The following is a 72,089-nucleotide window of genomic DNA, read 5'->3' on the forward strand; positions in this document are numbered from 1 at the left end:
TAAACATGCATAAACCCTATTCATATTCAAGACATAATGTCATGGTTATGAATGTGTCATGTCTTATGCACACCCCTTCAAGTAAAGTATTACCCATTCGACTACATAAAACTATCTTTGAAACTACATGTCAAATAACTCTCAGAGTATTAGTACTCTGTAATAGATTGTTAGGTTAGGGTTATGGTTAGTAAAGTCACATATGTATTCAAACTCCCTGAGCAATAGTAAAACAGATGGCCGCCTTAGCAAGCCACTGTAAAAAAATATTGTTGGTTTAACTTAAAACAATAAGCAACTTGGTTGCCTTAAAATTTTAAGTTCATTGAAATGGGAAAAATTGAGTTTATACAATGAAGGAGATTAATTTAATCACCACAAACTCAAAATATTACGTTATCTGAACTACATAAATTATAAGTTGATTTGATAAAAGAAAAAATGTGATTGATTACAAATCATGAACATTTTTTTTTTTACAGTGCATCAATACCTACTTAGAACACATTATTTCATTTTTCAAGCTTTAATTTGTCCTTCATCCTAAAAGTTACTTCTGACATCCAATTATAACCGTCAGCTCGCAGAATGCCTACACACTTCTTAAAGCAGCAGTTTAGGTGATTAAGTCGCTACTTACTCTCATCTACGTTCCACATTCCCTCCACTCAAAGCGCATTAAGAATCATGCGAAGGCAATATACGTTGCACTAGATGAACTATGACAGCAAAAGTATTCCCTGTTTAACGTCTGGTGAATTAAAGAGTGATGAAGCAGCTAGAACATGAAATAGGGATTTAAGATTGAATTTGCTGAATTATAGTGACATGGAACCATGAGTGTTTCATTGGCTATAGGTCAGACTGCTGTCATCTTCCCACATATCTAAAACTGAGTTGAATGAGTCAGACAGGCTTCATATTCCTCTCACGTTCACTTGTGTGGCATTGATTTATGGCCAGGGTCTTGGTGTGTGTGAGTGAAAGAGAGAGAGCATGATTATGTGTGTGCATGTGTGTGTGTGTGTGCGTGCACTACTTGTCAGCAGTTTGAGTGACAGTCTCTATTAGCTGGCTGTAGAGAGATGTTGGACTCAGAAGATTTTCAGTCTGTAGTGAAGTCAGTCAGCTGTGACCATCAGCACCCTGAAACCCCATCTGAAGACATCACCCACAGGTCTGCTTATCTCTCCCTCTTGGCCTCTCGTTCATATATTCTCTTTCTCTGCCTCTATGATGCCCTCCTTCATTGTCAAATTCATCCTTATTTTTCAGTCTGTTGTACTCTCTTGTAACGCAACGTTTATAATGTTACTAGACCCAGATATAATATAATTATTACAGTATATATATGAAGAGTTCAGATGCAAAAGCCTCTAAGTGCCATTTGAAATTTTCTTAGAATGATCATTTTTATCAAGCTTGTATATTTAAGTTCAGTGATTTCACTTAAATGGCAATGATAATTACCTATTGATTGTTATTTAAGTGAAATTACTGAACTTAAATATACAAGTTTGATAAAAAAAAAATCATCATTAAAGAAGAAAATTTCAAATGGCATTTAGAGGCTTTTGCATCTGAACTCTTCATATAGTGTAGTGACAAAAATATTTTAAAAATAGGTTTTCCTTTTTCATAAATAATTTTTATGCTTTGGGCTAAGAGTGTAATGTCCTCAATAATAGATATTAGAAAAGTGTTCATAAAGTATTGTTTATATGTTGTATTTTATATGCATACTACATTTTACATACCTGGTCTAGGTCAGAGTGTAACATAAATGACAAAACAATACTTCTTAATTATCCATTTAAAAAAAAAAAAAATTAAAAGCGGTATTCTTTTACCAATAAACAGGAGAAAAAGAAGTCAAAAGTCACAGAAGTAGCCTAACAACATGAATGCTGATGCTTGAACCTTCGACTCCCTGAACTTTTGGACCAGCATCTCAACACTGTCAACAGCTGTATACCAAAAAGTCTGGAAGGGAAGAGCGAGGCATCAAGATGGAAAGATCTTTACCCCTCCTTGAGCCCCGAAAGTGTTACAGATCTCCAAGACTGCATCTGGAGACAACCCATTCCTTTTGGTAAAGATCCTTTAATAACTCGCCCTGGTATGCTTGCATTGATCGCTTACGGATGTGAGAGGACACTGGCGTTGTTTGTTTGCCGCTTCTCCATCATCAACTGTAATGCTATACCTCTATCCTAGTTAAATCAGACTCTGCTACGTCACTTTGCTTCGTAGACAGTCTGGAATGGCATAATAGAGAAGTGATTTCTCTCTCGCTAGGGGGCGCTTGTCTGAAGTTTAAAATCATTGGTTACCCGTACGTTTATTTATGACATGTTATGCGCCAACACAGTCGCATCGAACCACAGACATCATGCATCAAACTCAAATCTGTGATCGAACTTCCACTGTAAACCTGCCGTAAACACTTGATGATGCGAGCGAAATACCGGAGTAAACATGGCTGTAAACGACTTTTGCAGATTATGCGAAGTTAATCTACGCATCCGCGGTACAATCATGGCCTCTAAACTTATTTTTGCCAGAGTGAAACAAGAAAATATTTGTAGCCAACTCTCAAACTTAGGATTAGATCTTTTAAACACAGCTCTTTGTTCCTCACGAGTCTGTCGGAAATGCTACAACTTAATTTCAAGATTACAGCATGACATGGAAATATTTAAGGACTGGAAAAGAAAGGAGACACTGGCCTGTCAAAAGGTAGCCAGTTCGAGCTCGACCGATAAAAGAGAACGAGATACACAAACTTTTTGCTCTTCTCAACGGGAAATGCTAGCTGACTCAGCTATCCGTCGCCATTTTAAATCGCCCACTGCTTTGACCCCTCCCCTATTGGAGTTTAGACAAATCGTACAAATTGGTTGTGAGATACTGTTGAACATACAGCTTCCTGAAAAAAAGCCGTTTTCTTAAGGCCCCCTTTTATAGCCTGTCAGTGTGTCTATGATGTCACTTCACTGGGATGTCACCTTACTGTGGTAGCCAATCAAAACTGGTATGTATCACACGTGCTTCAGACGCGTGTCAGGAAGCTTTCCCATAGTGTCAACACCATGACGCAGCGTCGAAGTTACACTTTAAAAGGGAACTGTCTGTTGGAGGAGCATCAAAAGATATTAAGCAGACAGTCTACTAATACTCTAATGACTGCTATTTGACATCAAGTAGTTTACTTATAAGTTACTTATAATCAGTAGAATGTATAAAGTGGACTTTTAAATAAAGTGTTACTAAGGATTCATTATGTGTTATTTGGCCAGCTTCTAATATTTACATTCTTAGAAGAAAAGGTTATATATAGAAGCTTTTGGGGTTCCCGTCATGGGATCATTTAATGGATTTAGAATAATTAATGAATTTTATTTTAATTCATATTTTATTTTAAATTAAAGGAGAACTCCGGTGCAAAATGAACCTTTGGTCTAATTACGTATTGGCACCTAGTTGACCGTTCTCTGGGATTTGTTTTCATGACAATCGAATGTAAAGAGTTTTATCTCTAAAAACTGTTTAGCGTATAATGCTAGTAATGGGGGCATATAATAAGTAAAGGGAAATCACTAGTTAATACCACTAACAGGCTCAAAATAGATCCACACTAACACAGTAACATAATGAGGGTCCATACATGCAAAACGAAGCATTGAGAACTTTGTAAGAGTACAGACCGTTTAAAGGCAAGACAGTTCACTTCGTGTATACAGGCGGCACCATCTTTGGAAAACAGTTTCGACAAGTCAAACCACAAACACCGTTCATATAGTTTAAAAGTTCACTGAACTTCATACAGTTCAGATCACTTGGCACGTTGTTCGTGGTTTGACTAGTCGAGTTTTGTTATTTTATCACTTCGGGCCCAGGGTAGGTACACAAATTTACAACGCTTTATCTGTAGAGTGAGAAAGGGAGAGGCTAGTTGGCACTTCAGCACTGGTTGTCATCGTCATCGGGTCCAGGCTAAGGTCCTCGTCAGATCTGGATAATCTGGCAATCAGTAGAAATTTTTGTAAAAAATAACCTGTTAACTATAAAGGTACATTTCTACTTATGTAGAACCTTTTTGGCATGGTATTCATGGCATTGGCCCATTAAGCATTTTTTTCTAAGAGAAAGAGAGATACTCAGAGTAATAACTTGGCAAAGTTTTATAGGAACATCTCATATTTCGTGAATACTGCTCATTTGTTTTTGCTCTATTGACCAGTAATGTCTTCACAGCACTCACATTAGTCCTGATGTCCCTCACAGAGAACATAAAAAATCTGGGATCTCAAAATGAATATCCTCTGTAGAGGACAAAGGGGCATATGATTTATTTCTAGTTTCCTTGCTCTTTATAGCCATTCCTTATTCCTCTTGGACCTAAAAATAGGTAAGCACATGGCATCCCTCCCTGCAAAGAGCATTTGCCAAAAGTATATTAGATTGTCACATTCTGATGCAATCCACCAGTGATGTAACGTATGCGATTTGTGTGTTATGCAATAGTCTGGCAATTCTGTTCTTTAAGTTGAAGTCAGCATTCCCGCATTCACCTAAAAGTGTCCTGCACCTTTTGGCAGTGTTGAATTTATTACATGAATTATTTACTTGAAATAACACGCAATATTACTGCAACACATAACGATACATTAACAATATTGTTAACAGCATATACTGTAAATGAAGGTGACTAAATGTAGGCTATATGTTCTGCGGATTTACTCTTTGTATATAAGCTCAATCAAATATATGCAAATAGAGATCAATTTTATTTGCTCTATTGCTTTCGTCCTCTATTAAAGGTTTAGCTTCCTAATACAGCAGTTTACATGTTCTTTAACCTGTTGAAGTGAGTAGTTAAAAGCTTAGAACTGGAATATTGTACTTGATTTTTCCATTTCCTTCAAGTGTGTCATCAAGTGTGATAAATCTTTCAATTTCATCTGTAGCCAATACAGACATAAGAGTGTGTGTTTAACACACATTTTTATGCAAACCAGTCTGCCCACCAGCTCCACAGAACTGTGGGAAAGAAAAGCACAAAAGCATGTTGCCATAGACTGTGTTGGACAAGGATTCGGTTTGAACTAACACAAGTAAAAAGTGTTAAAAAACTACAGACGAGGATGCGCGAGCCCAGCGGTTGGATGGAGAGGTTTAGATAAAGAGCTTTGAGGTATTAATAATCAGTATCTAACCTGATGAAAATGAATTTCTCAATGTTGTCCACATTATATTGCATCTGCAATACTTTTGTAAAGATTCGTTAAGCCATTACTTTTTAAATGCATATCGGTCTTTGTCAGGTGACGTCACACTCGTGCATTATGGGCGTAGCCGCCATTTATTGGTTGTTGGAGAATTGTTTTTTTTTTTCATTCTTTTTTTTTCAAAATAAACCATCCTTAACATGACACTATCATCATCAATACAGCAAATCTTTGCTGTTACTAACTTTACAGGATTTATTTACATTCCTACCGAATGAGTAACTTTATCAGCACTCCAGCTTACTGCAGTCAGCTGATCTCATATGGATGTTCTGAATGGATGACAATTTCGCCAAAAAACGGTACCTGTCATTTTTATTGAGTTTATTGCTGTACGGCATTTTCTCAGTTTTCTTGTGCTTCTGCAGTTTTGCGAGTAATTTACTTGTTATCGCTACTCTCGTAATCTCTTCAATGCTCAGTCAGTAGCGATACCTCAAAAAAATGGCGCCGCGGTGCGTCCGTCACACACAACAAACCCACGTGTCTGACAAAGACCGATTGCAAACACGAGGAGAGTCTCCGCATGAAAGACCCACGACTGGCAGATGATCGTGCTCTCCGAAACGGTAGGAAATCCAATTAATAGAGGATTTTAACTGTGACAAGATGATTGACAGAATGCACGTAGCTCGCGACAGAGCGGTCCGTTAAAGATGACGTGGTAGTATGTCCAAAAGCTTGCCTACTTCCAGCTACATACTCAAAAGTATATACTTTTCCTTCAAGAGAGCCGTACATAATGATACACTTTTAGGCCGTAATATAAGTAAGCGAATTGGGCCGGCTCAAATGCAGAATACACACACACATACACTTAAATTCCCATTAAAATGACATTGTTTCAAATAAAAATCAATCAGTCACAATGAAGACTGCCCAAGATATGTGGATATAAATGCAGAACACAGGGGAATAGTTAATTTTCTCAATATAGAGCTATCACCGAAGACATCCAATTTGAGACTTTTGAGTTATTTTGTATTTCAGGTCTTAAAACCAATTATTTTACCACCCAAAATAACATATTTAGGCTAAAAGTTTTATACCTGTGAAAATGTTTTTTTTATGCATGCCTTAAAATAGCTTGAATGTATAACTACACCCTTGCTTCATTTGGTATATTGATAAATTAGTAAATTAGCCCCGCCTCCACTCACTCACAGCAGATACAGTGATCTCTAAAAATCAGCATCCTTAGAAACACTTTGAACAAAATAAAATATATAAATCTTCAAAAATCTCCATTAAAAATACAAACAATATCATCAAAATAGATTGATATAAGATCTCTGGACAAAAAAATAAAATAATAAAAAGTAGGCTATAATTTGTGTGCGAGGGAAGCATTTGTTACAGATATGGGATGAGAGGATGAGGGTTACATTTCATGTATGAACCACTGAAACGAGAAGCAAAAACAAGAGAGTTAATTAACCCACAATATGAGTGAGCCAAGTATATGTGTAGGAAGGGGCACCTTTAACCATAATTAGACAAAACAGACACTTGCAAACGAGATTTACAACAGATGGGTCTTGTTGAGTGGTTTTGCTAGTACAATCCAAAATGTTCAAAATCACTTAGCAGCTGACAAAACTCCTTACCAAGAAAGGCAATACATCAGTAATGTTGAAAGAAAGCCCAGAGGCCTTTTCATCAAGTTCCAAACTTTCTTTCTTATGTGGAACAGAAAAGATATTTTGAAAAAAAAAAATGTATATAAAAAAGAGATTGCAAGTCGATACACCAAACCAGGCTATGCGTTCACTCTTTTTTCCAATGGCGAATTGACACAAACAATCCCAGATAGCACAAGTCTATTTGATGTGATTTTTACATCTGGACGACGTATTTTTAAGAGTGTTTGCTCATTTGCAATACGTCTATAGGATGTTTCCTGTCATGACAGGAAACATCCTATAGACGTATTGCAGATGAGCAAACACTCTAAAAAATTCGTCTTCCAGATGTAAAAATCACATCAAATAGACTTGTGCTATCTGGGATGGCACAGTGCCAGCATTTTAAATTCATTACATGAAGCTCAACTTCCAAAATTTAGCTTTGCATTACACGAATAAAGTACAATTTATTATAAATTACAAGCTATTGAACGTTTCCCCTGTTTTATGGCAAGTACAACCAACGATAATTTAGCACTTATTGGTATGTTGCCTAAGTTGCCATTAAACAGTAAAACAATTACCAAACACAATTTATGAAACATATATATATATATATATATATATCGAACAATTTTGAATTAAGAAATTTGGATAAATGAATAGCATTAATCATACATTGCCTACACATACAAATAAAACATACTCTTGTCCTGAGAATAGTTTTTGCTTTTCATCTACATCTACATTCATTTGATAGTTGACTCTTGTCAGTGTGCCAGTTTTATTGTGTTCAGTACAGCCATACCAAAAATAGGATAACATTGTAATTTTATTTTAGAGGACAGAATTGACAAAAAAAAAAATATTTTTATGTATGAGGGGTTTGAAACCATACAAAACATGAGATTAAACTTAAATCCTGATTATAGACCTTTCCCTTATGGCTTATGGCGTGATTTATTTCACGCTTATGGCTGCAATACGTGCAATACAAGGATACAAATGTCAATAATCCCGATGCTTGATGCTGATTGGATTCTCACTCAGTCCCTGAATGACCAGAGGATTATTTCATCTGTTTGTATAGTTCTCTAGCGCCCCCTGCAGGCGAGGACTGCAATAACCTGTCCTAATTCATAATTCTGGTCATCTCAGTTCATAATCCAAATATATAATTGGACCAGTATAGTATTAAATAAAATTGTTGCAGTGAAGCTTTATAATAAATCTTTTTATTAATATTTTATGTGGCTTTGGATATGATGATTTTCAAAATGTCAAATCTACTCTTTTTCAGGCAAATGAAAACAAACAAAAAGGAAAACAAAAAAAGGAAATAAATATTTTTATTTTTTTAATATATAAATATTATAAGGAAATACAAATTTGGGTTCAAAAAAAGATAAAACGTCTATGTGTACACCAAGATAATGTCTATTTTCTTTTTCAACATGCACATTTTAACAAAGAATTATAAAGCAATTATAAAACAAATATCCAGTACGCATATTTCTGTTCAAGCATTCTTTTAATAAGCAAATTCATTTTCATTTTCAAGTGACACCCTTATATAGAGGACAGTCTCTTGACATATTAGAATGTTGCTATGCAACAAAAATAACATTTATTTATCATTCATATTTCCTGTTTTAATTCTTAATTTTTTAAATATTCACAAATTTGATCCTCTATAACAAGGTAGCCAAACCAAATAGTGTGTACATGTAACATTTTTGAAGGGCGATTTTAATAGATCATAATCCAATTTTTTTTTAATATTAACATAATGTACACTTATATTTATCAGATGCTTTTATCTGAATGACAAATAAGACATACAAGCAATTCATCTTTAATAGCATATTATTCAATGAATCTCAATTAAATAATTAATGAAACCAAGATAAAATCCATATCCATTTAGCATGAAACCAGAAAAATATCTACACGTGTATTATATTGCATGTAATTTATTCACATATACACAGAATTCTGATTTTTATTTTAACCAGTGCATTGAGACGATCTATAAAATATTATGACCAACCCAACCCAAAACCTATAACGGCACCGTGCAAACACTGTCCGAACATGTAGGGTAAAAACACTGCACACCTTAATATGTCTCTAGTGTGAGTGAGTGTGAGATTTGTCCTTATAGCGGCGTAACTGTCTCTAGTAAACTCAAAACTCCTTCTACATGATTGGACACTGAAGGGAAAGGGGGGTGATGGGTAATTTATTATGGAGATAGGAATGACATCAGAGGACACTCTTTTCAACATCCTCTTCTTTCACCTACAAGATTAAAGGGACAGCAGATTAGCTGAGAAACATGAACATATTGCTGCGTGAATTATCTCACTTGGTGTGAGGGAATTCATAGGGTGCGTCTTTTTGTTTTAAAGTGCCCCTATTATGCTTTTTCAGATATGACCTTTCATACATGGTGTGTTACAATGGCTGTTTTTGAATGTAAAAGGTCTGCAAAGTGCATGATAATTGGAGTTATTATCTCACAAAACGAGTTGACGGTAATTCCAGTCTCACTTCCTGCGTCAACCTAAGTAGGTTTGTAACAAATTTGCATATGGTCTTCATTGGCTGCCTGTGAACAACGACACCATTGTTATGGTTTTTAGTATACAAGCGCTGAGGAAGAACTGGAGCTGAAATTCAGATATGGTAATGGCTGTTTCGTTTCCGACATGTGCTGTAAATGGTAGACCAATCACAACAGACTGGGCCGTCTGACCAATCAGAGCAGAGCAGCTCTTGGAAAGAAGGGGTTAAGAGAGACTGAATCCTTTATCAAACCATTTCAGACACTGTGAGAAAGGAGCTGATGCTGCAGTGTATACTATGAGAAAATGAAAGTGTTTTTTGACCTTTGATGCATGTAAACGTGTTGTAGAAGACCACCAAAATAGCATAATAGGGGCACTTTAAGAACATGTGTTGAGAATCGTCCTTAAAGGAGTAGTTCACTTTAAAAAAAAACTTTTGCTGATAATTTACTCACCCCCATGTCATCCAAGATATACATCTCATTCTTTCTTCAGTCGAAAAGAAATTAAGGTTTTTGATGACAACATTCCAGGATTTTTCTCCTATATAATGGACTTCAATGGGAACCAAACGGTTCAAAGTCCAAAAGACACTTTTAGTGCAAACTGCAAACTGTTCAAAGGGCTTTAAACGATTCCAGACGATGAATAAGGGTCTTATCAATCGAAACGATCGCTCATAAAAAAATAATAACAAAGTTCAAGTTTTATAAGCTCAAATGATCGCCTTGCTCTGTTCTGTGATGCACGTTTGTGACTCTCCTGTTCGAACTCGTTCATCAAAACGAACAAATCTTTTTCCGAGTCATTTGGTTAATTCAACGAACGAATTGACTTGGAAAAAGATTTGTTCATTTTGATGAACGAGTTCGAACAGGAGAGTCACAAACGTGCATCACAGAACAGAGCAAGACGAGCATTTGAGCTAATAAAACTTAAACTTTGTCATTTTTTTTTTTAAATGAGCGATGTTTTCACTTGATAAGACCCTTATTCATCGTCTGGAATCATTTAAAGCCCTTTGAACAGTTTGCTGTTTGCACTGAAACTCTCATTTGGACCTTGAACCGTTTGGTTCCCATTGAAGTCCATGGAGAAAATCCTGGAATGTTTTCATCAAAAACCTTAATTTCTTTTCGACTGAAGAAAGAAAGACGTGGATATCTTGGATGACATGGGGGTGAGTAAATTTATCAGCAAAAGTTTTTTTTAAAAGTGAACTACTCCTTTAACTACTCACCTGCTCAACTCCTTCCACCTCGGGGACATAGAACTGCAGCATGTTCTGGATGCCACTCTTCAGCGTGACGATGGAGCTGGGACAGCTTGTGCAGGAACCCTGCAGCTTCAGCTTTACAATACCGTCCTCAAAACCATGATACAACACGTCACCACCGTCCTCCTGCACTGTGGGCCTGAGGAAGGACATAGAGATAGAGCAGATAGAGGAGCGGAACTTGCTGAATTAAAGGGGAAATGAAGCGGTGAATCAAGTTTACATGATTTACAAGATGGATTTCCAATATAATCAACAATTATATAAGGAACATTACAAATGTAAACATTTAGAAGAAAAAAAGAAAAAAACTTTGTATCTTTCGCCGCCAGGGCACCGCCATTGTGCAGGTGACGTCACGGGGTTGGTTGGCTCAAGTTTAACAGGCTCTGGGCATTGAAAATCGCGACATCAAACTGTGTTTATACCAGTGTTTTGACCGCGAACGACTAATGTTAGGTACAGATATTCGACAAAAAAGACGACGTCTCATGTTATATGTTGACAAACTGCACATAGAAACATTGTTCGCGATGTCTGCCGTCAGATATTCCCGTCTCGTCAATAACATGTAAGTTACGTTGCTGTGTAGAACAGTCAGTGGTGGTTTGGGGCGGAGAGCGATGTTGTCCTGCGATGCCCTCCGTGTCAGAGTCCATCTGTTGTCAAGAGGTTGATCTTTAGCATGTGTTGCGTGGTCAATTCTGCATCACCGGCGCGCACGTTTACCATGCTGTGCCAGGAGTTAGACGTGTGGAAGCGGCGATGCTTTCCCTGAAGGATGTCAGAGCGGAGACACTTTTTCCTGTATGTAGGCTGTAGCTAACGTTACTAGCACTACCAGTGCGAAAATATGGACGTTTCATTTCCCCTTTAACAAATACGTGCTAACTTACATGTTATTGACGAGACGGGAATATCTGACGGCAGACATCGCGAACAATGTTTCTATGTGCAGTTTGTCAACATATAACATGAGACGTCGTCTTTTTGTCTAATATTTGTACCTAACATTAGTCGTGCGCGGTCAAAACACTGGTATAAACACAGTTTGATGTCGCGATTTTCAATGCCCAGAGCCTGTTAAACTTGAGCCAACCAACCCCGTGACGTCACCTGCACAATGGCGGCGCCCTGGCGGCGAAAGATACAAAGTTTTTTTTCTTTTTTTCTTCTAAATGTTTACATTTGTAATGTTCCTAATATAATTGTTGATTATATTGGAAATCCATCTTGTAAATCATGTAAACTTGATTCACTGCTTCATTTCCCCTTTAAGAACAACATTATTAGTCTCACGACTTCTGTGTAATTAAAGAAGTGTCGATAACGACATACCATTTAGTTTATTCCTGTTGGGTCCAAATGTACCATATAGAACGATACGGTTCCGAATAATTACACTGACGTTCAAAAGTGAGGAGTTTGTATGACTCCTTGGTCACACTTTAGATTAAGGTCCAATTGTCAATATTAAAGGTAAAATATGCAGCATTTTTGCACTAAAATATCCCAAAACCACTAGGCCAATGTTATATATTTTGTTTAGTTGATTACTTACAATATCCCAAATGTTTCAATCTATTTGTAAATCGAGAGAAAATTGCGATTTTAACAAAGGAAACGGGGCGTGTGAGCAGGAGTGAGGAGTCATGACGTCATATCCGCGTTACCCCCAGGTTTGACCTCGTAATGCCATAGTAACCATGGCGACAAGTGGGTTATGTCCGTTATGCCTAGCAGGGCGCTCACGCTGTTGTTGTTGTTGTTGTTGTGTTCATACATCAAGCCTACTTCACACTACATGATTTTAAACCTGATTTAAGCCCGATTTGCAAACCGTTGAGCTCGCCGACAGGTAGGGCTGCACAATTAATCGATTTTGTAATCGCGATTACAATTATGGATGCCACAATTATGTTATCGTTCAAAGGCACAATTACAAAAAGTCCACTTATATTATTCTACATCATGGGACATCAAGGTGATCTATGCTAGAAACAATAATCACTGCAATAATGATCCAATCATAGACTCTTAATCATTTGCCTATTTAAATCCAAACAGTGTCTTTTTTTTTTCCTTCTTTTGTTTGGCCTGGCAGTGTATTTTAGCTGTATATTGCTGCCATACAGACTTAACTTTGACACACTCATCTCTGGCTGATGACGAAATTCTTTTTTTAAATACTTTCTTTTTCTGTAAAGCTGCTTTGAAACAATATGTATTGTGAATAACTTGAACTGAATTGAATTTGAAGGCTGCATTGAATATAATATCAAAACTACAGCACTTTACAGTAGTACCTTATGCGCGTGTCCAGTAATTCTTTAATCATGGCCACCACCTCGTCATCATCCTCCGATGGAGCTGCAGGTGCACGTCATGTACAACATGTGTAAAGATCTTGATTTTATTGATGATGTCAAGATAACAAGCATGAGAAGAATAGAAGAGATCGTAATGTTCAACCTGTGTCGGCATGTGGAGCATCTGCTTCATTGACAACAGGAAGTCCAGAGGTGAAGAAGTCCATAATGGTAGCGAAGACGTCTGGTTTGAGCACCTTCCACTGCGTTTCGCCATCAGCCTGAATGAAAAAAGAGATTCACTGCTTAAAAGTTCAATTAAAAACTTTTAGTGTTCGTGTTTAACAGGGCTGGTGGTTTACCTTAGTAATGGTTATGAAGTCAGGGCCGAAGAAGACACTCTTGACTCCTTCAATTCTGAACAACTGTCTGAGGAATGAAAGTACAGATTTGTAAGCGTTTGTTTAAAGCCATCAGCCCGACACTCAAATAGGCGTCCTGCGAAATCAGTTATCAATCATTGCTTGTGTTTGCAAACTAAGTCAGGCATTAATATTACTATTGTTCATGTGTCATTCTCAATATAATTATAATCATTACCATAGATGATAATTATATTCATTATAACTTATTTTCAGAAGCATCTTTCTCCATTAAGGAAAAGCACATTATAATCTCACACAAATATTTGATGCACTCTGTGTTTCTGGGTCACTGTGATTTTGCCAAATAAGATAACTTATTTTGTTGATCCTAAAACAGCATTTTAGGATTCTAAACCTAACCCTACTCACGTTTTACCCCTAAAATCAGAAGGAAATGATAGGTGAAAAGCACTGATGTAGAGGCACCTAACCCTGATTATAAGCCTAAACTTCTAAATTTAGACTGTAAACTGGCTTAAATCTGATTGGTTGATTGGAATGTTGTTCCAGAATCAGCAAAGATGTTGATCCACAAACATGTTGCACTTGGTGAAATCATGTACTTCTATGTTTCTGTTTGCTTGAAATAGCCTTGATGTCCCATGATGTTGAATAAACTGTATGAAAATTAATAATATTTGTATAATTCATTACATAATATAATACAATAAAGTTTTTTAATATATATTCTATATTATTTACTGTCTTTCTACCAAACTGGAAAAGGAACCCAATGTTGTGCATTTTGCATTTTGATAGAAAGTCTCAAAGTCTCTTGAATTTCCCAAATTTGGATGGCAAACATGACTGAAATGTAATTTTCGGTTGATTTTTATTCAAATTATTGCGGTTATCTCAAACATTGGCAATTAGAACGAATAACCACGTTCAGGTGATTAATCAATAATCGTAATCGTCACGATTTTGTAATGCCATAACTGGCGAAATCACTTATATAGACTTTAGCTTGTTTACTATTAAATAATAACTTATCCTATAGATTACTATGAATCGTGATTGATAGTAAATAGCATAGGCAAAATAAGCACAGTCTCCAGAAAATAAAATACAGTGAAAAACCACCTTGCCAAGGGTGAACAATAAGCCTCTCTGGGTCCTGCGAAATCCATAGTCCCTGATTCCATCACCATGCGACCAGGGAGAAACTTCAGGCTGTTTGGGTTTGGAGTGTCTTGGGTCTGAATAAACATGTTTCTGACTGATGAGATGAAATAAGCATTATTACCCATTCCAGCCATACACTTTATCATGAATATTGGTAATACTTACTAAACATAGTGGTTGTTTGCTGTGGAATCTGCTTTCGGCCCACTTTGTGAAGAGAGGGTCTGTAGAGCCCTGCTCCATGATAACTGCACACATGATGCCTTTGAACACAGCAAATCATTGAATTATTGATTTTTACATATTCCTGATAAGTCTATTAAATTTTTCACATTTTTGGAGCCAAGGTGTGTCGACTTTTTTTTTTTCTTCCTTTTTAACATTTTCCTGATATGCCTTAACATCAACAATAACATATAAAGTACCCTGTCAAAAATGATTATTGTAAGATTATAGCATAACACTGTTATATAATATTAGTATTGTGTGATACCATATTGATATAACAGAATATATTATTGTTGTTTTGTTTATGTTTATTGTTGTTTATTTGTTGTTAATGGTAGACAGTTTATGACAAAATACTACAGTTATTGTTAGTAGAATAAAACTATGGTAATTGCATGAGAGCAAGGTTCTACGTTTAAAGATCTCGTTATTTCGGCGTTTTTTATGGTTTCAGCAAATGCTGTGGTAAAAAATTATTTTAATGGCGTAACTTAATGGTCACCATGGTAATTAACGAGAGCACTGAAGTAACGTTAACTAGCTTTTGCATTAACTATGCCATAAATTAGTATCGAAAAGTACAAATATATATATATATATATATATATATATATATATATATATATATATATATATATATATATTTATATATACAACCAAAAGTGAATATCAGTGGTGATAACAATGTGTTAACTTATGAACACTCATGACAATGCTTCTCCAATAAGTACCCTGCATCTGCGTCACTCAAGAGTCAGACCTTGTCAGTGACACTGAAACAATATTATGAAACTATAAAACACTCAAACAATTCGCCCGACTCTAAGTCTAAGCAATCTGAAAGACATCACTTATAACTCCTCACTGACATATGAAAGTATAGTAAAAAGTGTAGTGCAATAACGACTTACGATCTCGTTAAAAGAACAGCTAAATTCCTTCCAACCCCAAATCTCCTGTACGCGGCCATGCTCGTGAGGGGCAGGCACGAAGTCTCTGTTACGTGACGTCACTTCCTGGATTTAATGCGTGGCGGAAATCAGACGAGTTCAAACATAAAACATAAAAATACTATATGTATGTATGTATGTATGTATATATATATATATATATATATATATATTTATTTTATTTTTTTTGCTACTGAAAATAAATAGGATACAATTTTTAATAACAAAAATATTGCTTAGCCCATTACATTTTCTGTCTCAGCTGCCCGAAAGATTCTTGCGACAGGAGCCTATTATTTAGTTTAGAAGAACATACATGTTTGGCTAAATACTTTTTAAGGGTGTTACAGTAAAATGGGCTTTATGCCCAGCTGCACTACTTCCTGAACTTCAGCCAGCTCCTTGTTTCCTGTCTGCCGTTATTGGCCAAATCGATTAATTCAGGTGTGTCTGATTATTGTTGCCATGACTACTGAGGTCAGGCACACCTGAATTAATCAATTTGGCCAATAATGGCAGACAGGAAACAAGGAGCTGGCTGAAGTTCAGGAAGTAGCTGGGCATAAAGCCCATTGATCTGGGTAAATCAAGCAATCAAGGGCGAGCCGGTGCAGGAAAAAAAAAAAAAAAAAAAAAAAAACTATACTCAACTTTTTCATCTAATGTAGCCATTTAATAAATAAATAAATAAATAATATTATATAAGTGATTCATCTATTTTAAAATGCAATGCAAAATCATGTAATCATGCCTACGATTACGTAAAAGGCAGTATATGTTTAAAAAAAAAAAATTAACAAAAAGTTCAAATGGACACCTTTACAATAAATTAAATAAATTCTAGTTATTTTGAGTTTTATTCTTTTATTACAGTAACTTCCTTATTAGTAACAGTAAATCCCTCTATATATATATATAGGGATTTACTGTTACTAATAAGGAAGTTACTTATTAGTTATATGTATAATACACAATACAGTAATAACAATATATATATATATATATATATATATGTGTGTGTGTGTGTGTTATTTTTAAATTGATTATATGTATAAAATGTATTATATTGATTATATATATATATAATATGATTCATATTATTTATTGTGTTTTTGTTGTATGTCTAGTGGTACTTTTTTGCTTGTGTAGAGCAATAAATGAATGAATGAATGAATGAATGAATGAATGAATGAAAAGAATTATCCTGCATGGTGGTTAAAATGGTCAATACAATTCAAATGCAAACTTTAGAAAACAAAAATCTATAAAGAAATATAATATACACAAAGAAATATACATTTAATTTATTATAATAAATAATGATTAATTGTTCATGTCATTTATTATTATATTTTGTTTCATTTGTTTATCAATTATTATTATTATTCATAATTAATTAATTAGAATTATAACCCATAATATTAAAGCAGTGCAGTGTGATAAGGAGTGCAGCTGCTGTGAAAGAAGCACATTCCCTCAGACAGCATGGCTTGGCCGATAGATGTTATTATCCCGAGCGAGCGAGCGAGCGGGTGTCATCAGTGCGGTGACCCGGATGTCTCCTCTCGTCTGATCCTCTTATCAGCGACAAGGGGACCGAGATGGATGTTGTTAACCAGGTAAGGCATTCAATCACAGCTATTCACCTAATAAATACTCATGTTCTGCAAATACCTTACGCTTATTCGCGTATAGGCCTAAAGGCAAACTGTTATTTGACTGACTAACAATGATTTTAACTGGACGGATAAAACGGAGTTTAAATTAATGACTTGACAAGAAAATACCTAGAGACGACGTCTCGTTGAGTTTCAGGGAATCTCTGTTGGATGCAACCAAATAATAAAACAATACAGAAAACCGTTTGCCATTCAAGACAATTCGCGTAAAATCGATAAATAACAATAGAGTACAAAACAAGCAGTGTATTGCGACTGTGGTATTTTATACAATGGGTCGGGATATATATTTAGTATGAATGACTGAACTGCGCAACTATTTTCAAACGGGAGAGTTGTATGATTCGGATGATCAAATAACTTAAAGTCTTTATTTTCATGTTCCCTCTTTGAGATGAGATATAAAAGGACATGAGCCGTCCACTGGTTATGTATTTACGTTGATGTCCAATATGCGAACGAATCGTCTTTTAAACCGGTTCTTTTTAGTGATTCGAACGAACCGATTCATATAACGGTCGTTAATCATTCGACTAAAACTGTGAGGTGGGTGACATGTTGGAACCATAAAAAATCTATATAGCCTAACCCAATCTACACGTTATAACCCAAATCTAGACAACCCAAACTTATTAAATAAAACAGCCCGAGAGAGAACCGATTCGCTCCAATGAATCGGACTTCAGTACTATTCAGGCAGTGAATTCAGGCAGTGTCTGTGTCTGTCACGTATTACAGAACAGGTTAATTTATATATTAACAGATATCACAATCTGGATTACTATAGATGATACATGGTTTGCATGGGCATTGGGCACTAAAGAGTAAAGTGAAAAAAGGATTGCGCTATTATCTGCAGTGTGCCGCATTCACTCGCGTGCTCTCTGGCCTTATGCCCGCTGTGCGAGTCAAATAAATCGGCCTGAAGCCTGCAAATGCTCGCCAGTTGCACTTTCATAAAGGAAACGTTGAGATAAGCAGCTTTTACTAATTCTAATGCTTGCAAAGTCTCCCTCTCCTCCTCGCATGTGCGCCCTATTGGTCGCTTTGGATGCTGCTCTGTCGTCATCACTGACGTAGGTAGGGTCATTAGAGTGTATTGAGAGAGAAAAAAACATGTATTCAGAGAAAGAAGACAAATGCAACATACCTGTAATATCCATAAAAATACATGACTCTGTGCTCAGAAGTAATAAGCTGAAAATACTCATTCTACTACAGAAAGGCAGACACAAAGAGATACTCTTGTGAAAAAGCAGTGTGCATAATTGTGTTGTGTGTGCACTTGTAGTGTACTTAAAATCAGCTGTGAAAGCTGTAAAATCAAGGAAATATACCTTATGAATTCAGTAAAAAAAAAAGTATAATGAATTACCATGTTTGCTACCAAGACAAGTCAAATTGAATAAATCAAATTTTTAAGTAAGCCAATTTAAAAAACAATATTTATGAGTTATGTGAACTTATTTCTTGTTGTGTTCACTAATATAACACTTTTAATATAAAGCAGCAAGCAGACTGTCTTTAAGTCTGATTGGCTCGGCCTGTCCTCAACCTAACCATCTTGTTAAAGAAATGTAACAAAAATAATGAGAATATCTTAAAATATAATTTGTTAATCAAATATTAATTTCTTTTCGTGATAGATGTACTTAATAGATGTACTTTTTAGACCAAATATACTGTTGAATTTTTGCCACCTATTTTGGGATGTCCAACTCAAACCATCACATAAGTGATATTCAGAGATTTTACTAAAGGGATAGTTCACACAAAAATGAAAATTCTGTCATCATTTACTCACCCTCATGTTGTTTCAAACACGTAAGACATTCAATCATCTTCAGAACACAAGTGAAGATCTTTTTTAATGAAATCTGAGGGATTTCTGTCCCTCCATTGACAGTCTACGCACCTACGAACTAGAATGTAGTTTTAATTACTATCTTAACAGGCATGGTGGATATACTAACAGCCATATTAACTTTATTATCCAAAACCAAAACGATAATCCAGGATAACAAGAACAAACGCAGCATCTTTTTAACCAAACTGAGAGGGGCAGGTAAACATAATTGGTTACCATGGTAACTCTTCAGTGGTAGGAAACATAGGGAACAAACAAGAACAAAAACACACGAAACAATGAAAACTCTGTGAAAACCAACATAAACCTAACAAACTGATTGCATTTAATATTATTTTAAACTGTAAAACATTTACATTTAATTGCAATTAAATGTCTGAAAAAAATGTCTGTCAAATGCGTTTTCGACTTTCGACAAAAGTGTTTTTTTAGAAACCGTTTTACTCTTGTATTTAGCGTCGTCAACTTGTGATGGGATTGACCAAAACTCATTGTAATACCAAGTGTAAACTGGGCCTCAGTTTACTATTATATCCATAATAAGTTCTCCTAAAAGTATGCTAAGTTGTACTTCTTTTTCACTTATCAGGTTTGATGGTCTTTATAGCAGTAGTTTTTGTCATTGACATTATCTGTTTATTTGTTTTTTCAGTTGGTCGCCACAGGGCAGTTCACAATCATCAAGCAGCCATTAGGATTCATTAAAGTCTTACAATGGGTGAGTAACTACAGTTCATGCAGTGTGGGCCCTATGGTTTCCGCGATCACAGAATTGCAGAATTGGCTAATTAACATGGAATCTAGTGTTAACGCGGAATTTCGTGGAATTTTACATATTTGGTTTGAAATTCTGTTTTTGTGTGGGAGAAGAACGTATGTCTGGTGAAAATGCAGACCGGGGGAAGCAAATCTGGGCGACACAACCCTCCACCCCGTCATCTCAGCTCCAATGATGAAATCAAAACAATGAACTCATGGTGAAGCGGCTCTCCACGACGCTGCTTTCGTCGGCAAAAAGTTAAAGGGATAGTTCACTTTGAAATAAATTTTTGATATGTTTTAGCTTACCCCAAGGGCATCCAAGATGTAGGTGTCTTTGTTTCCACAGTATTTTCAATTTTGACATTTTTGACAAACCGTTGTTGTCTCTCAGTCACACACTGGAGGTGAAGGGGGTCCTCAATCGGTTCACCTCAAAGAGAATGCTCAGAGAAGTCAAAAGTAAACATGATTTAATGACTCGTAAATGTAAGTACACATTGATGGCCTAAGACACGAAACGAGCGGTTTGTGTGAGAAAACGAACAGTATTTATATCGTTTTTACCTCTTGTAATCATAGCCATTACAAAATGATCTGACGGCACGGGCGCTTCGGTCTGCGCATGCGCCGGAAGTGATCGCTTGCGCACCTACGTCACACTTTCGGAAGTTTTACCTTTCACTAAACATATTTAGATATACGGGAAACCGCAATGGAAGACGATTTCGGTATATCTGAATATGTTTAGTAAAAGGTAAAACTTCCGAAATCTTTGTGTAAATATTGAGTGACGTCACACGCAAGCGATCACTTCCGGCGTAACATTGAACTGATTCAGTTCGGTTCAGTTGGACATTGCACAACTGATTCAGATCATTTGGACGTGGCTGTGGTTACAAGAGGTAAAAACGATATAAATACTGTTAGTTTTCTCACACAAACCGCTCGTTTCGTGTCTTAGGCCATCAATGTGTACTTACATGTACGAGTCATTAAATCGTGTTTAATTTTGACTTCTCTGTGCATGCTTTTTGGTGGACCCCCTTAGCCTCCAGTGTATGACTGATAGACAAGAACGGTTTGACTGAAAAATGTCAAAATTGAAAATACTGTGGAAACAAAGACACCTACATCTTGGATGCCCTTGAGGTAAGATAAAACATATCAAAAATTTATTTCAAAGTGAACTATCCCTTTAAGAAACTCAAAGCTATAAGCCATCAGTGCCGAGCCGAACAGTTCGCACGTGACTTTTATGCAGTGTTTCCCACACATAGACTAATTTGCGGTCACAAAATTAACTCCGGCCGCCACATATTGCGTTTCGTAATTTTTTTTAACGCAATTTAAAGCATGCAGCGTATAGAGCATCACAGTCCCGCCCACAGCCCGAGAGAGCGTTGGTGCTGGAAGTAAATTTCCCATTCATTTCTCCCATTGACACTTTGTAAAATTCATATCTAAAGAGTTTTAGAGCATGTCTGAGGATAACCAGCTACGGCTGAACTCATAAGCACACAACAAATCATTTCGAGTGAAAAAACGAAAAGAAAATCCCCAAAAAAAGTCAAGGGCACAGGCCTGTTTACATATTTTCATTTCCGAGCAAAGGAACTACTCCTCCCATAAACCACCGCGCCTCATTAAAGTCGACTGAAGCCACCGCAAAAAAGCCTTTTGAGTGACTTCCAAATCTGACGACGGGCACGTGAACTTTTTCCTCCAGTGAATTTTATATAATGAATGTGCAGGGAAACTTCTTTTCCTCGATTTACTGATCATATGTAAAACGTATTTGTAGCTGCACATGCTAAAACATTGAGCATCTGGCTCGCTCATAGGCTGTGCTGCGGCAACTGCACAACCAATGGCGCGGGGGCGTCTCTGAGGTGAAATGAACCTAGCCCTACGTCATTACACCATCTTCAGTCTGTCACGTACCTTTGCGGGGTTTCAGACACATTACACGACTTCCACCAATCAGATGCATCACTGTGGGATTGTGGGTAATGAAGTACTTATCCAAAACATCGCGAATAAAAGGCATTTATCTTAAAACAAGGTTAGTGCTCCATGAACTTTTGGCGTATGAGCATAAACAATCGCTTAGTACATCCGTAGCTGGTTTTAAGTCAACCATGTATGGTTACGTTTTTATGGCTTATATCTCAAATGTGAATGGAGAAATTGTATTGAATTCTTACTTCCGGCACCGTCTGTGGGCGGGACCAGTGTTGGGTGTAACTAATAACTAAGTAATTAGTTACTGTAATTTAATTACTTTTCCCTTGAAAATGTAAAGTAAGGGATTACTCTTAATTTATCTGTAATTTAATTACAGTTACTTCTGATGTAATTGAGGTAAATACTGTGTATAGATCAATCCAATCCCTCAGCGATTCGTATGCATTTTATGAGGTGTCTAAATATTATGACCGCAGTCGTACAAATTCATATGAATTATTGTAAAATATGTATGAAAAAAGTGTGAAAAGTGTCTGATGCTAAAAAGTATGTTTTTATAATGTAACCTTCTCCACCTTGGTCAGTTTAAGGATAATTCATGCAATTTTATAGTATTTATTTCAAAGAATTAAAACAGATTCAAGTCTATCCTTGTATTATTCAGCTGGTTGAGATTGATATGGGATTGTGAAAGTAATTAGTAATTAAATACTTTTTAGAGAGAGTAATTAGTACAGTAATCTAATTACACTGTTGAAGAGGTAATTAGTAACTAGTAATTAATTACTTTTTTAGAGTAACTTACCCAACACTGGGCGGGACTGTGATGCTCTCTATTCCTTCAGTTGTATTTCCTTTCCCCGCTCTCCCTCCGCCTCTCTATCACTCACGCGTCTCTCTCACACACACACACACACACACAACGTGCACACCGCGTCTGTCTATGAGGCGCCGGACTGGACAAAAGCGAAGCGAACTCCGTGAGCCACACTGGGCGAGAGAGAGACAGATTGTGACTTTATTTAAACTTATATAAACTAATGTAATTTATATAACTGGACAGTTTAAAGCTCATAACCATATTTTGTTGTTACTTGAAGAGTGTAGTGTTATGTTGCATCATGCTGTATTTGTCTTAAAAAGGCTACTGAGTAAATGTCCGTTACCCCAATAAATTTAAGGTCATTCCTATTTTATTTCTATACATTTTAATCATTAACTTTAAAAGCACACTATTTTTACAACTAAAATAACAATCAAGGGTAAAAAAAAAATGAATTCCCAATAAAATAAAGCAGAATTTGGGAAAAAATAAAACAGAATTTCATTTCCCTAAGTGTGCTGTTTTTTTTTTTTATCTTGCTATTTTAACTCCTTTTCTTTCTCTTTCCTTCATATTATTTTCTTCTAAAAACTGTAATCTCTTTAAATATGTGTGGTTGCAACTTTTAAACTGTAATTTTACCAAAAGCATTGGTATTTCCTACAGCTACAGCCAGTGCAAATCTAGTTCAGTTTCTCTTAATTATATCTGGCAGTAAACACAACACACACACACACACATGGTATTGTGCACAGCTTGTGTGGGTGGCTGTGAACAGTCACTGCTGTTGCTTACATAATGTGAGGAGTCTGACAAGACAAGTGATGGTAAATCAAGACAAATCTTTAGATTCTAAGATTTCAAGTGCCCCAGTGTCTTTAGAAAATGTATTTGCAAATATGTGTGTGTTTTGTGCATGTTTAAAGTTGTAAAATAGATTTGTAGGTAGATCTAGCAGGGCTTGACATTAACCGTTTTGTTCAGCAGTCACTGTGGTTATAGTGGTTTTCCAAAGTTACAAGCCACTCAGCATTTTCTCTGGCCACAATTCTGACATCGATACCATGGGGGAAAACTGCCATGTAGATATTTTTTAATATTAACTCATAATTTGGCCGCAGGCTTATCAGGCTGATGTCACTTTAAAGGGGTCATGAACTGGCTTTTTAATAGTTTTTAATAGTAAAAGGCTATTTTCTACCGTAGTTTTGAGCCTAGCTGAAAAACGCTCGGTTTTTATGGGCGTCTCGCACTGAAGACTTGGAAGTAAACGCCCACTGCTGTGAGTGGATTTGTTTTGCATATTATAATGAGTTTCAACTCACGCGTCGGTGCTCTTGGGGGAAATTGTTTTGAAAATGTCCAATATTGTAAAATGGCAACCGGAATGATTCGCCCATACATGTTCGACCCAGAGTCCGTGTGTTGCACCATTCCTGTCAGATCCAATATAGACGGCACAGCACCGTTCTTTACTCTTAATCGGTCTGCAAATCCAGTCTTGTTTACAAAACAATCCTCAGTGAAATGAAGCGAACAGACGGATAATGTTTTACCCTCATCAGCTGGAACGTCATTAAAAATAAAGTTTAACCATGCAGTCCTATTGGAATCCAGAGGAAGCTTATGCAGCGACTGTCTTCTTCCACAACCAGGCACTGCACAATATTCTGTAAACGGCATGTTTATTGCTCGGTAGCTTGATTCGGTTTTTATCACGAGGTAGGCATCTATGTTATTTAGCTATGCGTGTAATGCGCGAATCGGTGGGCGGGGCTAAACCGGCCATGTTGAAGTAGGCGTTGATCTTCTTCTGCGGGGGTGGGGTTTTATCCTCTTTGACGTCATAGTTCCCCACTTTGAAAATAAAAGTGTCAATAAAAGCTTTTATTGGACTATAATATGATGACCTCTTAGATGTCAAAAGCTCAAGGAAAATTTGATTTCTCAGTTCATCACCCCTTTAAGACCTGACGCACGGATCCATTATAGATGCGTTTTCTTTCTCTACTGTTGACATTCACTTAATACATAACTGACCGTTTACATGAATACTCACCATAGCTGGCATTTTGACATTATTTTGTGTGTATTTGTCTGTTTTGAAGCACAATAAGCAGGGGAAAATAACTCAATTTAGTGTTGAGAGGTGGCTTTATGTGTGCACACTTGGGGTGTGACAAAGTCTGTGGGAATAAGTAAATGTATGCACAATCCCATGATGAAATTTAAGCCCTGTTACATCAACAATGTTCATCTGGCGTAAATGAATTGAGTGGGTGAGGAGAGACGGGTTTGTGTGTCACTCACTGTCTACATTGCACCTTTTTGAAAGACTACAATTGAAAAATGAATTCTATATACAATTCAACCCTCCAAAGTGGCCAGTAGTGACTGCGTTACACTCCTCTGAAATACACCCACATTTCGAGGTTTGACAGTTGTTAATGCCAAGCACTTTATTAATTATTTTAAAATCTTAGATTTTACTGAGAGAACATTTTTATTATATGTAGTATGATATTAAATTGTGATAGTAAGTTACAATGCAACGGTAAATTTCTTCTGAAATGTTACCATTTAGGAAATAAAACAGTAGTCAGTTTATGGGTCCTTTTGAAAAATAAGAGATATTGATATCTAATCTGGCACATCTGTAGATTTAACAGCCTGCGCTTTGTGCTTTGGTTAAGCCCGACCGATAAAGGATTTTGAAGGCCGATACCGATAAAATCTTATTTTAATTAATTTTAAAATTTTAAAATTATAAATTATTATTTTAAATTATTTTTAAAATATTATAATATAAAATAATTATTATTTAAAATTATTTTAATTAATTTTAAAATTTTAATCTTAATTTTAAAATCCGATATTCCGATTTATCGGCCGATATTATTATTTTTTTTTTTATTTCAGAAATGTGCAACAAAATATTAAAAGATTTCCCTAACATTGTTATTTGTAGTTAATTATGAGTTTTAACAAAAATAATATGATAATGTATAACTGGTTCTCTCTGCCCGACTCTGGCTGGATCAGCAGGTTGCAGGATGTGGCGCTTTATAACAGGGACGGTGTAGAGTGCCCTCTGGTGGCCAAACTATGCAACGCCAACACTCATGACATGGTTGAAGCGTGTTTCGTCCGTTTTTATTTTTTTGGAAATATTCATTTATCGGCCATTATAACTGCCGATACCGATATGTTAGAAAATGCCTAATATCGGCCGATAATATCGGCATGACGATATATCGGTCTGACTCTAGTTAAATGTCATGAATTTGTGCCCATTTCTGTCTAATTTTCTCTTTAAAGCTTGCTCTAATTAATTGCTTAGAATTTGAGAGAAGTGTATAGTCACTGCATGCATAGAAAAAAAAAGAAAAGGCCAATATTTAGTGGATGAATTTTTTATATAAATACATTTACTTGCTATTAAAAATGTAAGTACCATTTGCCAAGCGCTGTGTAGGCTGTAGTGCACGATCGCAAAAGATAACAAAAGGTGTCTTTAATACTAAATTCCACTAGGAACATTTTGTCCCGCTGCCAAAAAAGGAATCAAGGTCTGAACCGATCAAGGTTTGGAACAAAATGAAAAATTAAACCTGAAGTCACATAATTCCTATTACTTTCTTTCACCATTCTTCATTAACTTATTCTGTTAGAGTTGAAAATCCTTAAGGAATGCCTACAAGACTCCTGTCATAATTTGAATCCCATCCTAAATGTCAATTATCTTACAGCAATTAATTCAGTTCAATTCACATTTATTGTATAGCGCTTTTTAAACATATCGTTATAAAGCAGCTTTACGGAAAATGCACATGTCTACATTACAATTAAGAGTGATCTGTTATCAGAAATGTACATAATCACACAGTTAGCTAACAATGTATTAATTTAAGGCAGAAACAATGAGCTTGTTAAAGTAAAGAATACATGTTGTTAATAAATTATTAGGATCTACAGAACGTTTTAAAACTACAGCATCACAAAGCAAAAGCCGAGATGGGAACACATAATTCCCAAGCGGACCAGCAGGATAAAATGCTGCTGTTTCAAAAAGAATTGAAAGAAAATGTGTGTAAAACTCTTAAAACTCCCTCTGGGATTTCCTTGAACCGATCCACAAGACATTATTCCAATACAACCCAAGCAGCTTTCTCTTAAAGATTACACAATATCCAGTAGGATTCTAGGAATCAAATGAGATCCTACTGGATCTTAAATTCCTATATCGGAGGTTTTGATTCGTTTGATTTTTGGAATTTACTAATTATTTTCAACATCTGTCAAGCTAAAGTAGCCCTGACTTTGTGTTATTGTTGTATTTTTGTATCTTTCCTATTATCTGCCCCGTTGCCTTCTCATGAATATAGTCACTCAGTGCAAGTAATAGTGCATTTTGTTTCCTGGGACACAATGAAGTGTTGTGTTTATTTGATCTGGTGCTTGTCCCATAATACATCAGTATTTATTTGTGTGCTGAGCTCCACAAGTTGCACAGAAGTTGTCCATTCGAGAGTGTCTGTGCACATGTGCTGTATGACTGTATTAGTGAGCTGCCTAGAAGATGTAGGGACATTTATGCTGCATTACACATACAATTAAAAATGCACAAGGTCAATACTAAATATTGTTTAAATTTGTTCAGTGTAATTAAAAATTGTCTTTATGCACAGCTGCACTACTTCCTGAACTTCAGCCAGCTCCTTGTTTCCTGTCTGCTATTATTGGACAAACTTGATTAATTCAGGTGTGCCTGATTATTGTTGTTGTGACTACTGAGGTTAGACACACCTGGATTAATCAGTTTGTCCAATAATGGCAGACAGGAAACAAGGAGCTGGCTGAAGTTCAGGAAGTAGTGCAGCTGTGCATAAAGCCAATTGAACAAGTGACCAAAAGTATGTGTCCGGATTCACTCTCGTTCACTAACTCTTCCCACTCGTTCACTCTCGTTCACTAACTCCTCCCACTCGTTCACTCTCGTTCACTCACTCCTCCCACTCGTTCACTCTCGTTCACTCACTCCTCCCACTCGTTCACTCTCGTTCACTCACTCCTCCCACTCGTTCACTCTCTCCTCCCACTCGTTCACACACTCCTTTCCTCTTACGTTAAATGTTCAAACAACATTTAACGAGGAACGGTTAAGGTTAAAAAACAAAAGAGTTAACAAAATACTAATAAATCAATGGTAACATTTTAGCTCTCATATGTTGTAACATTGCGATATATCAATGTTGATTTGAAATTTGAGAATATTTTTTTCTGAGTCAGTAGAGTTTGGTATTAGCATGTTGCTAAGCTAATGGCATGACACTCTAATAAGCATTAAAGAACACAACATTGGTCCCCATTGACCTGGGCTGCGTCCGAAATCGCTTACCTCCATACTATACTTACTTACTTACTTACTTACTTACTTAGCTTAGCAACATGCTAATACCAAACTACTGAAATAAACAGTGCACTGAGGGCTATTTACTATTAACATAGGCAGCAAGGCTACTCACTATGTTTTGGAACAGAGCTTATTTGTGTGTAAATGTGCGTGTGTAGAGTGATGTGTTGTAGATCAGCACAGTGTGTTGTAGTGACAGATGGTAAAGCACCTCAGTGAGATTAATAGCCGGATTTTCTATTCAATCGGATCTTCCTGCAGTGAAGGGAGGGTGTGGTAAAAATACTCTGACTAACTAATCTTTCTGTGTGTGTGTGTGTGTGTGTGTGTGTGTGTGTGTGTGTGTGTGTGTGTGTGTGTGTGTGTGTGTGTGCATGTGCCTGCATCATGACACCAGTGCTAGTAGGTGTTATTGTGTTAATTGTGATAATTCATTAACTCCTCTTGCTTGTCACCTCATCTCATTTATATCTAAGTTTCCATGACAACAGGTGCAACAGTGACCTTGATACAGTAGCTGCATTTCTTTGAACAGTGTATGTTTGTGTCAGCAGTGCTGATTGGGTTAGCAGATATTGTATTTTATATTTTATATATGTTATGATACAACAGATGGTGAATTGACACAGAAACATGAACCACTCTCATTTCTAAATTTTCTCTTTATTTCATTTTTGATATGAAACACCCTTCTTTTCATTGACATTATTAAATTAGTTTTAGAAGTGAAATGTCTAAAACCATGTTTTTTTATAATTTAAATGTTTTTACCTTCATATGATGGTAACTCTTCAAAAATTGGGGTTCTGTAAGAAATTAATACTTTTATTCCGTGAGGATGCAATAATTTGATCAAAAGTGACAAAGATATTTATATTGATACAAAAGATTTCTTTTTTCAAATAAATGCTGTTCATTTAAACTTTCTATTCATCAAAGAATCCCAAACAAAATTCATCACAGGCTTTCACAAAAATATGAAGCAGCACAACTGATAATAAGAAATGTTTCTTGAGCAGCAAATCAGCATATTAGAATGATTTCTGAAGGATCATGTGACACTTTTTAAATATATTCAAACAGTAAACAGGTCTTTTCATTTGAAGTAATATAATTTTGTAGTCTACATAATCTACATATTTGCATTTTACTGTGATGTATTGTTTCATATAATCAAAGAAGCTTTTCCAGTTCTGTATTGCATGACATAGCATAATAGCTAAAAGCTTGTATCCGGCCTGGAATAGAGTTTGGTTTATGGTTATGGTAAGGGTTTGGACACCATTTTGGAAACAAATGTAGTAGCCGTGGGTCTTTTATGCAGAGACTTACCTCATGTGTTTGCAATTGCAATGATGCATTCAAACGTAGTATCTTTACAAAAGTTCACAATCCTGTTGCAGATGAACTATAATGTGGATAACACTGAATAAATATATTTTCGTCAAGTTAGATAGTGATTATTATTAATCACTCAAAATACCTCTTTATCTAAACCTCTTAACCTTGAGACTCACATACGCCATGTTTGTAGTTTTTAATCCTTTGAATGTGTTTGTAGTTCTAATTGTTAGTTTTAATTATTTTGTATTTATAAATACATATGCATTCATGTATATATTTAAGAATTATTTGCATGTATATATATATATATATATATATGCAAAAGCCTCTAAATGCCATTTGAAATTTTCTTCTTTAATGATGATTTTTATCAAACTTGTATATTTAAGTTCAGTAATTTCACTTAAATAACAATTAATAGGTAATTATCATTGCCATTTAAGTGAAATCACTGAACTTAAATAAACAAGCTTGATAAAAATGATCATTCTAGAAGAAAATTTCAAATGGCACTTAGAGGCTTTTGCATCTGAACTCTTCATATATGTATATATATGTATATATATACATAATCTATATTAGATATACATATTTTATATATGAATAACACATTCTCTTAAATATATACATGCATATGTGTGTATTTATATATACAAAGTAATTATACACAGCACACACAAATATATTATGCAAACACAAACTTTTATTTTGGATGCGATTAATCGCAATTAATCTTTGCACAGCCCTAATATAATTCATTCAGATTCATTAAACATAAATAGACTGCACCAATTACCAGTTTGACAAAACCTATAGTAAATTACATGTTATTTTATTTAGTTATCTCCTTAGAATCATGGGAGAAATTATGATCTTTGTTTGAAACCAAAAAAAAATTGTGCTTCTCAATTTATCCAGAATTGTGCACCTCTTGCTGAATGGAAAAAAACCAAGTCTGTTTATTCTGTTAAATTTTATTTTTTACAATTTATTTGCTGCTTGCAAAAACCCAGTGAAAATAGGATATTTATTATATAGATTGTTCGTTGTATATGGGCGTTTTCAGTACACTCGTTTCATGCTAATTGCCATTCTTTACTTGCACACTTATTTATTATAACAACTGACTCTTTCTTTCTCCTTCTCAGTTCTTCGCCATCTTTGCGTTCTCCACCTGTGGCGGTTACTCTGGAGTGTTTCGTCTGAGCGTGGAGTGTAAGAACCGCACAGAAAGTGACCTGAACATTGAGGTTGAGTTTCAGTACCCGTTCAGGTCAGTGTTTCACTGCCATTCCTGTCATATCAGGAATATCATATCATTCCTGTCAACAATGCTTTTCGAGATATTTTATTTATTTATTTTATTTACCTGTAAATTACAATTTAAGCACATTCGTCACATTCTTTCCCTTAAATGCAAAAAAAAGCACTTTATTACATGCAAAAACTTGTTAAAACAGCTCAAAAGTCTCATATTGGGTGTTTTTGCTCACCTAAAATAAAATTATTGCTCTCTATGGAGCAAATTAACTGTTCCCCTTATAATATTATAATATGAACATTTTTACCATTTATTTTGCTTTTGTGTGTGTGTTCTGCATTGTAAATGTGTTCAAATCTAACCACGGGATTGTGTCATTTCTTTCTTTTTCTTTTTTTGATAAATAATAATAAAATTCCCCATTTCCCATTCATTTCTTTGCGGGTCAAATTGACCCACGAGGGAAGGATTTGCTACTGTTTTTATTACAACCACATAAACTCCTCGAATGCAGTAAATGTTTTGTGTGTGTGTCCCAAGTCCAAGTGCGACAAGTGCCGTCAAAATAAAAGTCACAACAACAAAAAAGTTTCTACTGCTGATGTGAATGCAACCAGGAAAAAGGGCCCTAGGGGAACATTTATTTCTCAGGGAACCATGGTGACTAGTTCCTAGTTCCTACATCTACTACCCAGTGCAAAAGAGGTTTATGATTCCATAGGAGAACCTTTTAAAGAGATACTCCACTTTTTTTGGAAATAGGCTCATTTTACCACTCCCCCAGAGTTAAACAGATGGGTTTTACCATTTCCAAATCCATTCAGCCGATTTTCTGATATTTAGAAGAATATCAGTTACCAGACAGTTTCTGGTCTCATTGACTTCCATAGTAGGAAAAAAATATACTATGGAAGTCAATGAGACCAGAAACTGTCTGGTTACCGATATTCTTCTAAATATCAAAAAATCAGCTGAATACATTCGAAAACGGTAAAACCAACTGTTTAACTCTGGGGGAGTTGTAAAAAGAGCCTATTTCCAAAAAAAGTGGAGTATCCCTTTAAGTTTTTTCACGTGAATGCGCACACATTGGTCAAGCGATTTACACTTCTGACAGACATTTATCAAGTGTCTTTCTCCACAGACTGCACCAGGTATGGTTTGATGCTCCTTCATGTAAAGGGCCGGAACCTGAACGTCTCTTTCTGGTGGGAGACAACTCTTCCTCTGCTGAGTTCTTTGTCACCATTGGTGTCTTTTCCTTCCTTTATACAATGGCAGCCATGTCCGTGTACATCTTCCTCCTGGAGAAGTACCACGAGGGAAACAAAGGAGCTCAGGCTGTGAGTCTTCTTGCAGTCTCTTTCCTGTGAAAATTGAAATTTCAGCTGGTATACATTTTCTTTGAGCATAATCAGCATAAAACGGAATGACTTAAAGGGATAGTTCACCCAAAAATGAAAATTCTGTCAGTATTTACTCACCCTCATGTTGCTCCAAAGCTGGATCACTCCTCCATAATAGTCCATAGGCTTCTTGAGGGATTGAAACTTGCCGGCCTCGAAAAGTTATTAAAGGCATCGTTAAAATAGACTACAGTGGCTCAATCTTAAAGGACAACTCCGGCGCAAAATGAACCTTTAGTCTAATAACACATTGTTACCTAGTCAACCGTTATCTGAGATTTGTATTCATGATTGCCGAATGTAAATAGTTTTATCTTTAAAAACAGTTTAGCCTATAACGCTAGTATAATGCTAGTATATAGGGCACAGAGTAATGACAAATAAAAATCGCTTGTTATTACCACTAACAAGGCTCAAAATAGCCCCACAGTAACACGACAGCATAACAAGGGTCTCTACATTCGAACCGAAGCATTGAGAACTTTGTCAGTGTCCATAAAGTTTAATTAGAAGATATTTTATACACACAGTCAACTTCGCGAATACAGGAAGAAGCCATCGTTGACACTGACAACGTTCTCAATGCTTCGGTTTGAATGTAGGGACCCTTGTTATGCTGTCGTGTTACTGTGGGGCTATTTTGAGCCTTGTTAGTGGTAATAACAAGCGATTTTTATTTGTCATTACTCTATGCCCAATATACTAGCATTATACTAGCGTTATAGGCTAAACTGTTTTTAGAGATAAAACAATTTACATTCGGCAATCATGAAAACAAATCTCAGATAACGGTTGACTAGGTAACAATGTGTAATTAGACTAAAGGTTCATTTTGCGCCGGAGTTGTCCTTTAAGTTTATCAAATGACGAGAATATTTTTGTGCGCAAAAAACAAACAAAAATAACGACTTTATTTCAAATATTAATTTCTGTCTCTCTGGGCCTCGGATCAGGTTACTAGTTTAACAGCGTATGATCTGTTGTTGTGCGTCTACGTGTGACGTAGCTCTACGCTATCACACTACGTTAACTGACTAGAGGCTCAAAGAGAAGGAAGTGAATAGTTGAAAAAAAAACGTTATTTATGTTTGTTTTTGCGCACAAAAAGTTTTCTCATAAAGGCATTATTGAGCCACTGTCGTCGTTTGGGCTGTTTTAACGATGCCTTTAAAGGATTAGTTCACTTTTGAAAAAACTTTTTAAATGTAAAAGTATCAGTATCAGCCATTCAGAATCTATCCTGCTTTAAAGAGCATGTGCATTTAATGCGAAAGATGATAAAACTTTTATTGGCGTGTTTTATTGGGTGTGGACGCTAATATAGTTAGATAGTAATAGTATTTGTAACTTATTTTAGTTCACGACACGTTAATATAGTAAACTAATGTTAACAAATATAAACAGTGTGTTACCAACAATTTTAATAACCTATGATATTTTGTTAACACTTGTATCATGTTTTATTACCGTGTTACGTTCAAAATATAATGTTGCAACACTGAAGATCAGTGGAAAGTGTCTAACATGCCTTAACTTACAAATCTGTTTGAACCATAAAGTCTATGCCTTTAAATATTATAGATTTTAAAGGGGGAAATGTCACTGCATTATAGTGTGGCGGTAAACCCATAATATTTCATTTTTTAAAAACATATAAGTGATTAGTATTCCAATGAAACAATTTTTTTTTCTACAGGATTTTGTGGTGACAGCTATTTTTACCTTCATGTGGTTGGTAAGTTCAGCGGCGTGGGCCAAAGGTCTCTCGGATGTCAAGAGGGCAACTGACCCCGATGAGGTCATCAACCTCATCGATGCATGTGATCGTGAGGAAAACCGCTGCAAAGAAATCCATGAGCCTGTGGTTTCCGGCCTAAACACATCTGTGGTGGGTACAGTCACTATGAATAATGTTATTGTGCGCATGTATTGAATGTGTTTCTAGAATTTTATAATGACACGTCGTGGGCCTTTGAAAAAGGTTGGACATCATGTTTATGAGCAATGACGAAATGATGTTACTTCTATAAAATATTGTAGTCAATCATTAATAATCAATCATTATGCTCCATTATACTCTGTTATATACAAACTCAGCCGGCAAGTGACCAACCTTCAATGTTGAAATGTGGTTAAAATAGTGTTATAAATGTTTCAACATTTAAAGTTTCCCTATTATGATTTTTCAGTGATGACCTTTTATGTTGTGTGTGCATGATAAATGGTCTGGGTTAATGTCCCCCAAAAGAAACAACTGATTTTGAACTGCCTCAAATGAGTCGTCTGTAATTACAGTCTTTCTTTCTGCAAGTGCCTCCGAAGCTTAAATTAATATATGGTAATGGGTGTTTTGTGTCCGAGTGGTAGACCATCTGACCAATCAGAGTAGAGCAGGCTCTTGGAAATTTTTAGAGAAATCTTTATCGAAACTTTATCAATGTAGTGTTTTTTATTTTATTTTTTACTGTAGATGCATGTAAATCTATTAGATGATACCTCCAAAACAAAATTAGGAAACTTTAAAATAGCATATATGGGGCACTTTAATGCTAAATAAAGGCAAAATATTTACCTTTACAAATCAACAATAACATTTTAATTCACCTATGTTAAAAAAATCAACGTTGATTTGTTTTGAACAATCATCTAAATTGTTTTTGTTAAATGAAAAAAAAAATGAATTAATACATACAGTATATATATATATATATATATATATATATATATATTAGATTAAAAAAAATGAATCTTCATTTTGCGTAGGCAACTAACTGAAAATAAACCAAGATTAGTTTTAACTTCCAGTGATAAAAATCAGTATATATGCTTAGTCTAATGAAACTGGCAGTATTTTCATCAGGTAAAATAGGGTGTAGATGTTTTTTTGGGCATCCAAATGAATGCATATGGTATGTGTAAGTAAACATATGTGTAAGTAAAACTGGTTTCTCTTGTACCTGCAGGCGTTTGGGTTCTGTAATGTGGTGCTATGGGCAGGGAACCTGTGGTTCGTCTTCAAGGAAACCGGTTGGCTTGCAGCCTTTGCTGGCACTTACGCACCCTCTGGAGAGAAGCAGCCAGCACCAGACTCCTTCGGCCAGGGTGAGCACAACTAAAAGACTGAAAATTAAAGCATGGAATTCACATAAATTCATATAAGCTTATGTATTACAAGATTTTTGTTGCTGTTATAAACATTTATATGTAGGTTAATGTGAATCTCAAGAAGAAGTGAAGTCAGTATTACAGCAATGAGGATAAAATAATGTGATTTGAATAATATGCTTAATTGTCATTTTAATAATAAACGAAATTTGATTTTGATCCTACAAATAGGCTAATCTTCTGTATCCAAAGTTTAATTTTAATTTAGAATTTCTGACATATTCTTGACAAGTTTTATAAGATTCACCCTAATAGAACTTTCAGGATAATTGTCATTTGAAATTTTTTGACATTTTAAGGCTTGCAAAGATCTTCATCCTATTTTATTATATTCTCTTTTAAATGTATTTTTCTAGGCTATGGACAAGAAGGTTATGGACAGGACCCTTATGCTGGCTCTCAGGGCGGTTACCAGCCCGAATACAGCCAACAGGGCGAAGGTGGCGGTTACAACCAAGGAGTGTATGGTCAGGGTGAGCCCACCTCCTTCTCCAATGAGATGTGAGCCCGCTTCTGCTGGCTGAAGCTCTGTACTGGTGAGTGAACAAGCTGTAAGGGTAGTTTACACTGTAGGGAACATCTCAGTTAATATTTTAACGTCCGTTCCCTGATGGAGGAAATGAGATGTGGTATCGATGGCTGGCACTAGGGGTGGACATGCATTTTGAGCGTAAACCACCTTTAAACAACCAGTTTATATATGCTATTGCGAGTCTGTAGCCAATGCTTATCAACCCGAGCACGACCGAGGACACCATATGCCCCAGGAGCCTCTGAAATTGTTTCAGTGGAACCACTGTTTTTACTCTAAATGTCTTTAAGGAGTTCAGCATTGCGAGACATGAAGTCCAACTCCATCCTGAGAAAAGAGATACTTTGCACTGGGGAGAGCTTGCTCTTTTCCCAGTTGACCTGAAGCCCCAAACGGAGCACCAACCCTAATCTTGATATGACATCATTTTGCTCAGAAAATACAAACAGCTTGATTATTGAGAGTGTTTAGGCTTTTTGAGGTTAAAAAAAAGAAGAGAATTGATTTTTTTCATTGTATGGTGGTATGGTCTACACACTGCAAAGTCATTTGCAAACTTTTTTTGCATTTGGAAAGGAATTTTGCTTCCGATGAACCCTTTAAAGGGATAGTTCACTTTGAAATTAATTCTTGATATGTTTTAGCTTACCTCAAGGAGGTGTCTTTGTTTCCACAGTATTTTCAATTTTAACATTTTTCAGTCAAACCGTTCTTGTCTATCAGTCATACACTGGAGGCTAAGGGGGTCCACCAAAAATCATGCACAGAGAAGTCAAAATTAAACATGATTTAATGACTCGTAAGTGTAAGTACACATTGATGGCCTAAGACACGAAACGAGCGGTTTGTGTGAGAAAACGAACAGTATTTATATCGTTTTTACCTCGTGTAATCACAGTGACGTCCAAGTGATCTGAATAAGTTGTGCAATGTCCAACTGAACCGAACTGAATCAGTTCAATGTTACGCCGGAAGTGATCGCTTGCGTGTGACGTCACTCAATATTTACACGGAGATTTCGGAAGTTTTACCTTTTACTAAACATATTTATATATACCGAATTCGTCTTCCATTGCGGTTTTCGCGTATATCTAAATATGTTTATTGAAAGGTAAATCTTCCGAAACCTCTGTATAAACAAAGAGTGACGTAGGCGCGCAAGCGATCAGTTCCAGCGCATGCGCAGACCGAAGCGTCTGTGCCGTCAGATCGTTTTGTAATGGCTATGATTACAAGAGGTAAAAACGATATAAATACTGTTCGTTTTCTCACACAAACCGCTCGTTCCGTGTCTTAGGCCATCAATGTGTACTTACATTTACGAGTCATTAAATCATGTTTAATTTGGACTTCTCTGTGCATGCTTTTTGGTGGACCCCCTTAGCCTCCAGTGTATGACTGATAGACAACAACGGTTTGACTGAAAAATGTCAAAATTGAAAATACTGTGGAAACAAAGACACCTACATCTTGGATGCCCTTGAGGTAAGCTAAAACATATCAAAAATTAATTTCAAAGGGCAGCCTCTGCGACTTTGGTGAAGACTCAACGTGACGGGGACAGGACCTTGTACTGGTATGCCCAAACCTCAAAAGCGAACCAAAAATATTAGGTTGTGCTTGTGTGATAACGTCTTGAATGAGAGCTTGTGCAGCAACTATTTCAAAAGTCGGAGGTCTAAGATTGGTCGTAAACCACCGCCTTTCTTTGCCACGATGAAGTGAGGGTTGTAGAAACCCTTCATCTCGGATGGAAGGACAGGCTCTATTGCGTCCTTCGACAAGGGCATCTTTGCCTGCCACTGAGGTGAAGAGAACTCTAAACCTGGAAGGGGGACTGGCGAGATGAATCGCATAGCCAATTTTGAGCCAGTACAACCGATTGGAAAGTGCTAACTTGGCCTCCGAACTTTGTGGCTGTGGGTGCTCCGTAAGCTCCAACTGGAACCGGCCTTTGACGGTTGAGAAAGCTGCCTCCGAATGTGCTACACTGTCCTGTGCAGTGATTTGGGTAATTCGCATCCACACATGAGTAGGCAGTAAGTCTCTGCGAACTATGTGACCCAGAGAATGGAGGTGTTGCTCTTTCTTTGAAAATGTGGGTACCGCTGCAACTGGGGTGAGCGGCGGAACAAAAAGAAAATGAAACCAAAGATTCTCCACCTTGCCCTCCACTTGGGGAAGGGGTTGTGCGTGCACATCATCCTGGGCAAGAGTAGGTCCTCTCATCTCTCCAGGCAGCTCAATGAGCAACTTAGGTGACTCTATCTCTTATAAGAAAAGAGAGTCACCATCCCGATGTTCCCATGGTCATGTTCTCGCAATGATAATCCACCATTCATGAAAGCTGTCTCAGCATGTTTTTGACTCAGACACATGAGACAAAGACTATTGGCATTCGAGGATAAGAGATACTGGCCGCACCCAGAAACACTCAGACTGAAAGGCATCTTTACAAAGATGCTATTCGTCTGTGCTTGCACATTTAGCGGAAAAGCTCTTTTAGAGGAAACTGCTCATTTATGCTTGCTGAAGCGCCCAGGAGAACTTTCTCTGCACTTATCCATGCCCTTTTCCACAAGGAAGTAATGCGCTGTAACACCAGCAATTTGCTTCCTTTTCAGAGGATGAATGGATTGAGCTTGTCTATAGATGACACCCACTCAGCTCCGAAAAACAAATCTGAATGAGTGCTGTGAATATCCACAAACATAAAGGGCATAGCATAAACTGACTCCATGGATTACTTGTCAAGAGTCAGAGTACATTAACCCCAAGGGATCATATCAAAATGTAAGGCCCCATCATTAATTCAGAAAAACAGCAAAAAAAATTTCTCATGAAAAATTAACTCGTTAATTCAGAAAAACAGAGCAAAATTTTTTTTTTCTCATGAAAAATTAACTCATTAATTCAGAAAAACAGAGCAAAAAAAAATTTCCTCATGAAAAATTAACTCGTTAATTCAGAAAAACAGAGCAAATTTTTTTTTCTCATGAAAAATTAACTCATTAATTCAGAAAAACAGAGTAGATTTTTTTTCTTCAAGTGAATGCAATACGCCTCCGTAGGTCCAAACATCTGTGTCCAATACTAAAGATGCATGCAACATTTTTATATATATATATATATATATATATATATATATAATTTAATAAAATTATATTTACATTTTAATACTTACATCATATGTACTTACATTTTATAAATTATATTATCAGCATAAATATTTGAGTATTTTTTTTTTTAACTTTACAATCAACATTTTAGGGGTCATATTCTAAATTTTACATTGTGCACTACCAATCAAAGTTTTGGGTAAGTTAGATTTTTTTGTCTTTGATGGAAGTCTCTTATGGTCACCAATCCTGCATTTATTCGATCTAAGAAACAGCAAAACAGTAATACTGTGAAATATCATTACAATTGAAAATATTACAGTTTTCTATGTGAATATATTTTAAAATGTAGTTAATTCCTGTAATGGCAAAGTAAAACTTTCAGCATCATTACTGCAGTCTTCAGCTTATCATAGTAACATCTTTACTTGAGCTGTGGAAATCATAATACTTTTTTTTCAGGATTTTTTGATGTTTAGAAAGGTCAAAAGAACAGCATTTAATTGAAACGTAATTTTATTGACATTTCGGTAACGCTTCCTTTTACAGTCCAGTTACCCATGTAAATACTATGTACTTATTTTAGTAACTACAATTACTGGGTAATAACCCTGAAACTACCCCTAAACCTACCGTACTTACCTTATATTAGACAGTACTTTCTAGGTAAGTACTGTACTGTAAAAGAAAGCGTTACTGACATTTCTGTAACATTATAAATGCCTTTACAGTCACTTTTGCTCATTTTAATGTGTCCTTGTTTTGCCATTATAACTTTTAAGAAAAAGCCAGTATGCTGAACCTCTTGTATATTGTACACTACACTCAATACAATTATGATGTTTGTTTTTTGTTTTAACATAAAAATTGTGAATATTTAAACGTGTTGTTTTTGCAGATCACCGCAAGAGGACGTCGTGTGATCAGCCAGCATGGAAACTACTAGCTATGTCTTTCCACTGTCTTCAGTTGGTTTTAAGGGAAGCGGGTGGGTGGTATTAAAGCACATATAAGAAATATTTTCAGGGTTGTTATTAACATCATAACCAAGAGGAAACAGTTGGGACCTATGAGGAAGTGAGACCCTAATTTCAACATACTATTTATTACATGGAATCCAGCTGGAGAATATCCATCCTATTATAATGAGGAAAAACTTGAATATGCTACCAAAAAAAAATTAAATAAATATGAATGAAACCTATGATGTATATGCTATGTACGGGGAGCCGTTTGAATGAATTATAGTAATATTAAACTGAATGTGTTTTTCTGTGGTGTAAATATGAATTAGATATACTTATTGTTGCTTTTTCTGTGATTTAGTCCCCGCATTTGTTTTTATTTCCCCTATATCTCACCACCTAAACCTTCAACCTCCGACTCAATGTTTTTTCTTTCTTTTTTATTTGTGTGAAACATTTGAAAGGTTCATAAGAACACAAAGATTAAGTAGTATAAAACTTCTGTATTGGTCAAGTGTTAACAAAAGTAGGCATAGATAAAACCGCGTAGGGAGAGAAACCGAGTAACGGAAAAGCTTAAGAACAAAGCGAAACAGAAAGTACAGGCCATATTTTTTCAAAATTTGAACAAATGATGCACATGCACGACATATATTTCCTTTTATGTTTTGGTTATATGTCCAAACTTTTATAAGCTAAAGCACAAATATATTTTTGGTGCTATAAAAACGGCTTGTAGGACAACTTCACTTCAGTCACGGGTGCTTTAGGTCTTGATTGTTTTGTTTTTCTAGTTGTGTGAAACGCCACTGATGCTCTTATTCAGACATGAGTGTGAATGACCCCTTTCGATTCTTTCTGAAAAGATTTCCATGTGTTTTGGCTCTTTGTTCAGACTGATATGTATTTTATGCTGTCTCTCTCTCTCACTGCCTTTACATGAAGGTCCATATTGCTTTCTTTCTCTCCCTCATTATATCATATGATAATGCTAAATAAAATAATGTTAGAGAATGACGAGTGATGACATTAATGCTCCAGTGTGTTTGTTCTTTGCAGCGCTTTTATGAATTCCAATGTCTTACGTTTTTGTTGGACTAGTACATTTATAAATCTATTGTCATTTCACTATGGAGTTGACAAGAATGAGGATAATTTTTGGTTAAAATTATTATCTTAAGGTTGAAGCAGTTTGAAATATATAATTTCTATTATATCATATTCCTGATCTTACTACAGACATTGTTGATGCCTTTTACGACCAGTAGAGGGAGATGTTTAGTAAATGACATGACCTTAATGGAAATTTGGCTGTTTAACAAAAATAAATATGCTAAATAAAAAAATAATTAAAACAAATTAAAAAGATCGCATGTTAGAAATTAAATGTAGAAATTTAGTAAATAAGCCTACTTTATCAATGCAGTTATTGTGCTTTTCTTATAAAGTACATTGCCGTCATTAAGATTTGTTTTAATTAATACTTTTATTCAGTTTGAACAGCTTGAGCTCAAAATTGCTGTTCAAGATTTTGATTTCAAATAAATGCTGTTCTTTTAAACTTTCAATTCATCAAAGAAAGTGTATTATGGCTTCCACAAAAATATAAAGCACCACAAATATATTTTCCACATTGATAATATTGTTATCTATTGTTATTATCACAAAATCAAATTGTTACCTAAACTACAGTTCCCATGAGACTAAATGATATATAGGCTTATATTATAATATGACATATCATTAATATTTTTCAGTTGAATATCAGAAAATGATTTAATTCATAATAATTTTCAATTACAGTTACATTACATTTACTATAGACATTGTCTAAAATAACATTTAGTGTTAATTTAATGAAATTTAGTGATTCAATGTACTTCAAACCATTAATAAGATTTTTCTTTATAAATATATTGTTCAATTACATGCTTTTGTAAATTTGTTCAAATAAATAATGTTCAGTGAAGGTCGCCTACTTTAACCCTTACATTATTTATGAATATTGATGTTGAGTGACTATGATCAGTAAAATGGTTCAAGGTACTTTTCAGAACTAGATTAAACCTTAAACTAAGTTGTGCTGTTTTGATATTCATAAACATGGAAAAAAAAATGGTTTAAATGTATTTGTATGCTTGACAAATCTGGGAAGAAACCACACTGAGTTTGTGTGTAACAGTTCACACACTGAAAACCACTTGTGTATTTCTTTAAAGTGGAGCCTAATTAATTTCATTGAAGAAAAAAACATTACATAACATAAACATTCATTATTTATGAACATTATTATGTGTAAGTTTTGTAAAAATGACAATTCATGTGATATCTCATATGTTTTCATAGGCTATACCAAATACCGTAAGTCAGACGGGATAACGCTGTTATTTTTTTTCCATTGAAATGCATAATTTCACTAAATGGAGTTGAGAAAACAATAATAACATGAAATCAAGTCCTGTAAAACTTTTTCAGACATTTTATATTTTAACTCACATTGCAGTGTTAAAATGTGTGTAAAGAACTTGAAAAAGAAATACAAAAAAAAAAAATACAAAATAATATTTTTTTTCTGATCTCTAAATATTGTTTACTGCATCACTTTACATATTAATTAGCCTAAGTATTATTGATTTGAAAAGTTTTAATATCATAATATTTAGAAAATGCATTAACGTTATCCTGTAGGCCTTATGACATTTTGACTGGTGTGGTCACATGATTCTCAGTTAAACCGCTTAAAATACTAGTTTAAAATTTAGATTTTAGTAACAAGTAAAAAAAAAAAAAAACATCCCCATAAAGATAATAACTACTTTGATGTACAGTTTTAACCAATTTGATTTTTTTTTTTTATCAGTTGAAAACCTTATTTGTCATTGATGTGAGCTCACGCGCTCTGCTCACGCACGCGGCTTCGGATGCGCGTGCGAGCATATGAGTGATTCGAGTATGAGTTGCTATGGCGACGCGTCTTATGAATTTTGAATGAAAATATCAACACTTTGATCGCTGTTGGTTGGTTGAGAGTCGAGGCGATTTCAGAGACTTTTGCTGAAAATTTTCTTGTGCTGAACTTGAGATTTTGAAGCTGTTCGGAGGATTTCAGAGAGAGAGAGAGAGAGGAGACTTTTATTCCAGAAGGAGATCGGATAATATATCCTAGCTTACGCTACATCCTTTTATTTATTTTTATTTAATATTATTTCTGAGGACGCTTTAATTTGATTGTTCTTTTCTTATTTTTGAGGGAGTTTTGGAGTTTTATTTTATTTTTTATTGTTTATTTTTATTTTATTTTTATTTTTTTTATTTTTTGGGGGGGTGGGGTATTTCTGAGTATTTTGGGTGGGGTATTACTGAGGTGGGGTATTTCATTGTATTGTATTGTATTTTGTATTGTATTGCTCTTGTTTGCAGGAGGATGCCAGGCCCGACCGGGACTCAGAGCCATGAGCTCATTCCTGGATATGTAACATCTCTGTCTTGTGAGTTTGTTTGTGTCTCCACAGGTCCGGCTGACAGGAAGAGAGAGTGGCAGAGAGACAGCCAGCAGAGCCCAGATGATGGACGTCCGTCCACTTCTTCTCAAGACTCTCGGAGAGCAAAGGCAAAGGTAAGGTGACCAACAGTCCTGTTTTCACGTCCTGTCCTGGCCCTCCTGGCTGCTCTTTATAAAGTGATGAAAATGTCCTGGTTTTCAAAAAACTGCTGGGAAAGATCAGCTCTACAGCAAAATATAGATGGGCAAGGAAGAAAAACAGGATAAAGAGGAAGAAAACTAAAGATATAAATATATTTTGTTAGTTCTTTTTGGCAAATTTGTGAGACATATATATTTGTTCAATTTGGAGACATTTCTTTCAGTTATTTATTATTTATATATTTACTTTTGTAATACTGAAGAGACATTATTTCATTATTTTTGAAACCTGTCATAATAAAGAGTAACCTCTGAGAAGCCTATCTGAATTTGTGTCTTGTTAATGTAACAATTTTCTATTTATACAGAGGAGGAATAGCCTACTTTCAATGTATTGAAATGAATAAGGCATCTTTGAGTAAACTTTGAGTATCTGTTTGCTGGGCCGAGTGTCCTGGTTTTTGGTAATCAAAATATGGTCCCCCTAGGCAGAGGAAGAGGAGAAGCGTGATTCCCGTGACTGGAGCGGCATCATCCCAGACCAGAGGACTGCACCGATACCCGAGAGAAGAGCTGAGGGTAAATCAAATGACCATTGGAGAATATTATCACTGGAGTGTCATTAATTACCATATATGACCACACCATATTATATCAAAATACAACTGAAGCCAATAATCAGATTTAGTTTTTATTCCAAGACACATCATAACATATTTAAATGAGGATTGGGTACAAATTTCAAGAATAGCCATCATTTGAGTATCCAATGTTTAATAATTATGATTAGTTTGAAACATGCTTGTGTGTGATATTCCCTGCTTTAGAGGATCATGGTCACACATGGTACACAACATTATAAGTTATTATTAATATTTGGTTGGTTCTCTTGTTTTTGCATGTGTTTTTAATTCAGCTTTATATAACAGCCTGGACAAAAATGATGTTGCCAAATTGTTTATGTTTTATTGAATTATTATCACAAATTAAACAATCGACTCCCAGCTTAACTGTGCAAAATGACTACAAAATCTTACACACATTTATAATAACATTTAAATGCAAGACAAGAGTGCAGATGTCAGATTTCCTGGGCCGGACGTCACTTGTGTTCACTATTGTATATAGCTGTAATTGTAAATGTAAGGGAGAAAAGGAAAGCATGTGTGTGTGTGTGTGTGTAATCAGGCACTAGGATGATTGGGAAGAACATATTTAACTGTTTTCATCCCATGTTCTTCTTTCTTCATGATGTCAAGCCTCAGTATTTACGGTTTCTTGTGTTAATGTTTTTACCTTTCTTCAAGGCATCTGTGCTTTCTTACGGAGAATCGGGAAGGCTGTAAAGCTGGACTGCAGTGAGGTCGATATACTTGTGTCCACATATCCCTCCTGCAATCCCACGGATGTCCAGCAGGATTCATCCGAGTTTTACTGGGCAACACCAGTGCATCCGTGTCCATCTGGAGTCCAGCTGCCGGTTAATGCCGATCCGGACGATCCCGAAGACTCTTGCACATCTGTCCTGGACCCAGAGCCGGCAGTGGCGCGAGATCTAGAGCTGATGTCTCTCTCAGGATTGTCCAGTCTCTCTAGTATCGAGCTGACGCCGGACTCTATTCAGGACGATCCTGACGATGCATCGTCTGTCCCGGGTGAGTCTATGGTCATTATTATTACTGTCAGTACTTTCATTATACCGAGTTGTGTTGTCGAGTTCATCTTGTGTACCTAATTATTAAAGTCCCCCGCTGGTCAATCAATTCATCCCTTTAAACTCATCTTTGATCACCAAATATTTCCATATTTAAATGTTTTTTTCTTTGAAAAAACAATCCGTCACGCCTTAAAATAGCTTGAATGTAACTCGACACCCTTGCCTCATTTAGTATGCTCGGTTCTATGAATATGCAAATGAGCCCCGCCTCCACTCACTCACTCAGCCCAGAGATCCACTGGTTGACGATCACACGTTGATCTGATTGGTTACAAGGTGGTTTGTGACGTCAGAAACACCAGCGATTTCACACCGTGTTTTTGAGACTGTCTTTGGTTCACTGCAGTTTTAAGGAGGAAATACTCTGAAAATACTTGAAAAATGTGCCACTTTTCCAGTTGTCTCACCTCACAATTGAATTCTTTCTTCATTATGTCTTCCCTCAGATTTTGCTGAAAGCCAAACACAGAAGAAGAAGAAAGATGTGGGTGCGTTTCTCCGTAGGAAATGGAGGGCTATGATAGCGCCGGCTGTTGGTAAGTCTATTATTAGTCTACTGTCATTCTTTTCGTTATAGTTGTAGACTTTTGCTCTAGTCTACGGTTTATGTTATTCTTGTTCCCCTTAAATTATTAGTGTTCAACATTCAGCATCTATTTTATTTTTCACTATAATCTAGCGGTGGGAATCTTTTGGTGCTTCGCGATTCGAAACGATTCTCGATTTTGAATCAAATTTCGATTTGAAATGAGCATTTTGATTGTAGTTTACTGTTGTGTGTTACTTCTCTTATTTGACTGCGGTACACAGTTTAATAGCTCTAGAGAAAAAAAGAAAATCCGACTGAATTAAATGTGAACCTTGAAATGTATTTAGTTTTTTAGCAATGAGTGCATGAAAATAGTTACACATCCGGTTTTCTTCCATTTGAAAAGGCATTTTTGTGTGTGGGCTGTAGTCATATACGTTTACATAAGGGATTTATTAATATGAAAATGATTTTGTGATTCTCTACTGTCTTTGTTTTGTCCGAAGTTGGCGTGGCGTAACTGAATTTATTTTTCCATTTTTTTTTTTTTTTTAGAAAAACCATCAAGAAGGAGGGTGAAGAAAGGCTCATTCATCCAACGAACATGGAAAACTCTAAAGGTTTCCGCTCTTGGCTGTTACGGGGACGACACAGTGGACCCAGATCCAGCAGATCTACAGCCACAGATATCTGTCCTCTCCAGGGACTTAACCGAGCCAGGTCCATCTCACCGCGAGATCAGTTCTGACCAGTTACCCTTCTCGGGTCCATCTCACCGCGAGATCAGTTTAGACACGTCACCCTTCTCAAGTCCATCTGGTTCCCAGTCAAGTTTCTTTTACTCCGATTCATCGTCTGCTCCATGTTTGACCGATCTTCTCTCAGAGTTATCAATTTTAATGGGAGATTACGAGCCTGTTTCCAGTTAATCCAGTCTCAAGCTGATCCTGAGCTGAGTTGTAGGACTGTGCACACGTTTGTTTTCTGTATTGACTAAGCCTGAATTGCGGAAGAATCATCAAACTGAAGCTGAAATTGGGCAACCTGATATACACGGACACTGTTGGTTGAGGACTAAATTGGACTTAGTGTGATTTCAATTTTCCACGTTGCTGTTGTTTTTTTGTTTTTTTTTCTTGATTGTTTCAAGTCCTTTTGTATTTTATTTTCATTTTTTACATTTTTTATTCTGATTGAATATTGTATTGGTTTCTCTCATCTTTTCCTATTTTGTTTCTAAGGTGACGAGAGTTGAAAGGAGAATTTAAAGGGTAATTGGGTGAAAGAGTTGTAGCTAGAATTAGATTCAAACGTAGCTAAAATTAGGTCAGACGCGTCTCAAGCCATTATACGGCTGGAACTGCAAATATACGGCTGGAGCGTTTGGTTGTTGGTTGTAGAGCGAGACACTGCTTCACTGCTGCTCGCCCTGCGATCGATTGCCAAACTCACTTTCTTTACACTCACTTACAATCGAACATTTTCCTATACGTGACTCGTGCGTCTACACTACATCCGTACCACTAAAAAGACGGATTATACCCAAGTCTTGAGTCATAAATTAGTATAAATACTAATAGCATCACCTTTTTGTATTTTATTTATTTTTATTTATTTTCATACCTAGAATATCCAGATCCACCATTTTCACATTTATTTCCATTTTCACATTTATTTCCATATTCACATTTATCTCCCAGTTTAAAGCTAGACTAAAGATGCATTTATTTAGCCAGGCGTTCATATAAAATGTTTATCTTACAGTTACTGTAATGGTCTCTAGTTTATGCCCCGACTGAGCCTGGGTTCTCCCAAGGTTTTTTTTCTTCTCCATCGGGTCACTTGATGGAGTTTTTCGGTTCCTTGCCACTGTTGCCATTGGCTCGCTCAGTTGGGGATATTCAAATTAAATGACCCATCATACCATTGATCAGCTCCACCAAACTTGGATGTCTTTTTTTTTTCCAGTAATAAACAAACACTCACTGTAAAAAATGATTTTTTGGTTAAGTAAATACGAGTGAAAAAACCCAATGTAATTTACTTGAAAAAGTTAGTTCAGGCAAGAATTTAATAAACTAAGTAAATTCCATATCAGTACTTATTTCAAGCGAGTATAAATGAAAGTGTAATATCAACTCAATAAAATTAAGTAAAAATTACTTAACTTTTCTGATACTGGGGTTCCCATCATGCACTGGACCTTGAATAATTAATGAGGTTCATTTTTAACTGGTTTCCAGCTGTATTTACACTGTTTTATCATTGATTTTTGTTTTCAGTATTAGTAAATTGCCATTTTGTGACATTTCGAGTAAATTTTTTGCTTAAAACGACACATTCAAACACAAAAACGATCCATCAAATGTTACCACCATTGTGTATTGTCTACCAAATATTGAGGTGTTTGCATTCACATAAGGCTTAAAGTCTGACATGATGTATATATAAATTGCTTAGATGATCTAAGTAAAGAACATACTATAAATGACTAATAAAATTCAAGATAATTGTTTTAGTGAAGTGTAATACAAAGGCAAAGGAAATCGGTATTAATCAACCTTTTACTAGCAGAGTTAAAATTACTTATTTTTTGTAAAGTTTACTTAATTCCACATTCCAAGTAAATTTAACTTAAAGATTTCTAATTAAAGCTACTGATAAATATGTTTAGGTTTTTACTTGGCAAATCTTTGTAAATTTACTAGCATTTTCTGAGTGAGATCGTTTAGCAAGGTTTTTTCAAATAAATCCTACTCCAAATTTTTTACAGTGCTGTTAAGTTCTTTTGATTGATACTGTGAAGCAGATTTGATACAATCTGTATTGTAAAAAGTGCTTTTTAAATATATTTGACTTGACTATTCTACACACTTTGTATTCATGTATAATGTATGCTTGTATGTACGACTTAAAACTCATCTTTATTCATTGGCTTTTAAATCAGACTGAGAGTAAATCTGCTTTTTGTTTTGTTTTGTCTTGTCACTTGTTTAATTGTGTCTTGTGCTTTTGTCATGTGTTTTTAATTTTTGTCTGAAATTATTTCCGTGTTCAGCACTTTGGCAAACCTCGGTTGTTTTAAATGTGCTTTACAAATAAAATTGTATTGTATTGTATTGTATAATGTATTCTTGTATAATGGCTGTTATTGTTCATTAACTTTTATTGTTCAGTAAATAATATTTTGTAATAATAATGCATTGGCGTACCTGATTTTGAGCGATGGTGTGTGTGTTCGACCGCTTAACACTGTGATTGCTATCAGGATATGAGGAGACTTTCAACCCGCATAATAAAAAATTAATTTTAGACAGTCACCTATTGCACCTCAGCATTTTCCACACACTTTTATCTTTATATGGAAAAAAAATTATATTCTTCAGGAGGGGCAGGTCCTCTATCCACCTTATTTTTAATGTAATATCAAAAATACAAGTACATATCAAAAATGTAAAACTTACATACAATTAAATGATAATAAAATCCATAATTTATGCAAATATAGCTACATGGGCCTATACATAGAGATTTCATATAGCCTATATATACAAGTAAAAACAGAACAGAAAACTTTAATTAAATGAGTTAAAAAGTTGAAACAAGGTTACTGAGCTTTAAGATTCTCAGATGATGAAATATTTGGATGTACTGTTGGACCTCTCTCCTAAAAACGGTGAATTTGAAAAGAGAATTTAATAGCAATAATAGAATAATAATAAAGTATTCATTCGTTTGAGTTTTTTGTATATTAAAAAAAAAAGCCAAACATTACATCCTTAAAAAAAGAGAGAGAAACCCGGAAGAACATTGCAGTTAATGAAGCATCTCGTCTGACTGTTTACTGATAAACCTGCTCCCTTTCAGGTACATGAACCGTACATTTGCACTCATGTGAATATTAGTGACTAAATCTAATTTTACTAGGTTAGGTATTGTGTTGTATTGTTGAGTTAAATACGATACGGGGCGAATCCAATGTAAAATGCGAGAGTTTTCAGCTGGAGAGCACGCGGTTCGCGCGCAAATCGTTTATGTGTTTATCAGTAGAGTGATTAAATGAGTTGAAGGTCGATATATGATCTGTGTTTTCACGTGTGTTTTATGTCAGATTGAGGCTTGTGAATATAGACAGTGTCGCTGTTTTAGGATGCGCACTACTTTAAGTGCACTCATTTATTCACAGTGAACTTGGGATGCGTTGATTTAAAGGAGAAGTACACACGAGCTCATGCACTTGTGTATAACATCATAGAAATAATAGAGCTCATGCATTGTTGTGTAATAATTATTCATTTATTGCCAAGATTGATTCTAAGTAAAAACTCTGTTAATGAAGCATCTCGTCTGACTGATTACTGATAAACCTGCTCCCTTTCAGGAGTGCTACATTAGCAGGGTTAAATTTGTGTAAAAATGTTAGTGAAATGTCTTTCAAACTCAAAGTCCATACTGGCAAAGTCAATATGGTCAATAAAGTTCATCCAATATGACGCCACATATGGAGTTGTTACAAGCTCCTTTTAAAAGAGAGATCTAATTCTAGAATTACGGGATGAAGGATGCGACAAACCGTTTTCCTACTGGGAGTTCAAATGGGGTTTTGTTTTTATCTGTGTGGCTGTTGTAATGGTATAGAATTTGAATGTGATTTTATGATTATTTTGCTCTGTCCCTACAGCACTGTGGTCAACTGTGGTTGTATTAATGTGTGTGTGTGTGTGTGTGTGTGTGTGTGTGTGTGTGTGTGTGTGTGTGTGTGTGTGTGTGTGTGTGTACTCTATAGTGTAGGCTTCTGTATTAACTGATCAGGTTGAATGGGCACACTAGCATTATATAGTTATCGTCTAAGTTCGTAAGGAGGATTTGAGACAGCAATTTCACTACAACTTGTGAAATGAAAAAAAGAAAATGCACTGAATTGGTACTAGTTCAAAGTTGGATAAATCTACAATCAGTAGAGTGTCGAAGTGATGACATCACTTTGTAGGACAACTCGGAAGCTAGCGGCGCATGGGTTCCCTCTGTCGAAAAGCTATGCATTTTCCCCATAGACTTTTGGAAAATCGCAAAAAATAAGATCTGTGTTTAACAAACAGTTGTGAGTGTGACCCTTACACGTTTTGTCTATCAAGATAATCTTTACAAGTTAATCCAAAAGTTATAAATTTTGAAGCCCATATAAAGTTTTTAAAAAACACAAAAAGACACAATAAAGTTTTAAAAAACCACAAGCGGGTTATAACTGTGTTCTATGTCAGAAATCAAAACGTGAAAATATTTAGAGGCTTTGTTCACCACAGACCTTATTTCAGGCGATTTAGCAAAAACCCATTCAAAAATCCCATAGGCTTTAGAGCGAGGGAACCGTAGTGCTAAAATGCTAACTCACTTCCCCGTTTTGGCCTACAGAGTGACGTCGTAACTTCGGCACTCTAGAACTAAAACAATTACAAGCAGGCCTGCTTCATATGACAGAACAGAAGCAGAAGTAAACATGTGACAGAAGAAAGATTTACTAGCCAAGTAGTTTTAAACTCAGTTTCAGTGGAAGTAGGCTTTCTGAAGTGTATGGTGTGTATTGTAACTGGCAAACAGCTTCCACCCTGCATTCAATGGCTGTCCTGCAGATCCTCCAAGCCGATCTCCTCCTCCGTGGGACGAGAAAGGCCGGGACCCAGCTGCCGATACGGACCTGAGGACCTTGAGGTTGTAATAATTGATGATCAGTTGAAATTCACAGACCACATTGCTAGAACTGCCCGGTCCTGCAGATTTGCCTTGCACAACATTAGGAGGATCAGGCCCTTCCTTACAGAGCATGCTACACAACTCCTTGTCCAAGCACTTGTTTTTATCCAGACTGGACTATTGTAATGCTCTCCTGGCTGGTCTTCCAGCTTGCTCTGTCAAACCTCTACACTGTAAAAAAAATATTGATGGTTTAACTTAAAAATGTAAGTAACCTGGTTGCCTTAAAATTTTAAGTTCATTGAACTGGAAAAAGTGAGTTAATACAATGAAGGAGATTCATTTAACCATCAGAAACTCAAAATAATAAGTTATCTCAACTAAATAAATTATTATAAAGTTGATTTGACAAAAGAAAAAATGTTGTGATAACAAATCTTGAAAAATTTTTTTACAGTGTACAATTGATCCAAAATGCTGCAGCCAGAGTAGTCTTTAATGAGCCAAAGAGAGCACTCGTGAACAAACGAGACAGTGCCAAGACTCGGAACATTTAGCGAACATGATCGGGTCAAAAAAGCTTAAATATTTTTGGTTTTGGCCCCAACTTTATTCAACTTTTTTCAGAAGTTCAGGAAAACTTGATTTAAAGTTTGGAGAATTATGAGCATGGTTTGCTAAATTGGGAATGTTTTTTGGAGTTGCAATATTGAAAGGGGCTTATTATTCTGTTATGTCTTTTTAATCAAATATGTCATTGCAGTACACATTTAATTGCAACTGGTCTCTGTCTGAAAGGAGTCATTTAAAAATTCAAGCACAAACCTAATAAACTAGCATATAATCTTGCTCTGCATAAAGCAATATTGATTTTATATTGTTTCTTGATTTATATTGTTTTTCTTATACAGTTTTCAGCTTTAATTCGTATCATTTCCATTCAAATTGTAATACTAACATATCATTAATATTGTTCAGTTGAATATCAGCAAATGATTTAATTCATAATAATTTTCAATTACAGTTACATTACATTTACTATAGACATTGTCTAAAATAACATTTAGTGTTAATTTAATGAAATTTAGTGATTTAATGTACTTCAATAATAAAAATTGTCTTTATAAATATATTGTTCAATTACATGCTTTTGTAAATTTGTTCAAATAAATAATGTTCAGTGAAATCAGTGAAGGTCGCCTACTTTAACCCTTACATTATTTATGAATATTGATGTTGAGTGTCTATGATCAGTAAAATGGTTCAAGGTACTTTTCAGAACCTTAAACTAAGTTGTGCTGTTTTGATATTCATAAATATGGAAAAAAATGGTTTAACTGTATTTGTATACTTGGCAAATCTGGGAAGAAACCACACTGAGTTTGTGTGTAACAGTTCACACACTGAAAACCACTTGTGTATTTCTTTAAAGTGGAGCCTAATTAATTTCATTGAAAAAAAAAAACATTACATAACATAAACATTCATTATTTATGAACATTATTATGTGTAAGTTTTGTAAAAATGACAATTCATGTGATATCTCATATGTTTTCATATACCATATACCGTAAGTCAAACGGGATAACGCTGTTTTTTTCCATTGAAATGCATAATTTCACTAAATGAAGTTGAGGAAACAATAATAACATTAAATCAAGTCCTGTCAAACTTTTTCAGACATTTTACATTTTAACTCACATTGCAGTGTTAAAATGTGCGTAAAGAACTGGAACAAGAAATACAAAAAAAAAAAAAAATACAAAAAAATATAATTTTTTTTCTGATCTCTAAATATTGTTTACTGCATCACTTTACATATTCATTAGCCTAAGTATTATTGATTTGAAAAGTTTTAATATCATAATATTTAGAAAATGCATTAACGTTATCCTGTAGGCCTTATGACATTTTGACTGGTGTGGTCACATGATTCTCAGTTAAACCACTTAAAATACATAGTTTAAAATTTAGATTTTAGTAACAAGTAAAAAAAAAAAAACATCCCCATAAAGATAATAACTACTTTGATGTACAGTTTTAACCAATTTGATTTTTTTTTTTTTATCAGTTGAAAACCTTATTTGTCATTGATGTGAGCTCACGCGCTCTGCTCACGCACGCGGCTTCGGATGCGCGTGCGAGCATATGAGTGATTCGAGTATGAGTTGCTATGGCGACGCGTCTTATGAATTTTGAATGAAAATATCAACACTTTGATCGCTGTTGGTTGGTTGAGAGTCGAGGCGATTTCAGAGACTTTTGCTGAAAATTTTCTTGTGCTGAACTTGAGATTTTGAAGCTGTTCGGAGGATTTCAGAGAGAGAGAGAGGAGACTTTTATTCCAGAAGGAGATCGGATAATATATCCTAGCTTACGCTACATCGTTTTATTTATTTTTATTTAATATTATTTCTGAGGACGCTTTAATTTGATTGTTCTTTTCTTATTTTTGAGGGAGTTTTGGAGTTTTATTTTATTTTTTATTGTTTATTTTTATTTTATTTTTATTTTTTTATTTTTTGGGGGGGGGTGGGGTATTACTGAGGTGGGGTATTTCATTGTATTGTATTGTATTTTGTATTGTATTGCTCTTGTTTGCAGGAGGATGCCAGGCCCGACCGGGACTCAGAGCCATGAGCTCATTCCTGGATATGTAACATCTCTGTCTTGTGAGTTTGTTTGTGTCTCCACAGGTTCGGCTGACAGGAAGAGAGAGTGGCAGAGAGACAGCCAGCAGAGCCCAGACGATGGACGTCCGTCCACTTCTTCTCAAGACTCTCGGAGAGCAAAGGCAAAGGTAGGGTGACCAACAGTCCTGTTTTCACGTCCTGTCCTGGCCCTCCTGGCTGCTCTTTATAAAGTGATGAAAATGTCCTGGTTTTCAAAAAACTGCTGGGAAAGATCAGCTCTACAGCAAAATATAGATGGGCAAGGAAGAAAAACAGGATAAAGAGGAAGAAAACTAAAGATATAAATATATTTTGTTAGTTCTTTTTGGCAAGTTTGTGAGAGATATATATTTGTTCAATTTGGAGACATTTCTTTCAGTTATTTATTATTTATATATTTACTTTTGTAATACTGAAGAGACATTATTTCATTATTTTTGAAACCTGTCATAATAAAGAGTAACCTCTGAGAAGCCTATCTGAATTTGTGTCTTGTTAATGTAACAATTTTCTATTTATACAGAGGAGGAATAGCCTACTTTCAATGTATTGAAATGAATAAGGCATCTTTGAGTAAACTTTGAGTATCTGTTTGCTGGGCCGAGTGTCCTGGTTTTTGGTAATCAAAATATGGTCCCCCTAGGCAGAGGAAGAGGAGAAGCGTGATTCCCGTGACTGGAGCGGCATCATCCCAGACCAGAGGACTGCACCGATACCCGAGAGAAGAGCTGAGGGTAAATCAAATGACCATTGGAGAATATTATCACTGGAGTGTCATTAATTACCATATATGACCACACCATATTATATCAAAATACAACTGAAGCCAATAATCAGATTTAGTTTTTATTCCAAGACACATCATAACATATTTAAATGAGGATTGGGTACAAATTTCAAGAATAGCCATAATTTGAGTATCCACTGTTTAATAATTATGATTAGTTTGAAACATGCTTGTGTGTGCTATTCCCTGCTTTAGAGGATCATGGTCACACATGGTACACAACATTATAAGTTATTATTAATATTTGGTTGGTTCTCTTGTTTTTGCATGTGTTTTTAATTCAGCTTTATATAACAGCCTGGACAAAAATGATGTTGCCAAATTGTTTATGTTTTATTGAATTATTATCACAAATTAAACAATCGACTCCCAGCTTAACTGTGCAAAATGACTACAAAATCTTACACACATTTATAATAACATTTAAATGCAAGACAAGAGTGCAGATGTCAGATTTCCTGGGCCGGACGTCACTTGTGTTCACTATTGTATATAGCTGTAATTGTAAATGTAAGGGAGAAAAGGAAAGCATGTGTGTGTGTGTGTGTGTGTGTGTAATCAGGCACTAGGATGATTGGGAAGAACATATTTAACTGTTTTCATCCCATGTTCTTCTTTCTTCATGATGTCAAGCCTCAGTATTTACGGTTTCTTGTGTTAATGTTTTTACCTTTCTTCAAGGCATCTGTGCTTTCTTACGGAGAATCGGGAAGGCTGTAAAGCTGGACTGCAGTGAGGTCGATATACTTGTGTCCACATATCCCTCCTGCAATCCCATGGATGTCCAGCAGGATTCATCCGAGTTTTACTGGGCAACACCAGTGCATCCGTGTCCATCTGGAGTCCAGCTGCCGGTTAATGCCGATCCGGACGATCCCGAAGACTCTTGCACATCTGTCCTGGACCCAGAGCCGGCAGTGGCGCGAGATCTAGAGCTGATGTCTCTCTCAGGATTGTCCAGTCTCTCTAGTATCGAGCTGACGCCGGACTCTATTCAGGACGATCCTGACGATGCATCGTCTGTCCCGGGTGAGTCTATGGTCATTATTATTACTGTCAGTACTTTCATTATACCGAGTTGTGTTGTCGAGTTCATCTTGTGTACCTAATTATTAAAGTCCCCCGCTGGTCAATCAATTCATCCCTTTAAACTCATCTTTGATCACCAAATATTTCCATATTTAAATGTTTTTTTCTTTGAAAAAACAATCCGTCACGCCTTAAAATAGCTTGAATGTAACTCGACACCCTTGCCTCATTTAGTATGCTCGGTTCTATGAATATGCAAATGAGCCCCGCCTCCACTCACTCAGCCCAGAGATCCACTGGTTGACGATCACGCGTTGATCTGATTGGTTACAAGGTGGTTTGTGACGTCAGAAACACCAGCGATTTCACACCGTGTTTTTGAGACTGTCTTTGGTTCACTGCAGTTTTAAGGAGGAAATACTCTGAAAATACTTGAAAAATGTGCCACTTTTCCAGTTGTCTCACCTCACAATTGAATTCTTTCTTCATTATGTCTTCCCTCAGATTTTGCTGAAAGCCAAACACAGAAGAAGAAGAAAGATGTGGGTGCGTTTCTCCGTAGGAAATGGAGGGCTATGATAGCGCCGGCTGTTGGTAAGTCTATTATTAGTCTACTGTCATTCTTTTCGTTATAGTTGTAGACTTTTGCTCTAGTCTACGGTTTATGTTATTCTTGTTCCCCTTAAATTATTAGTGTTCAACATTCAGCATCTATTTTATTTTTCACTATAATCTAGCGGTGGGAATCTTTTGGTGCTTCGCGATTCGAAACGATTCTCGATTTTGAATCAAATTTCGATTTGAAATGAGCATTTTGATTGTAGTTTACTGTTGTGTGTTACTTCTCTTATTTGACTGCGGTACACAGTTTAATAGCTCTAGAGAAAAAAAGAAAATCAGACTGAATTAAATGTGAACCTTGAAATGTATTTAGTTTTTTAGCAATGAGTGCATGAAAATAGTTACACATCCGGTTTTCTTCCATTTGAAAAGGCATTTTTGTGTGTGGGCTGTAGTCATATACGTTTACATAAGGGATTTATTAATATGAAAATGATTTTGTGATTCTCTACTGTCTTTGTTTTGTCCGAAGTTGGCGTGGCGTAACTGAATTTATTTTTCCATTTTTTTTTTTTTTAGAAAAACCATCAAGAAGGAGGGTGAAGAAAGGCTCATTCATCCAACGAACATGGAAAACTCTAAAGGTTTCCGCTCTTGGCTGTTACGGGGACGACACAGTGGACCCAGATCCAGCAGATCTACAGCCACAGATATCTGTCCTCTCCAGGGACTTAACCGAGCCAGGTCCATCTCACCGCGAGATCAGTTCTGACCAGTTACCCTTCTCGGGTCCATCTCACCGCGAGATCAGTTTAGACACGTCACCCTTCTCAAGTCCATCTGGTTCCCAGTCAAGTTTCTTTTACTCCGATTCATCGTCTGCTCCATGTCTGACCGATCTTCTCTCAGAGTTATCAATTTTAATGGGAGATTACGAGCCTGTTTCCAGTTAATCCAGTCTCAAGCTGATCCTGAGCTGAGTTGTAGGACTGTGCACACGTTTGTTTTCTGTATTGACTAAGCCTGAATTGCGGAAGAATCATCAAACTGAAGCTGAAATTGGGCAACCTGATATACACGGACACTGTTGGTTGAGGACTAAATTGGACTTAGTGTGATTTCAATTTTCCACGTTGCTGTTGTTTTTTTGTTTTTTTTTCTTGATTGTTTCAAGTCCTTTTGTATTTTATTTTCATTTTTTACATTTTTTATTCTGATTGAATATTGTATTGGTTTCTCTCATCTTTTCCTATTTTGTTTCTAAGGTGACGAGAGTTGAAAGGAGAATTTAAAGGGTAATTGGGTGAAAGAGTTGTAGCTAGAATTAGATTCAAACGTAGCTAAAATTAGGTCAGACGCGTCTCAAGCCATTATACGGCTGGAACTGCAAATATACGGCTGGAGCGTTTGGTTGTTGGTTGTAGAGCGAGACACTGCTTCACTGCTGCTCGCCCTGCGATCGATTGCCAAACTCACTTTCTTTACACTCACTTACAATCGAACATTTTCCTATACGTGACTCGTGCGTCTACACTACACCCGTACCACTAAAAAGACGGATTATACCCAAGTCTTAAGTCATAAATTAGTATAAATACTAATAGCGTCACCTTTTTGTATTTTATTTATTTTTATTTATTTTCATTCCTAGAATATCCAGATCCACCATTTTCACATTTATTTCCATTTTCACATTTATTTCCATTTTCACATTTATCTCCCAGTTTAAAGCTAGACTAAAGATGCATTTATTTAGCCAGGCGTTCATATAAAATGTTTATCTTACAGTTACTGTAATGGTCTCTAGTTTATGCCCCGACTGAGCCTGGGTTCTCCCAAGGTTTTTTTTTTTCTCCATCGGGTCACTTGATGGAGTTTTTCGGTTCCTTGCCACTGTTGCCATTGGCTCGCTCAGTTGGGGATATTCAAATTAAATGACCCATCATACCATTGATCAGCTCCACCAAACTTGGATGTCTTTTTTTTTTCCAGTAATAAACAAACACTCACTGTAAAAAATGATTTTTTGGTTAAGTAAATACGAGTGAAAAAACCCAATGTAATTTACTTGAAAAAGTTAGTTCAGGCAAGAATTTAATAAACTAAGTAAATTCCATATCAGTACTTATTTCAAGCGAGTATAAATGAAAGTGTAATATCAACTCAATAAAATTAAGTAAAAATTACTTAACTTTTCTGATACTGGGGTTCCCATCATGCACTGGACCTTGAATAATTAATGAGGTTCATTTTTAACTGGTTTCCAGCTGTATTTACACTGTTTTATCATTGATTTTTGTTTTCAGTATTAGTAAATTGCCATTTTGTGACATTTCGAGTAAATTTTTTGCTTAAAACGACACATTCAAACACAAAAACGATCCATCAAATGTTACCACCATTGTGTATTGTCTACCAAGTATTGAGGTGTTTGCATTCACATAAGGCTTAAAGTCTGACATGATGTATATATAAATTGCTTAGATGATCTAAGTAAAGAACATACTATAAATGACTAATAAAATTCAAGATAATTGTTTTAGTGAAGTGTAATACAAAGGCAAAGGAAATCGGTATTAATCAACCTTTTACTAGCAGAGTTAAAATTACTTATTTTTTGTAAAGTTTACTTAATTCCACATTCCAAGTAAATTTAACTTAAAGATTTCTAATTAAAGCTACTGATAAATATGTTTAGGTTTTTACTTGGCAAATCTTTGTAAATTTACTAGCATTTTCTGAGTGAGATCGTTTAGCAAGGTTTTTTCAAATAAATCCTACTCCAAATTTTTTACAGTGCTGTTAAGTTCTTTTGATTGATACTGTGAAGCAGATTTGATACAATCTGTATTGTAAAAAGTGCTTTTTAAATATATTTGACTTGACTATTCTACACACTTTGTATTCATGTATAATGTATGCTTGTATGTACGACTTAAAACTCATCTTTATTCATTGGCTTTTAAATCAGACTGAGAGTAAATCTGCTTTTTGTTTTGTTTTGTCTTGTCACTTGTTTAATTGTGTCTTGTGCTTTTGTCATGTGTTTTTAATTTTTGTCTGAAATTATTTCCGTGTTCAGCACTTTGGCAAACCTCGGTTGTTTTAAATGTGCTTTACAAATAAAATTGTATTGTATTGTATTGTATTGTATAATGTATTCTTGTATAATGGCTGTTATTGTTCATTAACTTTTATTGTTCAGTAAATAATATTTTGTAATAATAATGCATTGGCGTACCTGATTTTGAGCGATGGTGTGTGTGTTCGACCGCTTAACACTGTGATTGCTATCAGGATATGAGGAGACTTTCAACCCGCATAATAAAAAATTAATTTTAGACAGTCACCTATTGCACCTCAGCATTTTCCACACACTTTTATCTTTATATGGAAAAAAAATGATATTCTTCAGGAGGGGCAGGTCCTCTATCCACCTTATTTTTAATGTAATACCAAGGTATCAAAAATACAAGTACATATCAAAAATGTAAAACTTACATACAATTAAATGATAATAAAATCCATAATTTATGCAAATATAGCTACATGGGCCTATACATAGAGATTTCATATAGCCTATATATACAAGTAAAAACAGAACAGAAAACTTTAATTAAATGAGTTAAAAAGTTGAAACAAGGTTACTGAGCTTTAAGATTCTCAGATGATGAAATATTTGGATGTACTGTTGGACCTCTCTCCTAAAAACGGTGAATTTGAAAAGAGAATTTAATAGCAATAATAGAATAATAATAAAGTATTCATTCGTTTGAGTTTTTTGTATATTAAAAAAAAAAAGCCAAACATTACATCCTTAAAAAAAGAGAGAGAAACCCGGAAGAACATTGCAGTTAATGAAGCATCTCGTCTGACTGTTTACTGATAAACCTGCTCCCTTTCAGGTACATGAACCGTACATTTGCACTCATGTGAATATTAGTGACTAAATCTAATTTTACTAGGTTAGGTATTGTGTTGTATTGTTGAGTTAAATACGATACGGGGCGAATCCAATGTAAAATGCGAGAGTTTTCAGCTGGAGAGCACGCGGTTCGCGCGCAAATCGTTTATGTGTTTATCAGTAGAGTGATTAAATGAGTTGAAGGTCGATATATGATCTGTGTTTTCACGTGTGTTTTATGTCAGATTTTGGCTTGTGAATATAGACAGTGTCGCTGTTTTAGGATGCGCACTACTTTAAGTGCACTCATTTATTCACAGTGAACTTGGGATGCGTTGATTTAAAGGAGAAGTACACACGAGCTCATGCACTTGTGTATAACATCATAGAAATAATAGAGCTCATGCATTGTTGTGTAATAATTATTCATTTATTGCCAAGATTGATTCTAAGTAAAAACTCTGTTAATGAAGCATCTCGTCTGACTGATTACTGATAAACCTGCTCCCTTTCAGGAGTGCTACATTAGCAGGGTTAAATTTGTGTAAAAATGTTAGTGAAATGTCTTTCAAACTCAAAGTCCATACTGGCAAAGTCAATATGGTCAATAAAGTTCATCCAATATGACGCCACATATGGAGTTGTTACAAGCTCCTTTTAAAAGAGAGATCTAATTCTAGAATTACGGGATGAAGGATGCAACAAACCGTTTTCCTACTGGGAGTTCAAATGGGGTTTTGTTTTTATCTGTGTGGCTGTTGTAATGGTATAGAATTTGAATGTGATTTTATGATTATTTTGCTCTGTCCCTACAGCACTGTGGTCAACTGTGGTTGTATTAATGTGTGTGTGTGTGTGTGTGTGTGTGTGTGTGTGTGTGTGTGTGTGTGTGTGTGTGTGTGTGTGTGTGTACTCTATAGTGTAGGCTTCTGTATTAACTGATCAGGTTGAATGGGCACACTAGCATTATATAGTTATCGTCTAAGTTCGTAAGGAGGATTTGAGACAGCAATTTCACTACAACTTGTGAAATGAAAAAAAGAAAATGCACTGAATTGGTACTAGTTCAAAGTTGGATAAATCTACAATCAGTAGAGTGTCGAAGTGATGACATCACTTTGTAGGACAACTCGGAAGCTAGCGGCGCATGGGTTCCCTCTGTCGAAAAGCTATGCATTTTCCCCATAGACTTTTGGAAAATCGCAAAAAATAAGATCTGTGTTTAACAAACAGTTGTGAGTGTGACCCTTACACGTTTTGTCTATCAAGATAATCTTTACAAGTTAATCCAAAAGTTATAAATTTTGAAGCCCATATAAAGTTTTTAAAAAACACAAAAAGACACAATAAAATTTTAAAAAACCACAAGCGGGTTATAACTGTGTTCTATGTCAGAAATCAAAACGTGAAAATATTTAGAGGCTTTGTTCACCACAGACCTTATTTTAGGCGATTTAGCAAAAACCCATTAAAAAATCCCATAGGCTTTAGAGCGAGGGAACCGTAGTGCTAAAATGCTAACTCACTTCCCCGTTTTGGCCTACAGAGTGACGTCGTAACTTCGGCACTCTAGAACTAAAACAATTACAAGCAGGCCTGCTTCATATGACAGAACAGAAGCAGAAGTAAACATGTGACAGAAGAAAGATTTACTAGCCAGGTAGTTTTAAACTCAGTTTCAGTGGAAGTAGGCTTTCTGAAGTGTATGGTGTGTATTGTAACTGGCAAGCAGCTTCCACCCTGCATTCAATGGCTGTCCTGCAGATCCTCCAAGCCGATCTCCTCCTCCGTGGGACGAGAAAGGCCGGGACCCAGCTGCCGATATGGACCTGAGGACCTTGAGGTTGTAATAATTGATGATCAGTTGAAATTCACAGACCACATTGCTAGAACTGCCCGGTCCTGCAGACTTGCCTTGAGCATGCTACACAACTCCTTGTCCAAGCACTTGTTTTTATCCAGACTGGACTATTGTAATGCTCTCCTGGCTGGTCTTCCAGCTTGCTCTGTCAAACCTCTACACTGTAAAAAAAAATATTGATGGTTTAACTTAAAAATGTAAGTAACCTGGTTGCCTTAAAATTTTAAGTTCATTGAACTGGAAAAAGTGAGTTAATACAATGAAGGAGATTAATTTAACCATCAGAAACTCAAAATAATAAGTTATCTCAACTAAATAAATTATTATAAAGTTGATTTGACAAAAGAAAAAATGTTGTGATAACAAATCTTGAAAAATTTTTTTACAGTGTACAATTGATCCAGAATGCTGCAGCCAGAGTAGTCTTTAATGAGCCAAAGAGAGCACTCGTGAACAAACGAGACAGTGCCAAGACTCGGAACATTTAGCGAACATGATCGGGTCAAAAAAGCTTAAATATTTTTGGTTTTGGCCCCAACTTTATTCAACTTTTTTCAGAAGTTCAGGAAAACTTGATTTAAAGTTTGGAGAATTATGAGCATGGTTTGCTAAATTGGGAATGTTTTTTGGAGTTGCAATATTGAAAGGGGCTTATTATTCTGTTATGTCTTTTTAATCAAATATGTCATTGCAGTACACATTTAATTGCAACTGGTCTCTGTCTGAAAGGAGTCATTTAAAAATTCAAGCACAAACCTAATAAACTAGCATATAATCTTGCTCTGCATAAAGCAATATTGATTTTATATTGTTTCTTGATTTATATTGTTTTTTTTATACAGTTTTCAGCTTTAATTCGTATCATTTCCATTCAAATTGTAATACTAACATATCATTAATATTGTTCAGTTGAATATCAGCAAATGATTTAATTCATAATAATTTTCAATTACAGTTACATTACATTTACTATAGACATTGTCTAAAATAACATTTAGTGTTAATTTAATGAAATTTAGTGATTTAATGTACTTCAATAATAAAAATTGTCTTTATAAATATATTGTTCAATTACATGCTTTTGTAAATTTGTTCAAATAAATAATGTTCAGTGAAATCAGTGAAGGTCGCCTACTTTAACCCTTACATTATTTATGAATATTGATGTTGAGTGACTATGATCAGTAAAATGGTTCAAGGTACTTTTCAGAACTAAATTAAACCTTAAACTAAGTTGTGCTGTTTTGATATTCATAAACATGGAAAAAAATGGTTTAACTGTATTTGTATACTTGGCAAATCTGGGAAGAAACCACACTGAGTTTGTGTGTAACAGTTCACACACTGAAAACCACTTGTGTATTTCCTTAAAGTGGAGCCTAATTAATTTCATTGAAAAAAAAACATTACATAACATAAACATTCATTATTTATGAACATTATTATGTGTAAGTTTTGTAAAAATGACAATTCATGTGATATCTCATATGTTTTCATATACCATATACCGTAAGTCAGACGGGATAACGCTGTTTTTTTCCATTGAAATGCATAATTTCACTAAATGAAGTTGAGGAAACAATAATAACATTAAATCAAGTCCTGTAAAACTTTTTCAGACATTTTACATTTTAACTCACATTGCAGTGTTAAAATGTGCTAAAGAACTTGAACAAGAAATACAAAAAAATATATATATATATTTTTCTGATCTCTAAATATTGTTTACTGCATCACTTTACATATTCATTAGCCTAAGTATTATTGATTTGAAAAGTTTTAATATCATAATATTTAGAAAATGCATTAACGTTATCCTGTAGGCCTTATGACATTTTGACTGGTGTGGTCACATGATTCTCAGTTAAACCGCTTAAAATACTAGTTTAAAATTTAGATTTTAGTAACAAGTAAAAAAAAAAAAAACATCCCCATAAAGATAATAACTACTTTGATGTACAGTTTTAACCAATTTGATTTTTTTTTTTATCAGTTGAAAACCTGATTTGTCATTGATGTGAGCTCACGCGCTCTGCTCACGCACGCGGCTTCAGATGCGCGTGCGAGCATATGAGTGATTCGAGTATGAGTTGCTATGGCGACGCGTCTTATGAATTTTGAATGAAAATATCAACACTTTGATCGCTGTTGGTTGGTTGAGAGTCGAGGCGATTTCAGAGACTTTTGCTGAAAATTTTCTTGTGCTGAACTTGAGATTTTGAAGCTGTTCGGAGGATTTCAGAGAGAGAGAGAGAGAGAGAGAGAGAGAGAGAGGAGACTTTTATTCCAGAAGGAGATCGGATAATATATCCTAGCTTACGCTACATCGTTTTATTTATTTTTATTTAATATTATTTCTGAGGACGCTTTAATTTGATTGTTCTTTTCTTATTTTTGAGGGAGTTTGGGAGTTTTATTTTATTTTTTATTGTTTATTTTTATTTTATTTTTATTTTTTTATTTTTTTGGGGGGGTGGGGTATTTCTGAGTATTTTGGGTGGGGTATTACTGAGGTGGGGTATTTCATTGTATTGTATTGTATTTTGTATTGTATTGCTCTTGTTTGCAGGAGGATGCCAGGCCCGACCGGGACTCAGAGCCATGAGCTCATTCCTGGATATGTAACATCTCTGTCTTGTGAGTTTGTTTGTGTCTCCACAGGTCCGGCTGACAGGAAGAGAGAGTGGCAGAGAGACAGCCAGCAGAGCCCAGATGATGGACGTCCGTCCACTTCTTCTCAAGACTCTCGGAGAGCAAAGGCAAAGGTAGGGTGACCAACAGTCCTGTTTTCACGTCCTGTCCTGGCCCTCCTGGCTGCTCTTTATAAAGTGATGAAAATGTCCTGGTTTTCAAAAAACTGCTGGGAAAGATCAGCTCTACAGCAAAATATAGATGGGCAAGGAAGAAAAACAGGATAAAGAGGAAGAAAACTAAAGATATAAATATATTTTGTTAGTTCTTTTTGGCAAGTTTGTGAGAGATATATATTTGTTCAATTTGGAGACATTTCTTTCAGTTATTTATTATTTATATATTTACTTTTGTAATACTGAAGAGACATTATTTCATTATTTTTGAAACCTGTCATAATAAAGAGTAACCTCTGAGAAGCCTATCTGAATTTGTGTCTTGTTAATGTAACAATTTTCTATTTATACATAGGAGGAATAGCCTACTTTCAATGTATTGAAATGAATAAGGCATCTTTGAGTAAACTTTGAGTATCTGTTTGCTGGGCCGAGTGTCCTGGTTTTTGGTAATCAAAATATGGTCCCCCTAGGCAGAGGAAGAGGAGAAGCGTGATTCCCGTGACTGGAGCGGCATCATCCCAGACCAGAGGACTGCACCGATACCCGAGAGAAGAGCTGAGGGTAAATCAAATGACCATTGGAGAATATTATCACTGGAGTGTCATTAATTACCATATATGACCACACCATATTATATCAAAATACAACTGAAGCCAATAATCAGATTTAGTTTTTATTCCAAGACACATCATAACATATTTAAATGAGGATTGGGTACAAATTTCAAGAATAGCCATAATTTGAGTATCCACTGTTTAATAATTATTATTAGTTTGAAACATGCTTGTGTGTGCTATTCCCTGCTTTAGAGGATCATGGTCACACATGGTACACAACATTATAAGTTATTATTAATATTTGGTTGGTTCTCTTGTTTTTGCATGTGTTTTTAATTCAGCTTTATATAACAGCCTGGACAAAAATGATGTTGCCAAATTGTTTATGTTTTATTGAATTATTATCACAAATTAAACAATCGACTCCCAGCTTAACTGTGCAAAATGACTACAAAATCTTACACACATTTATAATAACATTTAAATGCAAGACAAGAGTGCAGATGTCAGATTTCCTGGGCCGGACGTCACTTGTGTTCACTATTGTATATAGCTGTAATTGTAAATGTAAGGGAGAAAAGGAAAGCATGTGTGTGTGTGTGTGTGTGTGTGTGTAATCAGGCACTAGGATGATTGGGAAGAACATATTTAACTGTTTTCATCCCATGTTCTTCTTTCTTCATGATGTCAAGCCTCAGTATTTACGGTTTCTTGTGTTAATGTTTTTACCTTTCTTCAAGGCATCTGTGCTTTCTTACGGAGAATCGGGAAGGCTGTAAAGCTGGACTGCAGTGAGGTCGATATACTTGTGTCCACATATCCCTCCTGCAATCCCATGGATGTCCAGCAGGATTCATCCGAGTTTTACTGGGCAACACCAGTGCATCCGTGTCCATCTGGAGTCCAGCTGCCGGTTAATGCCGATCCGGACGATCCCGAAGACTCTTGCACATCTGTCCTGGACCCAGAGCCGGCAGTGGCGCGAGATCTAGAGCTGATGTCTCTCTCAGGATTGTCCAGTCTCTCTAGTATCGAGCTGACGCCGGACTCTATTCAGGACGATCCTGACGATGCATCGTCTGTCCCGGGTGAGTCTATGGTCATTATTATTACTGTCAGTACTTTCATTATACCGAGTTGTGTTGTCGAGTTCATCTTGTGTACCTAATTATTAAAGTCCCCCGCTGGTCAATCAATTCATCCCTTTAAACTCATCTTTGATCACCAAATATTTCCATATTTAAATGTTTTTTTCTTTGAAAAAACAATCCGTCACGCCTTAAAATAGCTTGAATGTAACTCGACACCCTTGCCTCATTTAGTATGCTCGGTTCTATGAATATGCAAATGAGCCCCGCCTCCACTCACTCAGCCCAGAGATCCACTGGTTGACGATCACGCGTTGATCTGATTGGTTACAAGGTGGTTTGTGACGTCAGAAACACCAGCGATTTCACACCGTGTTTTTGAGACTGTCTTTGGTTCACTGCAGTTTTAAGGAGGAAATACTCTGAAAATACTTGAAAAATGTGCCACTTTTCCAGTTGTCTCACCTCACAATTGAATTCTTTCTTCATTATGTCTTCCCTCAGATTTTGCTGAAAGCCAAACACAGAAGAAGAAGAAAGATGTGGGTGCGTTTCTCCGTAGGAAATGGAGGGCTATGATAGCGCCGGCTGTTGGTAAGTCTATTATTAGTCTACTGTCATTCTTTTCGTTATAGTTGTAGACTTTTGCTCTAGTCTACGGTTTATGTTATTCTTGTTCCCCTTAAATTATTAGTGTTCAACATTCAGCATCTATTTTATTTTTCACTATAATCTAGCGGTGGGAATCTTTTGGTGCTTCGCGATTCGAAACGATTCTCGATTTTGAATCAAATTTCGATTTGAAATGAGCATTTTGATTGTAGTTTACTGTTGTGTGTTACTTCTCTTATTTGACTGCGGTACACAGTTTAATAGCTCTAGAGAAAAAAAGAAAATCAGACTGAATTAAATGTGAACCTTGAAATGTATTTAGTTTTTTAGCAATGAGTGCATGAAAATAGTTACACATCCGGTTTTCTTCCATTTGAAAAGGCATTTTTGTGTGTGGGCTGTAGTCATATACGTTTACATAAGGGATTTATTAATATGAAAATGATTTTGTGATTCTCTACTGTCTTTGTTTTGTCCGAAGTTGGCGTGGCGTAACTGAATTTATTTTTCCATTTTTTTTTTTTTAGAAAAACCATCAAGAAGGAGGGTGAAGAAAGGCTCATTCATCCAACGAACATGGAAAACTCTAAAGGTTTCCGCTCTTGGCTGTTACGGGGACGACACAGTGGACCCAGATCCAGCAGATCTACAGCCACAGATATCTGTCCTCTCCAGGGACTTAACCGAGCCAGGTCCATCTCACCGCGAGATCAGTTCTGACCAGTTACCCTTCTCGGGTCCATCTCACCGCGAGATCAGTTTAGACACGTCACCCTTCTCAAGTCCATCTGGTTCCCAGTCAAGTTTCTTTTACTCCGATTCATCGTCTGCTCCATGTCTGACCGATCTTCTCTCAGAGTTATCAATTTTAATGGGAGATTACGAGCCTGTTTCCAGTTAATCCAGTCTCAAGCTGATCCTGAGCTGAGTTGTAGGACTGTGCACACGTTTGTTTTCTGTATTGACTAAGCCTGAATTGCGGAAGAATCATCAAACTGAAGCTGAAATTGGGCAACCTGATATACACGGACACTGTTGGTTGAGGACTAAATTGGACTTAGTGTGATTTCAATTTTCCACGTTGCTGTTGTTTTTTTGTTTTTTTTTCTTGATTGTTTCAAGTCCTTTTGTATTTTATTTTCATTTTTTACATTTTTTATTCTGATTGAATATTGTATTGGTTTCTCTCATCTTTTCCTATTTTGTTTCTAAGGTGACGAGAGTTGAAAGGAGAATTTAAAGGGTAATTGGGTGAAAGAGTTGTAGCTAGAATTAGATTCAAACGTAGCTAAAATTAGGTCAGACGCGTCTCAAGCCATTATACGACTGGAACTGCAAATATACGGCTGGAGCGTTTGGTTGTTGGTTGTAGAGCGAGACACTGCTTCACTGCTGCTCGCCCTGCGATCGATTGCCAAACTCACTTTCTTTACACTCACTTACAATCGAACATTTTCCTATACGTGACTCGTGCGTCTACACTACACCCGTACCACTAAAAAGACGGATTATACCCAAGTCTTAAGTCATAAATTAGTATAAATACTAATAGCGTCACCTTTTTGTATTTTATTTATTTTTATTTATTTTCATTCCTAGAATATCCAGATCCACCATTTTCACATTTATTTCCATTTTCACATTTATTTCCATTTTCACATTTATCTCCCAGTTTAAAGCTAGACTAAAGATGCATTTATTTAGCCAGGCGTTCATATAAAATGTTTATCTTACAGTTACTGTAATGGTCTCTAGTTTATGCCCCGACTGAGCCTGGGTTCTCCCAAGGTTTTTTTTTTTCTCCATCGGGTCACTTGATGGAGTTTTTCGGTTCCTTGCCACTGTTGCCATTGGCTCGCTCAGTTGGGGATATTCAAATTAAATGACCCATCATACCATTGATCAGCTCCACCAAACTTGGATGTCTTTTTTTTTTCCAGTAATAAACAAACACTCACTGTAAAAAATGATTTTTTGGTTAAGTAAATACGAGTGAAAAAACCCAATGTAATTTACTTGAAAAAGTTAGTTCAGGCAAGAATTTAATAAACTAAGTAAATTCCATATCAGTACTTATTTCAAGCGAGTATAAATGAAAGTGTAATATCAACTCAATAAAATTAAGTAAAAATTACTTAACTTTTCTGATACTGGGGTTCCCATCATGCACTGGACCTTGAATAATTAATGAGGTTCATTTTTAACTGGTTTCCAGCTGTATTTACACTGTTTTATCATTGATTTTTGTTTTCAGTATTAGTAAATTGCCATTTTGTGACATTTCGAGTAAATTTTTTGCTTAAAACGACACATTCAAACACAAAAACGATCCATCAAATGTTACCACCATTGTGTATTGTCTACCAAGTATTGAGGTGTTTGCATTCACATAAGGCTTAAAGTCTGACATGATGTATATATAAATTGCTTAGATGATCTAAGTAAAGAACATACTATAAATGACTAATAAAATTCAAGATAATTGTTTTAGTGAAGTGTAATACAAAGGCAAAGGAAATCGGTATTAATCAACCTTTTACTAGCAGAGTTAAAATTACTTATTTTTTGTAAAGTTTACTTAATTCCACATTCCAAGTAAATTTAACTTAAAGATTTCTAATTAAAGCTACTGATAAATATGTTTAGGTTTTTACTTGGCAAATCTTTGTAAATTTACTAGCATTTTCTGAGTGAGATCGTTTAGCAAGGTTTTTTCAAATAAATCCTACTCCAAATTTTTTACAGTGCTGTTAAGTTCTTTTGATTGATACTGTGAAGCAGATTTGATACAATCTGTATTGTAAAAAGTGCTTTTTAAATATATTTGACTTGACTATTCTACACACTTTGTATTCATGTATAATGTATGCTTGTATGTACGACTTAAAACTCATCTTTATTCATTGGCTTTTAAATCAGACTGAGAGTAAATCTGCTTTTTGTTTTGTTTTGTCTTGTCACTTGTTTAATTGTGTCTTGTGCTTTTGTCATGTGTTTTTAATTTTTGTCTGAAATTATTTCCGTGTTCAGCACTTTGGCAAACCTCGGTTGTTTTAAATGTGCTTTACAAATAAAATTGTATTGTATTGTATTGTATTGTATAATGTATTCTTGTATAATGGCTGTTATTGTTCATTAACTTTTATTGTTCAGTAAATAATATTTTGTAATAATAATGCATTGGCGTACCTGATTTTGAGCGATGGTGTGTGTGTTCGACCGCTTAACACTGTGATTGCTATCAGGATATGAGGAGACTTTCAACCCGCATAATAAAAAATTAATTTTAGACAGTCACCTATTGCACCTCAGCATTTTCCACACACTTTTATCTTTATATGGAAAAAAAATGATATTCTTCAGGAGGGGCAGGTCCTCTATCCACCTTATTTTTAATGTAATACCAAGGTATCAAAAATACAAGTACATATCAAAAATGTAAAACTTACATACAATTAAATGATAATAAAATCCATAATTTATGCAAATATAGCTACATGGGCCTATACATAGAGATTTCATATAGCCTATATATACAAGTAAAAACAGAACAGAAAACTTTAATTAAATGAGTTAAAAAGTTGAAACAAGGTTACTGAGCTTTAAGATTCTCAGATGATGAAATATTTGGATGTACTGTTGGACCTCTCTCCTAAAAACGGTGAATTTGAAAAGAGAATTTAATAGCAATAATAGAATAATAATAAAGTATTCATTCGTTTGAGTTTTTTGTATATTAAAAAAAAAAAGCCAAACATTACATCCTTAAAAAAAGAGAGAGAAACCCGGAAGAACATTGCAGTTAATGAAGCATCTCGTCTGACTGTTTACTGATAAACCTGCTCCCTTTCAGGTACATGAACCGTACATTTGCACTCATGTGAATATTAGTGACTAAATCTAATTTTACTAGGTTAGGTATTGTGTTGTATTGTTGAGTTAAATACGATACGGGGCGAATCCAATGTAAAATGCGAGAGTTTTCAGCTGGAGAGCACGCGGTTCGCGCGCAAATCGTTTATGTGTTTATCAGTAGAGTGATTAAATGAGTTGAAGGTCGATATATGATCTGTGTTTTCACGTGTGTTTTATGTCAGATTGAGGCTTGTGAATATAGACAGTGTCGCTGTTTTAGGATGCGCACTACTTTAAGTGCACTCATTTATTCACAGTGAACTTGGGATGCGTTGATTTAAAGGAGAAGTACACACGAGCTCATGCACTTGTGTATAACATCATAGAAATAATAGAGCTCATGCATTGTTGTGTAATAATTATTCATTTATTGCCAAGATTGATTCTAAGTAAAAACTCTGTTAATGAAGCATCTCGTCTGACTGATTACTGATAAACCTGCTCCCTTTCAGGAGTGCTACATTAGCAGGGTTAAATTTGTGTAAAAATGTTAGTGAAATGTCTTTCAAACTCAAAGTCCATACTGGCAAAGTCAATATGGTCAATAAAGTTCATCCAATATGACGCCACATATGGAGTTGTTACAAGCTCCTTTTAAAAGAGAGATCTAATT

General features: G+C 35.6%; 5 protein-coding genes across 5 annotated transcripts; 4 read left to right on the forward strand and 1 right to left on the reverse strand.

Annotated features, from left to right (window-relative positions):
• Nucleotides 1-9,023: 9,023 nt before the first annotated feature.
• Nucleotides 9,024-15,890, reverse strand: nfu1 (NFU1 iron-sulfur cluster scaffold homolog (S. cerevisiae)). Its single transcript, XM_039690309.2, has 8 exons — nt 15,761-15,890; nt 14,787-14,884; nt 14,580-14,715; nt 13,434-13,500; nt 13,235-13,352; nt 13,069-13,132; nt 10,727-10,901; nt 9,024-9,217 (listed from the first exon to the last, which is right to left on the reverse strand). The coding sequence occupies exons 1-8, from the start codon at nt 15,817-15,819 to the stop codon at nt 9,182-9,184; spliced, it is 753 nt and encodes a 250-aa protein (XP_039546243.2). The 5' UTR covers nt 15,820-15,890; the 3' UTR covers nt 9,024-9,181.
• A 1,393-nt stretch (nt 15,891-17,283) lies between these two features.
• Nucleotides 17,284-40,306, forward strand: sypb (synaptophysin b). Its single transcript, XM_039690308.2, has 8 exons — nt 17,284-17,418; nt 19,998-20,063; nt 30,801-30,925; nt 32,058-32,256; nt 34,016-34,207; nt 35,283-35,421; nt 35,841-36,020; nt 40,034-40,306. The coding sequence occupies exons 1-7, from the start codon at nt 17,401-17,403 to the stop codon at nt 35,987-35,989; spliced, it is 888 nt and encodes a 295-aa protein (XP_039546242.1). The 5' UTR covers nt 17,284-17,400; the 3' UTR covers nt 35,990-36,020; nt 40,034-40,306.
• Nucleotides 40,307-43,461: 3,155 nt separating this feature from the next.
• LOC120464202 (uncharacterized) lies at nt 43,462-47,014 on the forward strand. The gene is made up of 5 exons (XM_089119316.1): nt 43,462-43,716; nt 44,232-44,322; nt 45,051-45,398; nt 45,907-45,996; nt 46,545-47,014. Exons 1-5 carry the CDS (start codon nt 43,525-43,527, stop codon nt 46,916-46,918), a joined length of 1,095 nt encoding a protein of 364 aa, XP_088975442.1. The 5' UTR covers nt 43,462-43,524; the 3' UTR covers nt 46,919-47,014.
• Nucleotides 47,015-54,234: 7,220 nt separating this feature from the next.
• On the forward strand, nt 54,235-59,957 carry LOC148973628 (uncharacterized). The gene is made up of 5 exons (XM_089119317.1): nt 54,235-54,480; nt 54,996-55,086; nt 55,821-56,168; nt 56,673-56,762; nt 57,309-59,957. The coding sequence occupies exons 1-5, from the start codon at nt 54,289-54,291 to the stop codon at nt 57,680-57,682; spliced, it is 1,095 nt and encodes a 364-aa protein (XP_088975443.1). The 5' UTR covers nt 54,235-54,288; the 3' UTR covers nt 57,683-59,957.
• Nucleotides 59,958-65,000: 5,043 nt separating this feature from the next.
• On the forward strand, nt 65,001-70,737 carry LOC148973629 (uncharacterized). Its single transcript, XM_089119318.1, has 5 exons — nt 65,001-65,259; nt 65,775-65,865; nt 66,602-66,949; nt 67,454-67,543; nt 68,089-70,737. Exons 1-5 carry the CDS (start codon nt 65,068-65,070, stop codon nt 68,460-68,462), a joined length of 1,095 nt encoding a protein of 364 aa, XP_088975444.1. The 5' UTR covers nt 65,001-65,067; the 3' UTR covers nt 68,463-70,737.
• The last annotated feature ends 1,352 nt before the right edge of the window (nt 70,738-72,089 follow it).

The sequence above is a fragment of the Pimephales promelas genome, chromosome 14 (genome assembly GCF_988280905.1).
Source record: "Pimephales promelas chromosome 14, fPimPro1.hap1.1, whole genome shotgun sequence".
Taxonomy (NCBI): domain Eukaryota; kingdom Metazoa; phylum Chordata; class Actinopteri; order Cypriniformes; family Leuciscidae; genus Pimephales; species Pimephales promelas.

Bases quoted from the DNA above. Each gene is read 5' to 3' on its own strand.
- sypb (XM_039690308.2), top strand. The intron at 20,064-30,800 runs GTGAGTAACTAC...TCTCCTTCTCAG, and splicing joins TCATTAAAGTCTTACAATGG to TTCTTCGCCATCTTTGCGTT. The intron at 35,422-35,840 runs GTGAGCACAACT...GTATTTTTCTAG, and splicing joins ACCAGACTCCTTCGGCCAGG to GCTATGGACAAGAAGGTTAT.
- nfu1 (XM_039690309.2), bottom strand. From the start codon at position 15,819: ATGGCCGCGTACAGGAGATTTGGGGTTGGAAGGAATTTAGCTGTTCTT. The intron at 10,902-13,068 runs GTACTACTGTAA...GTCCTTCCTCAG, and splicing joins TTACTGGACACGCGCATAAG to GCCCACAGTGCAGGAGGACG. The intron at 9,218-10,726 runs GTGAGTAGTTAA...TTAATCTTGTAG, and splicing joins AGGTGGAAGGAGTTGAGCAG to GTGAAAGAAGAGGATGTTGA.
- LOC148973629 (XM_089119318.1), top strand. From the start codon at position 65,068: ATGCCAGGCCCGACCGGGACTCAGAGCCATGAGCTCATTCCTGGATAT. The intron at 65,866-66,601 runs GTAAATCAAATG...CCTTTCTTCAAG, and splicing joins ACCCGAGAGAAGAGCTGAGG to GCATCTGTGCTTTCTTACGG. The intron at 67,544-68,088 runs GTAAGTCTATTA...TTTTTTTTTTAG, and splicing joins TATGATAGCGCCGGCTGTTG to AAAAACCATCAAGAAGGAGG.
- LOC148973628 (XM_089119317.1), top strand. From the start codon at position 54,289: ATGCCAGGCCCGACCGGGACTCAGAGCCATGAGCTCATTCCTGGATAT. The intron at 56,169-56,672 runs GTGAGTCTATGG...GTCTTCCCTCAG, and splicing joins CGATGCATCGTCTGTCCCGG to ATTTTGCTGAAAGCCAAACA. The intron at 56,763-57,308 runs GTAAGTCTATTA...TTTTTTTTTTAG, and splicing joins TATGATAGCGCCGGCTGTTG to AAAAACCATCAAGAAGGAGG.
- LOC120464202 (XM_089119316.1), top strand. From the start codon at position 43,525: ATGCCAGGCCCGACCGGGACTCAGAGCCATGAGCTCATTCCTGGATAT. The intron at 43,717-44,231 runs GTAAGGTGACCA...TGGTCCCCCTAG, and splicing joins CTCGGAGAGCAAAGGCAAAG to GCAGAGGAAGAGGAGAAGCG. The intron at 45,399-45,906 runs GTGAGTCTATGG...GTCTTCCCTCAG, and splicing joins CGATGCATCGTCTGTCCCGG to ATTTTGCTGAAAGCCAAACA.